This window comes from Apium graveolens, chromosome 6 (genome assembly GCF_009905375.1).
Source record: "Apium graveolens cultivar Ventura chromosome 6, ASM990537v1, whole genome shotgun sequence".
In the NCBI taxonomy this organism is placed as follows: Eukaryota; Viridiplantae; Streptophyta; class Magnoliopsida; order Apiales; family Apiaceae; genus Apium; species Apium graveolens.
The window spans coordinates 231489471-231561559 of record NC_133652.1 but is presented as its reverse complement, the minus strand read 5'-3'; the positions used below and the strand labels follow the sequence as shown (position 1 = coordinate 231561559).

At 34.9% G+C, this 72089-nt stretch overlaps 2 protein-coding genes across 2 annotated transcripts; one reads left to right on the top strand and one right to left on the bottom strand.

Moving 5' to 3' along the window:
* Positions 1 to 17987: 17987 nt before the first annotated feature.
* LOC141668947 (transcription factor TGA9-like) lies at positions 17988 to 51987 on the top strand. Its single transcript, XM_074476017.1, has 10 exons — positions 17988 to 18106; positions 18333 to 18427; positions 18809 to 18885; positions 19148 to 19420; positions 19714 to 19758; positions 19868 to 19923; positions 20064 to 20145; positions 20245 to 20299; positions 21176 to 21291; positions 51803 to 51987. The coding sequence occupies exons 1-9, from the start codon at positions 17988 to 17990 to the stop codon at positions 21241 to 21243; spliced, it is 870 nt and encodes a 289-aa protein (XP_074332118.1). The 3' UTR covers positions 21244 to 21291; positions 51803 to 51987.
* LOC141668946 (uncharacterized) lies at positions 47856 to 50214 on the bottom strand. Its single transcript, XM_074476016.1, has 4 exons — positions 49776 to 50214; positions 48706 to 48917; positions 48340 to 48604; positions 47856 to 48231 (listed from the first exon to the last, which is right to left on the bottom strand). The coding sequence occupies exons 1-4, from the start codon at positions 50040 to 50042 to the stop codon at positions 47899 to 47901; spliced, it is 1077 nt and encodes a 358-aa protein (XP_074332117.1). The 5' UTR covers positions 50043 to 50214; the 3' UTR covers positions 47856 to 47898.
* Positions 51988 to 72089: the final 20102 nt, after the last annotated feature.

The following is a 72089-nucleotide window of genomic DNA, read 5'->3' as shown; positions in this document are numbered from 1 at the left end:
TGACCTCACCACACACTGACACTGATATAATCAATATGCTAAATTCCATGAACTATGCTCTTTCTACTTCTAAGTTAAGTGACATTAGGAGATTGGGTCTTAGGAAGGAATGGAGTTTTATGTGTGATGTGACAAAGGTATTTTCAGGTAAAGTCAGTAATTTTGATTCAGTCAATATCTCCATGCTTAACATGCTCTACATGCTAGTTACAGATAAGTTCTATATTTCAGTGACCTTGTTTTGTTTGAGTTGGGTTTCAAACTAGGAGAGTTAAATAAGAGAGGTAAGAATGTGTATTATGCTAGATTCTTTATGATGTTAGCTAACCATCTCTCTGAGGGTATTCTGCTTGAGAACCCTAACAATAAATTAGATTGTTAGGATCAAGAGAGAAGGCTCATTGCAGATTTGAACAGGGCCAATCATCACAAGGAGGTGCCATTGTTCTATTTCCCTATAATGGAAGCACCTCAGGTAAGTGAGGTAAGTTCATTTATCCCTACTAATACTCCAACCTCACTAATTTCATTGAGTTCCAGTGTAGCTATGGAAACTGAGTTAATGACCCAACAGTTGCCTACCCAAGCTACCAAACCTGTAAAAATTTCAAAACCCAAATCAAAGAAAGCCCCCTCTGGTATCTCTCAAAAGATGCCAGTTGCAAAATCCACCAAAACCAAAGAGGGGAGTGTGCAGGTGGGTAAGACAGGTGAGGGAAGTGGTGAACATAAAAGAAACCCTAAGGATAAGGATGGAGAGTTGAGTGGTTCCCAGCCTAGCCACACTGCAGTTTTCCAACAAACTGCAGTGCTTAAAAAGGATTAAAGCTTATTTCTAGCTGCATCCTCCCAAAAGGATGTAGTTATTGAACAAAGCTCTCAACCAAGAGCACAGGCCAAGAGGGTTAGGGACACAAGCTCACCCCAAACTTATGCCAGAAAGAAGAAATTTAAAACCCTTGGGGATGCACAGGGTACATACACTGTGCAAACTGGTGCTAAAGACATAGTCACTGCACCTTCACAAATTCAGTTTGATGTGACTCCAATAAATGTGGAGTCACAGCCAAAATCTCTAGTAATAGAAACACCTCAAACACCAAACTCACCCACAAACTCACTGGATGTGGATATGATAAACACATCAATTCCTGATTCCCCTTCTTTAACTTTGTTGGGGAAGCCAAAATCTAGTGCAAGTTAGCATCATCTTTTGGATGATTTGTTGTCTCACTTGCCCATTCTTTCAGGAACTGTTTAATCATCCGTGCCCAAAATATCTTCAATCAGCACAGAGTCCATAATAGTTTCCATTCCTATTTCATTCATTTCTACTCTCTCGATGGATATTGCTCATCCGTCGAGTAGTGATTGTATCCCGATGGATAAGCTTAACAGCAGTTATCCGTCGCATAGCAAAACCACTCACCCGATGGATATCACTCATCCATCGAGTATCTCTACACAGCTTCAAACTTCATTTATTTCAAGTGCAGAAGAATTAGTGGTTGTACAGTCACTATTAGGAGTGAGAGAGAAGAGTGTTTTGAGTGAGAGTCTGGGTTGCTCCCAGGAAAAAGGAGAGGAAATGAGTGAAATTATGCAATCCATTTCTTTAGGATTGGAAAAAGAAACTGAGAGGAGTCCCACCTTAGATGGTGAAGGTGAGGGTGTGAGGGTGGGGAGCCAGGGTGAGACCCTGATGCAACAAAAGAGAGAAAATGAGAGAAATGCAGGTACTGGAGCTATAAGGATGGATGTCATTGCTAGTGAGTCAATGAATATCCAGGATGCAGACAGGGAGGGACTATCTCAGCAACCTAAAGTTGTTATAGATTCCACCTCCCTTGATACTGAGGCATTTACTCACCCTGTTCCAGCTTATCAACTTCTAGCTGAAAAGGGCAATGACAATGTAGAAAGGATGTTCAATCTAGTGCATACCACACAGTCTATGATAAGAGCTAAGGATATCATCACAGCTTTGCCCTCTACAGGTGGTGATGTGGATTATGAGACTGGTGGCTCAACTGATTTCTTTGGTGATGAAAGTAGGGATAGTGAAGATGAAGCAATGTACATAGGGGGAGAAGTAGGTTCCAGTTCAAGATCAGGTATGCCATCATGGGCAATTTCAAAGCACTGTGATGAGCACTACTTCAAGACAACCCTGATCCAACTAATCAATCAGACAAATACTGCTCTTCAAATCACTACAAATGCCAGCACCAAGAAGCTCCTTCAGGAACATCTAGCCTCTCTACAACTTCAACAAATTCAAGGCTTCCAACATGTTAGGGATGTAAATACCATCAAGGGTGATATTGAGGAGATGAAGAAGGCCATTTCAGACAAGATGGATTCTAAGCTTCCAGAAGCTAAATGCTTGACATCAAGAGGCAACTAAGGTAAAATTCTGACCTTACAACCAAGATAGATGCTTTGGATACAAGAATGTCAGCCATGGAAGCATCTATAACAGCCATTCATCTTTATCAATCCCAACAGACATATTTACTTCAAAAACTGGTGGCTGCTCAAACCCCTTCCTCTACTCAACTTGATGATAACAAAAAGGGGGAGAAAGGACCAAGTGAGGGGGAGAAGCTTCAAATTCAAATCAGTAAAGTAATTGTGCCTTCAATTACTATCTCAAAGCCACCAGTCACAGACAGTATAGATCTGATAAATGCAGCAGCAGCCAACATTAGAGCAGCTGAAATGAAGCAGTTGAAGCCAATCAACTGGGAGAAGATTGATGAGGATATATAAAAGAAGTTTGGACTAGTCAAGGAGCCAGTAAAGTCAGCCATCCATCACTCTCAAGTCAAGAAAATTGATGTGAATGAGATGAGCAAGTCATCCTGCATCAAATCTCCAAAGGCTGAAATAATTTTGAAACCAAGGTTGAATTATTCAAAATTATCATTGAAGAACCCTTTGGATACTGTGTATGAGACATCTAAGCCTGATGAAAAGAAGCTTCTGTCAAGGTCAATTGCTTTTTACAAAGATCCACCTGATTCAGCTTTGAAAAAGAGAATTGCTAAAGTTTTCAGGAATGGGAAAGAAATTTGTGTAGTGGCTGGACACCCTCAATTTGCTGAAGCAAAGAGAGAAGAAAAGGCCAGATTGAAGCAGGAAAAGAAGCAAGCTGCTCTAGATGCTAAAAAGGCTAAACAAAAGAAAGAGCAAATTGCTATCTTGGCCAAGCTACATGTTGTAAATCTATCACAACAAATTCCTTCTCAGCCATCTGAAATCATTGAATCTCAAGATCCAAAGAAGCAAGTTGAACAACAGAAGAAGTCTCCAAGAATCAAGGAATTGGCTAAAAGAACCAAAAGGAAACTGGACATTGTTGATAAGGAATTGGAGAATCAGTTTCCCAAGGAATCCACTCCAACTACAACCCAAGCATCAAAACCCTCTGTGGTATTTGAAGATATCAAGGTGGTGGATCCTTACAGGAACATTCATGGTGAACCTATTGTGCCTAAGGATGAGCCAATAGAATGGGAGAACATACTAATTCCTGACTTCAATCTACCAATCCTTAACAAGCCAAAGAGAACAAAGTCAAGAGCAGTCAAGAAAGTGAAGTTGTCACCTCTCAAATCCAAATCTCCAGTCAAAGCTCAATCTAAAGTCAACAAAGGAGATTATATGTACTTGTGTGACATCAAGGAGTTTTCTGATTTAAACCTCTATCTAGATGAACTAGATGAAGTGAGAGGCATTGATGCATACAGAAACCTACCTGAAAGGTTAGTGTTCAAGTACAAGGGAGGAAAGGAGATTCAGTGGCCACTTCACAAGATCCTTCAAGAAAGCCAAGCTGTACGGATTAAGGTTTACTCATCTTTCGAGAAGAACTTTGGGTTCAATTTTACTGCAAGAAGATTGGTACTGAAGAAGATTGAAGAACTAAGGAATGTTAGAGCTAAAGATGCACTCCCAAAGACTCTAATCATCCCTTACACAGGGAGAAGAGTGCATCTAAGGCCCTACTGGCTGATGGAGTTCATGGATGACAAAGGAGTGAGAAGATTTTTCAGATTAGAAGACCAATTGAGCATCTCTAGCAATGAGACTCTCTTGGAAATGCAAGAAAAGCTAAATCTCTCAGAATTTGATGAACTGAAATTCCACAAGCAGCTCCAAAATTAGATTGAAGAAAACAACAGAAAGCTTGGAAAGAGATCCAGACCTTCAAGGAACTAGATAAATCTGCTCAGGCTAGAGGAGCACCTTGAAAATGACTGTGAGCTAAAATTTGTACATTTTGTTAATTGAAGCAATTTACAGTTTTATCTATCTACTTTCAAAGGTGTATTTTTAGGGTGTTTTGTTATCATCAAGTATCTCTTAATTTATGGTTACAATTCCAGTAGACATAAATTAGGGGAGATTGTTGTGTATATGTTGTGAACTTGATGATTTTGTTAACAAAACACCTTGGCAGATTTTACTTAGTGAAATTGTAGCACTCGACGGATAAGGATTATAGTCCCGATGGATAACTCATTTTTGGTCCCGACGGATGATGACTTATTATCCATCGAGTGAGTAGCTTATGTAACAATAAGTCTGTAGCACATTTCTGCATACACATTGTTTAGAATCTGTAGTAGTACTTAAGTCATGTTGACTTTAACTAGATATGCATAATAGGTTGATTAATTTTACATAGATGATGTCTTGTAATTCTGCATAGATGAAATAAAGTCTAGTGCCTGATTGCTACCCGACGGATAAACAACAATGAATTTGACGGATGATCAACAACCCGACGGATGATCATTAACTCGACGGATAATCATAAACCCTACGAATAAAGAAGTCAAATATCTGTTGACAGTGACAACATAGTCACATGCGTCGAGTGTATGCAAATGGAATGTGGTAGCCTATTCAACTGGGTTTTCGAGAACAAAGAAGCATTACCATTTCCATGCTATTATGAAGATATTCAAAGATGCTGGAATAGAGTAATGAAGTAGCATTGTATTAGACTTGATAGTTTTTGTTTTATTATCCTGTCTTATTACTTTGTAATCTTGGTGATATATAAACCAGGAAAAAGCAATAGAATAGTAACTAAGAAACTAAGCAACCAAGAGAGAAACATTTGTAAGCTGTATTCTTAGCATTTCTCTCATTCTTAGTTGTTATCATTTTGTAAGCAGCTGTGAGCTTTTTGCACACAGAGTTCTCTCGATATATATTATATATTTCTGGTGGAATCATTCAAATCCACCAGAAAGTTTTTAAAGACTCTTGTTTTCAATTACTTGTGTTTTGATTCATTTCAAGTAACTATTCCGTATTCTGCTAATCAATTCACATTTATATATATATTTGAGTTAGAACATTTTATTCAAGAAAAAGTTTAAAGAATTCCATTCAACCCCCTTCTGTAATTCTTGTTACGTTGTTAAGGGACTAACATATGGTATCAGAGCAAAGATTCTCGATGCTCAATCTCTTCCGCACAATTGTTATCCTCTGGAACAATTAGTAATTTCTTTTCAAATCTCTTCTCAGATTTGTATTTTACGCTTATATCTTTCTCGATTTCATTTTCTATGTTCTCACATCGATTCAGATTTTGTTTCCTGTAATTCATCGTGCTATTGTCTTGTTGTTTTAATCTCGATTTCATATATTTTTTCGATTTTGTGTGGATTTCATCTTTGTTCATCAAAATCTCATAAAAATGAGGAAAACAACTTATTCGAATGTTGTTCTTAATGGAACTAATGTGAATTCTAAGAAAGGTGGATCTAGAACTAATTCTAGCAAGAATTCATCTAATGTTGAAATTCTGGCTCTGAAATTTGGAGTTCTTGATGATATATCAGCCATTACATCTAATCTTCATCCTCTATACTAGCAAAATATTGATCATCCTAGCTTGTTGTTAATCTCTAAGAAGCTAACTGGCACAGAGAATTATGGTCCTTGAAAGTGCTCATTAAGCATAGCTTTGTTAGCCAAAAATAAGCTAGGGCTTATCAATGGCACCGTACCAAAACCCGATGAAGATTCACCTATTCGAGCTCAATGGGAGCGTGTTAATGATATGGTGATAGATGGATTTTGAACACTGTTTCAGAGGACATCAGTAATGGTATGGATTTTGTGAACACTACTCAAGAAGTCTGGGAGAAGTTAGTTGGCCAATTCTCCAGTATTGAAGGTCATCGAGTCTATCAAATTCTCAAGGATCTCCATGCTCTTGAGAAAAGTGATAAATCTGTTGAGTTTTACTATCATAAGATGAAAAATCTTTGGGATGAATATGTGGCTTTAGAACCAACTGTGACTTGTAAATGTAATTGCAAGTGTGATTCTCAAAAGTTGCTTGATGAAAGGGAACAAAGAAAGTGTTTGTTGCAGTTTCTTATGAGCCTTAATGATAGCTTCTCAACAGCTAGGGGACAAATACTTATGATGAATCCATTGCCTTAAATTGCACAGGCTTTCTCCCTCATTAAACAAGAAGAGAAACAAAGGCAAGGCTATGTTTCTTCCAATGCTTTTCTTGGCAATGTTAAAATTGATGCATCCACAGCCTCTACAATTGCTAATGCAAACACTACTTCCAATGATACAGTGAATTCTAAAAGGCAAGGATTAAGATGCAATTACTTTCATAAGGATGGAAATACCAAAGAGAATTGCTTCAAGCTCATTGGATATCCTCCGAGAGGCCGTGGCAGGGGCAAATTTAGTAGGGCTCAGGGAAGTTTTCGAACTCATCCTGCACAAATGTAGACTAATCAGCAAGCTAACAATGTTCATCAATCTGTTAGTTCATCTCCTCAACTCTCTCTGGAACAGATTCAACAACATATGGCTAGAATCAGTCAAATGGTTTCTAATTTGGCATGTCCTGCTGCTACTTCTGTAGGAAATGTTACTCTAGAAGATCATGTATGTAAGTCATATGTCATAGCCTATTTGTATATTCGAGGATTCAACTCAACTCAAATAAGAATGTAATAAGTAAATAGTGGATCTACCGTCAGAGAGATCTCGCAAAGTAATATCTGACAAAGGATTCAGAAACAAGGTTCATCTACAGACTTGAGGAGTTAATTCACTGGAAGAAGTTCAAGAAGTTGATCATGCCTCAGTGATATAAATCAAGATCGTGGATTTAATCAAGTGACAGAGATCTCGCCAGGGTATCAATTAATTACAAGGATTTAATCTGAAGAAAATCAAAGTGTCAAAGTCAAGACATGAAGAAACGTCACGGAAGTTAGTCACTCATGAACCAGACAGTACATCGAGTGTCAACGTTGAAGTGGTGGAATTGATTCATAATTCTCAGTGATTTTCAGAAGATATTCAGAAGAATGGATGCTGCTCAGGGTTAGTATTAATTCTCTATTAATTAATTAAGTCATATAATTTAATTAAGACAATAAATTATATCTGCAAAGATTAATTTATTGATTAATTAAATTAATTGATTAATTAATTCAGAATTAATTTTAGGAATTTTCAGAAGTTTAATTGGATTAAATTCAATCTTAAATCAGCAAGACAATTGAAAATGAACTAGCATGACAATCTGGATTGTCATACCGATTGTCATGCCAGTTCAAAAGATTGTCCTACCGATAGTCATGCTGGTTCAAACGATTGTCTTGCTAGCTCAAAAGGATAGTCTCACCGATTGTCATACAAGCTTAAAGGATTGTCATTCCAATTCAATTAATTCGGCTGTTGATAAATAGAAGCAGAAGTCATTCAACTCAATGATCTCAATCATACAGAACACATTCAAGAACAAAGAAAAGAAAGCAGCCGCCTTGAAACATTTTATTTTCTTCTCTGCTTACATCAAGATCAAAATTCTAGTTTGTTAATGTTAAATCCAAACCACTAGAATTATTTATCTTGTTCTTGTGTAACAATCTAGTGGATCAAAATCCCTAGAACTTAATCTCAAATCGCGTTTAGCATTTGATTCTAATTATTGCAAAAATAGAAAAAGTTCATGTCGAATTTATTCTAGATTTGTGATAATTGATTTGAGATTAATACCTTGTAATCGATACAGTTGTTGTAACACCTTTCAAGTTTAATAATATTTTTATTTAACTTGAATTTTGTTTCACATTTTTTATTCCGCATTTATTCGATTATTTGGTACTGTTTGTATTCAACCCCCCTTCTACAAACACATTGGGACCCAACAATTGGTATCAGAGCCTTCTGATTAACGAACAAATCAAGATCCTAGACTTTTGTGTTTCTTTCACTTCTTGAATTTTTTATTCACTCAAAAAATTCATAATGACTTCACATAAAGTTGGAACCGTTAAAATTCCACAATTTGATAAAGAGAATTATATCATGTGGAAGAAGATGCTATTATTTTTATAAGTTGCAAATCCCAAATATTCAAACTTGTTAAAGAAGGGTATAAAAACTCCGATGGTTATTGAACCGGAGGTAATAATAGATGGTGTGGTGACTACTAAAGCTAGAACCTATCCAAAAGAGCCCGAAGATTCTACTCCTGCTGAGAAGGAAAAAGCCTCCTTGGATGCCAGCCTTCAATTAATATTAATTGATTCCCTTGATCCCTTGATGAACAGACATGTGATGAACTGTAAAAATTCTAAACACATGTGGGAAACTATTGAGGTAATTAATGAAGGCACAGAGGAAGTTAGGGAGAACAAGTTGGAAATCCTAACCTCTGAATATGAACATTTCAAATCAAATCCAGGAGAAGGAATTACTGAAGTGTTTGAGAGGTACAATGCGTTGATCAACAACCTGAACATCAATGGAAAGTATTATTCAATCAGGGAGGTCAACAAAAAGTTCCTTTTAACACTGCCAGCTCATCTTGAACATAGAATCACTGCCATTAGAGAAGCTAGAGATCTGAGTGAGATTTCTTTGGACAGGCTCTATGGAGTGTTAAAAACTTATGAGTTGGAGCAGATTCAACAGAAGGAAGTCTACGGGAAGGATAGAATGGTCAGCACATCTAATGCACTTGTAGCTGAAGGTCAACAACAACAACAATCTCAACAGTTAGAAAGAATGGTACAGTTTTCCAAGGGTGAGGAAAATGAGTTAGTAGCAGAATATGATCCTCCTACTACAAATCAATCAAGTGATGATTTTTATTCCTTGGAAGAGCTGGAGCAATTGGAAGATGAATCAATGGCCCAAATTGTCAAGAGATTCTCCCATGTCAGATTCAGGAGGAATCCCAAGCTTAAGTACAAGTCCAACTACAACAAATTCCAGAAAGGTGGATCTTCATCCTCTAACACCAGCAGTGGTGGGTACAAAACAGGAATGGTTGATCGGAGCACCATTAGATGCTATAACTGCAATGAGTTGGGACACTTTGCCACAGAATGTAGGAAGCCAAAGCAAGTAAGAAAGAACTCTAAAAGGGCTTATCTGGCAAAGGGAAGAAGCTGGGATGATACTGACAGTGAAGATGAAGATGAAGGAAATCTTGCTCTTATGGCTATTGATGGAAAAGCTTCATCGTCAAGAATAGAGGTAAAACTTTCTGATGCTGAAATGGTTTATCATCTAAGAGGTAACTTAGATTGTGCACGTCGTGATAATGAACTGTTAAGTTTACAGATCACAGACCTTGAGAAAGAGGTCAATGAATTAAGACTTGTGCACATTAATCAAGACAAATTAAAAGAACAGGTATCTTTTCTAGAGAATAGAGTTGACTGTTATAGAAAACTCCAAACTATTCTCAAAGACAAGATCACCGGTCTTGAGACTAAGGTTAGAGCCTACTTCAATTCTTGTTCGAAGGCTAAAGAGTTCTACAGTAAGCAAGCTGTTAATCAAACATCTGGAATAGGTTATGATTACAATGTTGCTATTGGAGAATTAGGCATAAACTCTCCTCCTCATGTCTGTGCTAAAGGGAGGGAAGTACCACATGTGCTTAAGGGTGTTGATGAACCCCTCTATAAAGCATCAATTGCTGAACCATTTGATGCGACCTCTTCTGTTATTCAAGAAGAAATACGTGCTGAAGATCTTGCTAATGAGAAGGTTGTTTCCAAGTCAAGTGTGTCGAAAGTTCCAGTCAAAGTTGTGAAAGCAACTGAGACTAACTCAGACACACATGAGTTGGATAACAAAAATGCCATGTCTACCATGCATAAATTGCCTGCTGTTAATCACTCTCATAAAGCATGTGGTGTTTCTAATTGTATGTCTTGTGCTTTTAATATGATGTATGCTTATTTTAATGGTAAGCATGTGTCTAATGATAAGACTACTCCTCGTCAGCATGTGAATAACAAGAAGCATGATAGGTCTAAGACTACCAATCCTTCTAAGGCTAGAAAGGAGACATTTGTGCCTAAGCTTAAACAGAAATTTGTTAAGGCTGTTTACAAGGTTAAATGTTTAGTCATTGAGAAAGTTGAGACAATTAAAATTAAAAATGTTGTTTTTCCTGACAAAGGACAGTTCTACAAGTATGCCGGGCCCAACCAAGTTTGGGTTCCGAAGAAGGTCTAATCCATTTGTAGTGCAGGGCATTAAACAAGTATAACCGGTAGTGTGGATTCTTGACAGTGGATCATCAAGACATATGACCGGAGATAGAGCCCTGCTATCAAATGTGGTTGAGAAAGCTGGCCCCATGGTTACCTTTGGAGATAACATCAAAGGTTTATCTGAGGGATATGGCTGTTTACAAGCTGGGAATGTTATCATTGTAATTTTGTATATTGTGCTAGGTTATTATCAGGAAGCAGTATCTAACATATAGCACTAGTGACGAGACTTGAGAATATTACGACATATCAGGCACCTGATGCACATTACACTTGGAATTGGACTCTAGTAAGATGTGTACAAGTGTACTCCTGGTTGGTGAGTCAAAAGAGGAAGTCAATGCACCACAGTTCATGGACTTTGCAGCTGCAGATCTATTGGACTATGCAATCTCTTCTTCACAGTCTCACTTCAGGTTGGTATGAACTAGTATACTGCTCAAGCAATCGTCAAGGACATGGTATGGCACTCTAACTGCAGTTACAGTTTTATATGAATAAGTAGAGTCGTCATATTTATAACTATCTTATCACTAGGCACAATCATATTGTTTTGTATGTGCAGTGATATATTGATAATGCAACATAACAATTAGTATCTAAAGTACTTGACAAGTATCGGTCAATGATATGTTGTTAACATTATGTTGCAGATATTTGTAAACTTTTGACATGAATGAGAATTACTTAGACTTTACCCTAAGTGATCAATGTTTTATCAAAAACTCATTCATATTGAAAAATAAAATCAAACTTCTTTCTACATTAGTGATTTCTTATTTCATGTAAAATCTTTTGAAATCACTATTGTAAATCATTTTCTCTCTATTACCATTTATTCTGTGTTACAGATTCAGTCTCCAATGACTTTCTTTCATTGACAGTCATGAGGTTGAAAACCCACAACGTCTATCCCAGACTGTAAAGACAAACACAAAAATAGAACCAACCAACACTCTCTTACCACTAAATGTAGTATTAATGAGCGTGAGGGAGATAGTGCCTCAGTGCACCACATAAGAAAGGTTCTGTAGTCAACCCAGTAGCTCTGTCTCCTACAAAGATGAGTAGTATTTAAACCGAGACAACTGCTAGCCCCCATATATCTTCTCAAAAAGATGTAATGGCTAAAAAGGCACAAAAACAGTTACTAGATTCATTCTCTCAACAGGGTGCGTCTATTGAAATTTGCCTGTCGGCCAAGGTATCCGATGTAGTGTCACCACTTCAAATAGAAACAATTCTTGATGCACAAGGAGAGGTTACACACACAAAGGATGAGTTGACGGAAACAAGAGTTTCGACCATTTTAAGGTCAGATTCGATTGTTCAAGGTTCGTTAGTGGACCAATTGCCTTTACAGGTGTTAGGAGAGGATACTGATCCAAAAGCCATATGTCAGTGGTCAGTATCTACCTCCCCAGGCTTAAATCCCCTGGATGCATCTGCGGATAGTGGATCTGACATAGGCGCAGATCGGCAACTTGTTGACAATGATTCAGATATTACCTGATGAGTCACAAGGAAATGCCTTCACAGACATTAGAAGGGAACTTTGATCTTTATGCTAAATTCGTTGGATCATTGTTTTCCTTCCCAGAATTCAAATCTGGAACCCTAAAAGGGAAACTAGTAACTTGTAGATTATGACTCAAATTCATCTGACGAGTTTAACAAGGATGGGGATTTGCGAACTCCCATTGTACCACCTGTGACCTCCTTAAGGATGGCTAAGGTGATTTTCCTTGCAGGTACAGCTGGATTATGGAGCTATGAGAGAAGAGTGATACACTTGTGAGAATGAGTGTAAACACGAGTGGAGAGAAGAGTGAAACACATGTGAGGTACACTAAACAGAATCACACACTCACAGTGAGGTAGAAAAAGAAACTACTTGTTATTTCTTTTCCAACCAAGTGAAATATGAGAACTCCTTCAGACAACAGCATACATTCCTTCTCAAAGGGGGAGATAAAAGCTTAAGAAATAGTTTGGAGGATTCCTCAACTAAGGGGGAGAAATATCAGGGAGGAAGAAAAAGATCCTAAAAATGTACACTACACCACACCATTGTTGTTTGTAACTACGGATCCTATTGTACGGGAGAGGTGGTAAACACAAGGTGATTTCCTAGTAAGGGAAGAAGCTGTTAGGGGAGTACCATTGGTTTTTATCTGCGGATCCTATTGTACGGGAGAGGTGGTAAACGAAGGTGATTTTCTTTAATCAGTTGATTCTCATAGGGGGAGAAGCAAGAGATATAGGCTTCTCAACAGGAAATGTGGTTGTACAAATGAAGATGGAACTACTTGAAGATATGTTCAGTCTAGAGGAACATCTACTTAGAATCTGGAAAATGTTAAATCTAGTCCAGAACTTTTCTACTATTTACTTTACATGTATGTTTATATCTTTTTCTTATTTGTTAGTTGAGTTATCCTCTAGGTATTTGTGTGTTATTGTCTAACAAACAAATAGGGGGAGATTGTAAGTCATATGTCATAGCCTATTTGTATATTCGAGGATTCAACTCAACTCAAATAAGAATGTAATAAGTAAATAGTGGATCTACCGTCAGAGAGATCTCGTAAAGTAATATCTGACAAAGGATTCAGAAACAAGGTTCATCTACAGACTTGAGGAGTTAATTCACTGGAAGAAGTTCAAGAAGTTGATCATGCCTCAGTGATATAAATCAAGATCGTGGATTTAATCAAGTGACAGAGATCTCGCCAGGGTATCAATTAATTACAAGGATTTAATCTGAAGAAAATCAAAGTGTCAAAGTCAAGACATGAAGAAACGTCACGGAAGTTAGTCACTCATGAACTAGACAGTACATCGAGTGTCAACGTTGAAGTGGTGGAATTGATTCATAATTCTCAGTGATTTTCAGAAGATATTTAGAAGAATGGATGCTGCTCAGGGTTAGTATTAATTCTCTATTAATTAATTAAGTCATATAATTTAATTAAGACAATAAATTATATCTGCAAAGATTAATTTATTGATTAATTAAATTAATTGATTAATTAATTCAGAATTAATTTTAGGAATTTTCAGAAGTTTAATTGGATTAAATTCAATCTTAAATCAGCAAGACAATTGAAACTGAACTAGCATGACAATCTGGATTGTCATACCGATTGTCATGCCAGTTCAAAAGATTGTCCTACCGATAGTCATGCTGGTTCAAACGATTGTCTTGCTAGCTCAAAAGGATAGTCTCACCGATTGTCATACAAGCTTAAAGGATTGTCATTCCAATTCAATTAATTCGGCTGTTGATAAATAGAAGCAGAAGTCATTCAACTCAATGATCTCAATCATACAGAACACATTCAAGAACAAAGAAAAGAAAGCAGCCGCCTTGAAACATTTTATTTTCTTCTCTGCTTACATCAAGATCAAAATTCTAGTTTGTTAATGTTAAATCCAAACCACTAGAATTATTTATCTTGTTCTTGTGTAACAATCTAGCGGATCAAAATCCCTAGAACTTAATCTCAAATCGCGTTTAGCATTTGATTCTAATTATTGCAAAAATAGAAAAAGTTCATGTCGAATTTATTCTAGATTTGTGATAATTGATTTGAGATTAATACCTTGTAATCGATACAGTTGTTGTAACACCTTTCAAGTTTAATAATATTTTTATTTAACTTGAATTTTGTTTCACATTTTTTATTCCGCATTTATTCGATTATTTGGTACTGTTTGTATTCAACCCCCCTTCTACAAACACATTGGGACCCAACAATGTATCTCCTATTGCAGGTTTGGCATTCTCTGTGATGTCTTACATTCCTGCAGATTTTAATAATTTGTGGATTATGGACAGTGGTGCTTCTAGTCATATGTATTGTAACATTAACCTTATGACTGATATTTCCTTACTTCCCAAACCCATTCATGTTGCTTTACCTAACAGCCATTCTATACTTGTCCAAAAAGTTGGTAATGTGCATCTTACTCCCACACTGTTTATCAAGGATGTACTTTTCATACCATCTTTTCAATTGCAATCTGCTTTCAGTTAGTAAACTTACTCAACAGTCTAATGTTAGACTCACTTTTACCTCCTCTAATTGTCTGATCCAGGTTCAGGACCAGCTGCATATCTTGGCAACTGGTGTTGAATATGGCGGCCTTTATTACTTTCCTTGTGCTCCTACATCTGTAATAAGTAGTGCTTTACATATTACTACTTGTAATTCCTATGTTCCCAGTTCTGTTGCTCAAACTAGTTCAAATACTTCAAAATAGTGGCACTTACGTTTAGGACATGCATCTCAAACTGTATTGAGTTTTATTCCTTGTGTAAAACACTCAATTGCTTGCAATGAATGTCCAGTTTATCCCAATTCTAAGCAATCTATGTTGTTATTCTCTCGAAGTGATAGTCATGTTAGTCAAATTTTTGAACTCATACATATGGATGTCTGGAGTCCATATCTTGTTACCACTACTCATGGTTGCAAATATTTTTTAACGATAGTTGATGATTGTTCACGAGCAACTTGGACTTTTCTTATGCCTAGTAAGTCTGCTATGTTCCAACATCTTAAGGCCTTTTCTATGCATGCGAATAATCGGTATAAGACATAAATCAAGATTGTTCGCACAGATAATGGCAGTGAATTTATTAATCATCAGTTTTCTCAATTTATATCAAGTCTTGGAATAGTTCATCAAACTGCCTGCACCTACACTCCCCAGCAAAACGCCAGAGTTGAGCGTAAGCACAGGCATTTACTTGAGGTAGCAAAGGCTTTTAGATTACAATCTGGACTTCCTCGACGATATTGGGGTGACTGTGTTTTAGCTGCAACCTATATTATTAATTTGTTGCCTATACCTTTACTCAAGAACAAAAGTCCCTATGAAATATTACATAACCGAGCTCCTGATTATAGTACTCTCAAATGCTTTGGGTGTTTATGTTATGCTTCCTATCATTCCACGGATAAGTTCGATAATCGTGCTATCAAATGTGTGTTTCTCGGGTATCCTTTCCAATAAAAGGGTTACAAATTACTAAGACTGGATAATCATACGGTCTTTGTAAGTCGACATGTGAAATTTCTGAAACATATTTTTCCATTCCATAGTGTGACAAATGATCCAAAATCTACAGAAGTGACGCCATGTGATTATTATTCTATTTTGAATTGGTTAGATACTTCTTCTTCTCTCGACACCTCTATTACATCAAATGACATCAATACTTCTCTTACTGGTCTCTCGTGTCATCAGAATCTTCAGACGCTACTTCACCTATTCATGGTGACTCAGTTGCATCATCACCTCCTGCTTCTCAGTGTGCTTCTCATCTTGTGACATTACCTGTTCGAAAGTCTACTCGAAATAGGGTTGTACCTAGTTGGTGGAACGATTACCATATATCATCTCCAGCCTTCGCAAATTTTGCATTGATTGATCATGGAGCCTATGATCCTGATGATCATGTTCTCCATGCTTATTCCGCTTCAGTCGTTGAGCCAACCCACTATTATCAGGCTGTTAAAGATCCTCTTTGGGTTCAAGCCATGTAAAAAGAACTCGTTGCCCTGGAAATAAATAGTACCTGGACACTTACTACACTACCTCCTAGAAAGAAATGTGTTGGATGCAAGTGGGTTTTTAAAGTAAAATACTTACCAAATGGTTAAATCGAGAGATACAAAGCACGTCTTGTGGCAAAAGGATACACTCAATCTGCTGGAGAAGACTATCATGATACATTCGCAACCATTATTAAACTAGTGACAGTTCGAAGTGTTCTTGCTATTGCAGCTGCCAAAAATTGGTTGGTTGAACAATTAGATATCAACAATGCCTTTTTGCATGGTGACCTCCCCAAGGATGTGTATATACAACTTCCTTTAGGCTATAAAGTTGTACCTGGCACTCGGTTAGTCTGCAAACTAACGAAACCAATTTATGGTCTAAAATAATCTTCACAAGAATGGTTCACTAAACTCACTACTTCCCTTCTTGCTACTGATTATACACAATCTCTTCTTGATCCTTCGCTTTTCACATTTGGACAGGGACCCATTTATTTGGCAATCGTTGTGTATATTGATGATATTCTAATTGCTGGTAATGATATGTCATCCATACAACAGTTGAAGGACCTTCTCCATCAGCAGTTTACTATAAAGGATTTTGGTCTTGTTAAGTATTATCTTGGCTTGGAGGTTAAACGCGATTCCAAATGGATTTTTCTTAGTCAACAAAAGTTTATTAGTGATCTACTTGCAGTTACTAATTTGTCTCAAGCTAATTCTCTTTCTATTCCCATTAATCCCCATATCAAACTATATGATACAGATGAGTCTGGTGCTCTTCTTTTTAATGTTACGTCTTATCGTGCACTAATTGGCAAGCTTCTGTATCTCACCATAACACGACCAAATGTTGCTTTCCCGGTACAATTGTTGAGTCAGTTTCTACATGCCCCTCGTGTTAAACACATAGAAGCTGTTCATCGTGTTATTCGCTATTTGAAGCTGACTATGTCACGTGGCTTATTCTTTCCTACAGATAATCCTTTACACTTTCAAGGTTTCTCTGACAGCGATTGGGTAGCTTGTCCTCTTAATCGTCGATTAGTTGGTGGTTATGCTTTTACCTTAGGCACAGTTGTTATCTCATGGTGGTCTAAGAAACATGCCTTAACCTCTCGTAGCTCTACTGAAGCAGAGTATCGGGCTCTTGCTGATGCATCTTGTAAAGTCATATAGCTCAAGCAATTATTAACTGAATTAACTCTACCCATGACTGGTCCTATTGATTTATTTTGTGACAACAAATCTGCTCTCGACTTGGCTGCTAATCCAGTTTACCATGCTCGTACCAAACACATTGAAATTAATTGTCATTTCATTCGAGAAAAATTGCTCTTGGTTTAGTGAGAGTTCCTCCTGTTGCATCAAGCTTAACTCTGCAGACATTTTAACTAAAGGTCTCGGTAAAGTGCCTCATTGGACTTGTTGCTCCAAATTGGGACTTACTTTCTTCCATTGGTCTCCAATTTGTGGGGGGCTAACACGGCAGGCTTACCAGACGACACATATGACACCTCTGGTTCTCACAAAGGGGGGAGTATTAAGACACAATTAGCAGCTTCAGCTATAACAGCAGAGTCTATGCAACATAAACTTAGAGTAGCCTTTGGCCAAACAAAGCCTTATGAGTATGACAACTAAGCATGGCTTGTATAGAAGTAGTGATGCATAATTGTACTATATATAGAAGAAACAGTCCGGCATTTTAACAACTTAACTGAATCAATATATATTTTGCATTCCTTCTTCTCTAAGCTTGTAAACACAGCTTTAATGATGACATAAGATGAGTGTTGTTCATACTTATAAAATGATATGAACTAAAGTTGCTTGCATGGGGAGTCATAAAGTTGGAGAGACTGGTTGCTCAAACTTACGTCCTTCAAACCTTCACCATCACCACATTCCATATGCAGTTCTTCATGGCCTTCCTCCACCTAGTGCAAACTTCATGTAATTGTTCTACAAGTCTTGTTCAATTTTTTAATTTCACATATATATTTTTCTTTTATGGTTGTTTTCAAAAAGTGGAGGACAATTAACAATACATTTACATGTTTGAAACTAACTGTGCTACAAATTTTCTTTAATTCTTTAAAAAAAATTAGATTATGTTTATTTTTTCAAATGTCTGTTCAGATATCTCTGACATGGTTAGTAAATATAATATCTATCTCAGCAATCATCAAGAAGGATCTGCTTTTGATTTTGGAGAGCTGGAAGAAGCTATTGTGCTTCAAAACTTAAAGCTTAATCATGATGACTCTAAATTATGTTTGGCTCTACTTTTGTTTTCCCTCCTTTTTCATTTCTGACGTTTGCAAGTATAATAGTAACCTTTATGAGTGTGTTTATATTCATGAGAATATGTCTCTGTAAGAAAGGCCAAGATGGGGCTTTACCATTTTTGACATATTAATCATTGCAATACAAAGGAGTTAGAGTTAAATGGTGTGAGGTTTTAAAATAGGAAACTTGTCTACTTTGCATGTTTTACTAACTTCATGACTGGGTTGGGAGGTTTGGAAGTAAGGTTACTTGCCTTTATAACATTAATTTCTTTCTACTTGGATCCTTTCTTACTTGAGTTTTTTGTAAATCTATTTATATTTTACTGATTTATTTAGAGATTTTGGGGGCTTTTGTGATCTGCAGCTTTTTACACATCTAAACCTGCAGCAACTTTAGAAATGTTTCCTTCTTGGCCAATGAGGCCTCAACAAACTCCAAAGGTAGTTTTAGTTCTCAGTTACTTCTATCTTTTTTTATTATTATTTGGGCTTTTTGTCTTCATGGTAAAAAAACTTTGTACTCCAAATTCCAATGTTTGCAAAGGACCACAATACAAGTACTTTGAAGGCTGAGCACTTTGGTTTGAACTATAGTCATTTTCACTTGTAACAAAAGGACCCTTGTGGATTGTGTGTGCAAGTACCCTTCTGGAATCAAAATGTTTTCATGAAGTGTTCACTTGTTGATTTGTTTTATTAATAGGGGAGTTCAAAGTCAGGAGGAGAGAGTAATGATTCAGGATCAGCAGTTAATACACTTTCTAGTGGGGGCCGTTTGGAACCAGAATCTCCAGTTAGTAGAATAGCATCTTCAGATCATCAACAGGCTTTTGACCATAACCATATTCAGTTTCCACAAGATCAAAACCAACTTCATCAACAGCAGCTACAAGTTGTGGAGATGGCAAGTGATAGTCCAATATCATCATCAGGACCATCACAAACTCAACCACCTTCAAATCACAGTCTTGAAAAGGTTGGAAATTTGTCTCATTTTTCTCCTCTTCTCCTAAGAATATCAGAAAAAGGTGATATCTTTTGTTTTTAACATGATCCTTTCAGAAAACTACCAAGAATTGATAGTATATGACTAGCAAATATAAATACCTCATCAAATAATCATGAACCGTTCTAAAAACTATTTCCCATATCAACACCAAAACCATATGCTTGTCAAGTGTGTGAGCTCACACACACAGTGATTGATAGCCTCTAGGGTATCTTTAGATTTAATATGTAATTTGCCAATTAATTTCTTGGATTTTGCAGAGAAGAGGACCAGGTGCAACATCTGATAGAGTACTTGATGCTAAGGTTTTAAATATTGGAAAATTTATCGCTTTTTCTTTTCATAATAAACATATTGTAGTCTTTTGAAAGAATTCAGTCTTTTACCGAATCTGCTCATGCATTTGGTTTTCAGACACTGCAACGACTAGCTCAAAACAGAGAAGCAGCAAGGAAAAGCAGACTCCGAAAAAGGTGCTATTGCTTTTAATAAAAGGAATACGCTGAATTGTCCAGCTAAATATTTCTCTTGTTAATTCAATTTTTTGTGGATGCTATTGCTATTTCCACTTAATGTTTATAATGTGTTTGATATATGTTTATACGTGTGTGAAGGCATATGTGCAGCAGCTGGAATCTGGTAGGATAAGGCTATCACAACTGGAGCAAGACCTTCATAGAGCTCGATCTCAGGTCCATAACGTCCATAAACCACCTCCACAGATTTTCCAGTCAAACAATCAAAATCATTTTGTCAAATAATGTAGTGATATTTATAATTTTGATCAATAGGGATTGTTTTTGGGAGGAGGAGATGGTGGTAATGCTGGAGGAATCATGAGCTCAGGTGAGTTTCATTAATTATTACACTACCTAGATGATGGGATTATCACAAGTATCACTTTTCATTTCGACAATTTTTTCTTTATTTTACCGAAAATTTGTATAGGCCCTTTTTTCTTTATATGTGTTTTTTAAAGAGAACCTTTAAATCTTTTTGCAAAGGTTAGCTACCACTTCAAGCTCTTTGCTAATCATGCTTTCTTTTCAACTTTTTCTTTATATTTATAGATAACTACACATTCTATTTCCTAATGTTAGATATTATGTAGTCTATTAAAATTACGAGGCGCTTTAACCTTATTAGTAACTGTTAACTGTATTGATTGTGCCAAACTTGGAAATTTTGGCATTGAGGCAAAGTTTCCAATCTCAATAAAATTTACGAAAAGGATATGTGAAGTACAATGATAAGATCATTTCTAGTTAAAATTTCTCTATTGAAATTATATTGATATGATCTCTATGAATTTGTCAAGATAATATTTACAAATAACGACATGAAAGATAAACAATAAATTTTCAATTCATTATCATGAGTAGTATATATTTACAAATTTTAAGGTCATTTTTACTATTGTTAGGGATATATGTTTAGACAGATTGTCTAATTTTTTTAATAATGATCTAGAACGTTATTATGTATCCAAGGCCTTCTGTTTTCGATAAGATTAGTTTATTGACTGATTATCTAGAATGTTAGGGGGTGTTTGGTTATAGGTAATCAATAAAGGGAAAGGGAAATAACTACTTTAATTCCGTTTGTTATTGTTTGTTTTAAAAAAGAATCATTTCCTTTAACCAATTTTATTATTGGGTTTACCCAATACTCTTCTATCCTGATCCCCGCTAACCACTAGGTTTTATCATTCTCTTTCCGCAGCTCATTACCTCATCTTCCCTCATTTTATCAGTTACTCGCATATATCCTTATACCGAAAAAAATTCTGAAACAACAACGAAGATCAAATTCAATATCTTCCTTCAAGAACTCCCAAGGTAAGCCTTCAACATCATCATTCTTTTTTCTCATATTCTCGTTATTCTTGTCACTTTTTGAAGTGTGCTAATTATATTTTTTAAAGCTCTACATGATTTTACCTTTTTCTCTTTCTTATGGATAGTGTTAATCGAAGTATTGTCTTGTTTTATTTTGATGTAAACTCAAATTTTCATCTTTCATGTCATATATATATATATATATATATATATAATTCTCTATCATCTTATACAGAAATGGCTCGAATCAGTACTCCCTTGAGAAGTAGAAGAAATTGGGATTATATTCGTCTTATAATTACAATGGTTAATTGTGTTGTCTTGTTAAATCTGATGTGTTACTCAGTCAAAAATACATTATATAATTCTCAGGGTATACAACTTGATTAAAGGAGTAGGAGAAAAAGGAGATTGTATGATTTGAACACAATGATAAGGGAAAGTGTTATAATGTGTAGAAATTTTCTACGCGTAAATCGAAGAACATTTGTTGTACTACTTGAGATGGTTAAAGACATAGGTGGGTTAAATTAGACAAGCAATATGTGTTTGGAGGAGATTCTTGCAGGTTTTCTGTATACATTGGCTAACCACAAAAAATAGAAGAATTAGTGGTCACTTTTACAGAAGTGGTGTGTTAGGTCACACAACACTATAGAAGGGGGTTGAATATAGTGTTTATACAATCAAATCGATTTCAACACAAGTATGTAACAAAGATCAAGTATATTCAAATAAACTCTGTTACAATAGAACTGTTGTTCTCTCTCAGTGATGAACAATATCACTAAGAGCTGCTAGGTTACAATGTTTAATCTTCTCGATAATGATAACACATATGGTGTAAACCCTAAGCTGTGTTTATATAATACACAGTTACAAGATATCTTCTAATTGATATGGAATATAATTCTGTCTCCTAAAATATATCAATCAGATGTCTTCTGCAAGTCTTCTAGTCCTCTAACTCTTCATGCATATATTCTTTTGTTTTAGTCCAGATCTTCTCCTGTAAATCAGCCGCATTCCTTATCTGAAGTCTTCCCGCACTTAAGTTCTGATATATATCTTCTTACGCCTTAAGTTCTGATATTAAGTTCTGACTTCAGTAAGTTCTGATTTCCAGTAAATCCTGATAAGTCATATTGTTAAGTTCTGAAAACTAAACACAAATCAGATTATACATGACATCTCAAATATATCTAACAATCTCCCCCAACTTGTAAATTATGAAAAATATACAAGTTAATAGATTTGATGATGTCAAAAACATTTAAGTACAAATGCAATGAGATTTTAATTAGACAACTAACTACAACTTACAGTCCTTGTAGCTTTAACCAATCTTACTGAGTCAATCTGAATCCAAAGTGATTCTTGACAAAGTTTGATATCAGTTTTTCTTCTTTATTCCTCAGGACTTGAGATATTATAGCTTTGACTTGCTTCATCTCTTCATCTTGACTTCCAATCTGGTAGATTGCAGTCCTAAGTGCTGAGATACGATTTCTTTCTAAACCATCACCAAGTCTGATCACCCTTGGATGAGAAGAGTTTTCATTGTAGCACAGACATTTCTCTTTCAGAATCACTTCAAGTTTAGCAGAATCCTTCTTCATTGGAATTTCACTTTCATCATCTTCAACTATATTAGGAATGAATTATGTAATCCTTGAACCAGAAATTATTGCTTTATCCCTTATGATCTTCATTATGAAATTTGACCATCTCCTGGTAATCTCAAACTTTATCTCTAAAAGATAATTAAAGAATTGAAGTTCTTTTAGAGATTTGTTCAGCACATCTGATTCTGACATTTGATATGTTCTTCCATCTTCAAGAAATAGAATCAGATTTTCTTTGACATTATGCTTATCATGAGCATCCAGTACCACTTGAACAGATATAACCTTGTCAAGGTGTTTCTGTGTAATTTTTTCAAGAGGTTTGTCAGTCAATTAAAATGGATCTCTTGTAAGCACTTCAACTCATGTCTTGATTTTGGCCTCTTCAGAACATAATCCAGCTATGTCTCTTGCTTCTCTGGATTTCAATCCAACAGTCATTAAATCATATAGCAGCTGGCTTTTTTTAGGATCTGATGGATTAACATTCTTCCATAGGAGCGTTCTCTTATTAGTAAATGTCAATTTACTCAAATCAACTTGAGCACTGTCAGAGGTTGATGTCTTGATGACTTGATCAGAATTTGTTGTTTCTTCTGTAGCTTGTTGTCCTTCAGTCTGAACAACTTGAGCTGTGTCAGAGGTTTTTTAGGTTCTTCAGTTATCTTCCTTTTCTTTAGAGTTTGAACAGTTTCATCTACTGCAGCAGCATCATCAAATACTTGAACCAGTTTGCATACAGGTTTCATCAGAATTTTGAGGAATCTTCATCTCCTGTGCCTTTGTTGGTTCATCAATTTTTCCTTTTCCCTTAACTTTGAGATCAGTTTCAACTTGTGATCTTGTCTTGGGCTTAGATGCCTCGGAAATTGACTTCTCCTTGATCACAATACCTTTTACCTTAGGCCTTGGAGGTTTATTTGCATCAGAAGCTTTAGACTTAAGATTTGTCTTCTTAACTGCAAATCTAGCTTCTTCCTCCTTTAAAGTCTCTAAATCCATTCCAGGATTATGTTTGAGAAATAATCTTCTAGCAATTTGCTCATCAAGTGTCTGAATTTTAGGATCTTTGTAGTAGACAGTAGTCTGCTTTCCCTTTAGCTTCAGAGTTTACAAGAACTTCTGAGAGTCTTGACTTTTAGCTTGAATCAAAACATCAGAACTTGATATCAGATTTTTATTATTAGAACTTGCTATCAGATTTTGAGTTTAAGCAGTTTCAGAACTTGTCTTCTTCTGTGTAGAAGATTTTTTAGCATCAGAAATTAGTTTTCTTGAAGAAACTTTGTTGTTTTGCCCTTGACCCTGACCCTTGCCATTGCTAGAATTTCCCTGGTCATCGTCATTGTCATGCTTTTTCTTCAGAATTTGACTAGTTGAGTATTTGGATTTGGACTTAACTACCTTCTCCCCCTTTTTGGCATCATCTGGTAGTAGGAGAGAGAGAAGAAGTACCGCTGAAGATTGAATTTCATTCAGTTGAGCTTGTTGAGAGGCTTGATTCTGCAGGACCTCGGTAATTTGGGCATGTTGCTTTTCTTGAACCTTCTCAATTGCTTCAACTTTCTCATAAATAGGTCTGATAAGTCTTGAATTGTCTAATTTGAGAGTCATATCTAGCTTTTCAGCTAATTCCAGAAGTTTGTCAACTTTTTCATGAGTTTGAGAGTGTAGACCTTGAAGAGATTTGGTACTTAGAGCAGTGACTTTGAGTTGGTGCTTGAAATTAGAATTTGTCATCAGCTCATCAGCTTTGGCAATGTGCTCTGTCAGAACTTTTGAGCTTGGAATGAATTCAGATTCATTCCACTTCTTGGTCCACTCAACCTCTCTATGAGTTTCTTCCCAAGGAACAGGAGCAGCTTGTTCAACAAACTTTTCAATCAGTGCCTCCTTTCCAAGAATGGGAGTTGGAGTATTAACTGGAGCTGACTCTCCAGAAATTGCAGAAAACTCATCATCTTCTGACAATACTAAAGTGTGTGATTCTGGTACAACTTCATATTTGTCCACATCCAGAATAGGTGTGGTAGGAATATCAACATGTAATGGAGAAACTGGTGGAGTTGTCACTTGTACTGTAGGAGCTTCCAGATATAACACAGTTGGAATTATCAGCCTATGAAGGTCAATTTCAGGACTTAATCCTGAATCTTCAACTGTTGTTCCTTTAACTGGAGAGACAGGAGGTGTAATCACTGTTTCTGGAACAGTGTCTTTAGTTTGAGGTGGGGATGGAAAAACTTCAATTACAACAGGTTCTAATGAGATCAGAGATTCCTGATCCCCTTCCTCAGCTTCTTGAGTATCCTCAAAATGAGGTTGTGCCAAATGCCTTCATGCTCTCTGTTTCTTTGATCTCCTGGATAGTGAAGGAGTTTCCTGAGTAGCATCAGAACTTATAGTTCTTTTCCTCTTCAAAATATCTGAACCCTCAGCTTCAGTCTTTTTCTAATGGGTTGACCCTTCAGCTTCAATTGTCATAGGTTTTGATGCATGAACCTGTGCTTCTTCTTCATCTGATTCATCCCTAAGGATCATCCTTCTTCTCCTTGGTGGAGATTTAGGAACATATTTTATTCTTGAAGGTTTAGATTTTGATGTGGCAGCAGATTGTTGAGGTTGAGAATGTGCTGGCTGGAAATATGTTCTGATGGTAGGTTGAGTTAGTTGAGGTTGAGAAGTGGTAGGTTGTGTATTGGTTGTAGGTACTGATGGAGGTTGGGATGCTTGTACATCAAGATATAAGGCAGTATAGGTATTTGGATCAGAGTTTACTAAGACATGTTTGAGTGATTGAGGAATTTGGAGGGGTCTTATTACAGTATTCTTATTATCAGTAGATAATAAGTCAGTGAAGGCCCTTTTAGCAAGTTTAAAGGGTTGGATCAACTCACTAGCTAGTTGGGGCTCATCAGAATTACAAAAACTGTAAATAAGTTGACAGAATCTAGCAAAATATACAGTATTTTTGTCCTCTTGCATCCTATCCCCAATAAATCCTAGCACACCACTAACATAATCAAAATGTGTTTGATTCAAGAGAGCATACCCGATTTGCTGACTCGTTATGGATATAGCATCAAAGTTAGAGCACTTATTGGCAAAATCTTTTGTAATATAGTCAAAGAAAAAACTCCACTCCCTCCTGATGTGGGGTCTCTTCAATTGTCCCAACTTTGACAAAGACTTTTCATAGCCCAGATTTTCCATCATTTGCTGAAGGGCCGGCTCCTCAATTGATGAATTGAAATTGCAGTCTTCTGGCAAATGTAGTGCTTGTCTAACAGTTGACAAAGTCACCACATGCTCATCCTCCCCTGTTGTAAATATGATGCTTGGGGACCCATTTGTACCACCATCATCATATACTCTTGACCTCCAAAACTCCAGTACTTGAGTTCCTGAGAGTGCTTCTGGTTGGGTTAAAGCATACCCAATCTCACTATTAGCAAGAAAGTCCTGAACGAAGTGAAAATCTGATAGAGCTTCGTCCTTGCTAAGAATAGTCATGTAGTTGTTGGGAACAAACTTGGCTCCATTGAAAATGATGTCCTTTGGTGCCATTTCTGTGAGAAATAAGTGAGAAAGTTGTGTGTATAAAAGGTGTTTGATAAAATTCCTGTAAGAAAATAGCTTCAGAGAATATCAGAATTTGCATCAGAACTTGACTATTATCAGAACTTAACAGTCATCAGAATATGGCTTCTGTACTCAAAAAGTGAATGTCTGTTTATGTAATTCTTCATACAAATACTGACTGGGTTCTTCAGAGTTTAATCATCAGAACTTGTCCTCATAATTTATTCAAATAATACTTAACTGTTTGTCAAAAATAACTTAATCACCACAGTAATTTTCATCATTCACATGGAGTGAGAGTGTGTGCATTTACAAATGATCAGATAAAGATTAAAGTCTGATAAACTTCAGTATATCTTAGAAATAAGACATAACTAAGAAAAGTGCTTAAAATCTGTCTTTAATTTTGAAGTCTTCTATAGAATAAATTTATGCAAGAGTCCACCTCAACTGTTTGTGCTCATTTTATGCATCTTTTGACATTCTCTTGACAGTGGCTTCTCAATGTAAGTAAGTCACAACTGTTATCAGAATTTATGCTATTATCAGAGTATTTCTCCAGTAATCAGAGAATGTGAAAAGTCACCAAGAAAAATTTATTTGCTTTTCTAATGCATATTACTTAATAATACCAGCAATGCACTTGGGTCTTCCCTTTCACATATTTACTCTAGATCTCAAAGTAGTACCCGATTTTGATTTTTCTTCTTTTCTTTTCTTCAGATAAGTGAGGCTTATCAAGCATGTAGTTCATCCTTAAGATTTACTGACATCAGAATTTGACAGATAAGAAGCAAGAATCTACTAGTTTATGACTTAGTAATAAGATACACAAAGTAAATTTGACTAAGCTCAAAATCAGAATTTGCTTGTTTAATTGATTTCCACATAAATAACTAATTCAAACATGGGATTTCTAGTTGGTTAAAGACTACTAGGTCAGCATCTAGCACAGTAATCCTCATTGGATTGAATAGTCATAGAACATTCAAAACACTTAGGATTAGCAAAATGTAGATTGTAGGTGGCCCGAGTTCGGTAGCGAGGCTAGAAATATACGCTTAGGATTAGCGGTCGATGGTATAAATCCACACAATAATGGATTAAACAATCGATATAGCTGTTGGTCGGTCATGTTAGTAATTTATAATCTTCCTCCATGGTTATGCATGAAGAGGAAGTTTATGATGTTATCAACATTGATTTCTGGCCCGTATGAGCCTGGAAATAATATTGAAATATATCTACAACCAATGATCGATGATTTAAAAAAATTGTGGGAGGAAGGGTAACCAAATGTGTATGATGCACATAGCAAATCTGTCCTCGTTTTGACGTGGACAGTAAACGACTTCCTGGGATACGAAAATCTATCAGGCTACATAAATAAGGGGTATAAGGCTTGTCCAGTATGTGGTGATAACACTGTCGCTAGATATTTAAGTCATAGTAGGAAAATGTGTTATCTAGGCCATCGTCGGTATTTAGATGAGCATCATCCTTATAGGAGGCAGCGGATAGCATTTGATGGACAACAAGAACTTGGTTACGCACCTGAGCCACTTAGCGGAGAAGAAGTGTTAATGCAACAACAGCAGCTTAAATTTAGTTTTGGGAAGGGGGGAAGGCGAAAAAGGTAGAGTATGCATGGAAAAGGAAATCAATTTTCTTTGAATTGGAATATTGGAAATTTCACCACTTGCGTCATTGTTTAGATGTTATGCACATCGAGAAGAATGTGTGCGATAATATAATTGGGACACTACTTAATATGAAATACAAGACTAAGGACAGTGTTTTCTCTCGTCTTGATATGATTGATATGGGTGTAAGGACTGATTTAGCTCCTGAAATAGGTGAAAAGAGGACATACTTACCTCCTTCCCCTTTTACTTTGTCTAAAAAAGAAAAAAAACTATGTTGACATCATTGTCCAATATGAAACATCCATATGGACATGCATCAAATATCAGAAACTGTATATCACTTATTGATATGAAATTGTATGGGCTGAAGTCGCACGACTGCCATATCCTACTCCAGCATTTACTACCGGTTTGTATTCGTTCCGTGCTTCCAAAAAATGTTAGGGTAAGTATAATAAGATTGTGCTTTTTTTTCAACTCCTTGTGCAACAAAGTCGTAGATGTGTCAAAATTGAGTAAACTCCAAGCAGATTTGATTTTGACCTTATGCGAGTTGGAAAAAATATTCCCGCTATCATTTTTCGATGTTATGGTACATCTCATAGTCCTTTTAGTAAGGGAATTGCGGTTATGCGGACCAGTTTTTTATAGATGGATGTTTCCATTTGAAAGATTTAATAAAATATTACAGAGCTATGTCCAAAACTGATTTTATCCGGAAGGTTATATAGCTGAAGGCTATCTGAAGGAAGAATCAGCCGAGTTTTGCACGGGGTTCTTTAGCGAGAGTAGTAGAACTGCAGGTCTTCAGAAAGATGATGACAAGTGTTGTGCAAGACATGCCTGTATCGTAACAAGACTAAGTCATTCTGACAACTCTAAGATTAGTTGTATTGTAACCTTAATCTGTAATTTATACTTGTAACACTTAATGTCTGTAAAATGTAAATGGAGCAGACTGGAGAATTTTTCCCTAAACAATGTCAAGCCTAAGAATTCTATCTGGAAGAAGATCAAGAAGGTCATGCCTCAGAAGAATTATGAAGAAGCTTGGAGTTGAATAATTCTATTTGGTGAAAAACATTATAAGTCAAGATCTCTACAAGTCACATAATTAGTGTTATAGAGAAGTCATTCGAGAACTCAGAAAGACCTATCGAGAACTCAGGAATTGCCTATCGAGAACTCAGGAATTGTCTATCGAGAACTCAAGAAATGCTATTGGAGATATCGATAAGTCAGATACCCATTCGAGAACTCAGAGATATCGACAAGTATACATTCATTAGAGAACTCTGAGTTATCGATACACCAAAATTCACTAGAGAACTCAGAGTTGTCGATAAGTGAAGTCAACAATGAAGTTTCAGAGATATCGACAAGCCAACATGCCTATCGAGATGTCGAGTTCTCTACAGCTTAATTGGAGATCTCGAAGTGAAGAAATTTCTCTAAGTACAGAATTGTAGAACAAGGTGCGAGTTCTCCTCTCTGAAACTCCATTCCATTGAGGTGTTCCTGGAGGAGTGAGTTGTGATACAATACCACACTCTTTCAAATACTCTCTAAATTCGGTGCTTAAGTATTCACCCCCATGATCGGATCGTAAGATCTTAATACTTGCATCTCCGCCAATTTGCTTCTCTACTTCAACCTTGTATTCTTTAAATTTTTCAAAAGAATCGGATTTGTTCTTCATAAGATATACATATCCATATCTACTGAAATCATCAGTAAATGTTATGAAGTAGTAGTAGCCTCCTCTAGCCATCACACGCATTGGGCCACATACATCACTATGTATTAGCTTCAGACGTTTAGTGGCCCTTTGACCCTTACCAGTGAAAGGGGCTTTAGTCATCTTACCAAGCAAACAAGATTCGCATTCTTGGTATGATTCAAAATCAAACTTATCCAAGTATCCATCCTTATGTAATTTGGATATGCGTTTCTCATTTATGTGGCCTAGACGAAAATGCCAGAGGTATGTTTGATTTGAGTCATTCATTTTAAGTCGTTTGTTTTCTATATTACAGACAGGATTATCTAAATCAAGAAAATATAAACCATTAAATAAACGCGCAACACCATAGGTTAAATCATTCAAAGCAAAAGAGCAACAGTTGTTCTTTATTGTAAACGAAAAACCTTTCTTGTCGAAACAAGAAACACAAATAATGTTTCTGTGAATCGCAGGCACGTAAAAACATTCTTCTAGTTCTAAAACAAGCCCAGAGGGCATAGATAAATAATACAGCTAAAGCAGCAACTTTTGCTCCATTGCCTACTCTTAGGTCCACTTCTCCCTTAGCCAAAGTCCTACTTCTCTGCAAGCCCTGCACATTTCTACAAATATGAGAAGCATATCCAGTATCCAATACCCAAGATGTAGAAATAGACAAATTGACTTCTATAACATAAATACTTGATCCATAAATCTAAACTGCTTTCATTTTCTTCAGATCTTTCAAGTAAATTGGACAGTTTCTCTTCCAGTGACCAGCTTTCTTACAGTAGTGACATTCACCCTTGGTCACACCACCTTTAGGCTTTAAAGCCTGTTTGGGACCTGACTTTGGCTTGGGTGTAGAATCGGATGTAATCTTCATCTTACCCTTCCAATTGCCCTACCCTTTGGCCTTACCTTTATTTCCCACCATCCGTATGGGAGCTGGTTCAGCTGTCTTCATGTTGGTCTCATATGTTCTCAACATATGCAACAATTCAGTAGGTGTTTTGTCAAATTCATTCATATTGTAGTTCACAAGAAACTGAGTGAATTTCTTTTTCAAAGAATTCATGATTAGGTCAATACTAGTTTCCGGACAAATCGGGAAACCCAAAGTTTCAACGTACTCAATGTAACCAATCATCTTCAGAACATGTGGGCCAACTAGTTCATTTGCCCCTTGTTTGTAATAAAAAAGTGACTTACTCGTGTTGAACCTTTCTTGACGAGTTTGGCTTGCAAACTTGCTTTGCAAGTGCTCATTGATAGTATATGCATCCATATGCACATGCTGTCTTTGAAGCTCAGCACTCATAGTTGCCAACATAAGACATGCAACATCATTTGCATCATTCTCATCCCTTGTGCGTGCTGCTCGTTCATCAGCAGTAGCACCCTCAGGAAGGGGGCCTGGAGGAGGAATATCAATGACATGAAGCTTACGCTCCTGCCTGAGGACAATCCTCAAATTCCTCTGCCAGTCTAGGAAGTTGTTTCCTCCTGTCAGCTTGTCCTTCTCAAGGACTGAACGTACGAATAGTGTGTTTGTGTTGTTTGCCATTACTCAGTATCTACAATAATAAAAGCGCAAAATAAACATTAGATTGTCTGAGTTAAAATTTTATGTTCATATGATTATGATATATTCATAATATATCTCCTACTATTTTTTATGAAATTAATAGCCCTGACTATTAATTCGGAAAGTATATCCCATAAATCTTTCTAGTGAGCCAAGATCCATATTTTGTCATGTCCTAAGTCAACCACTGATAGCCCTTAAATCATGATTATTTAGGTAGACAGCAGTTGTCAATTATATTATATATAATTCTTGGATAGTTTGGTGAACAACAATTAATCTTATCTATCTAATAGATTTTTAACCAAACTCTATGCTTCTAAGTCCATAATAGTTGAATATAACCGTTTACATTCACCTTATTATGATGACTCGGTTAAGTTAGAACCAATGATACAACGTCCGAATATAACCATTTATATTCGTCGCATTTCACCACGATAGATAGGAGTCCCCTGCCACTGACAGCCCTTCCCCTTATCGATCTAGGATTCAATGAGTGTTCATTCATTGGAAAACATCTGATTAAAACTTAATATTTTTACTTAGGGATTTTTAATTTAGAACGATCATGATCTCATCATAAAGAGATTCCCAATTTTTCCTTGAATAAAATACTTCAAATCAATACTCGTCAATGGTTTGATTTCCAGGTAGTGGAGGAGTCACATCGGTCTCGCTTAAAACCCACAGCCTTACAAGTTCTATGAACTCGTTGTTGACAAAATCGCCCATGTCGGAAATAAAGAAGATTCGTATTTCATTCCGTATTTCATAAACACGAGAATCTCATGATCATTTTTTAATTTTAAATCTTGAGTCGTTACAGATTTTATCTTGTTTAAAGGCATGGCATGGGTGATGTATCTAATACATACATGCATCATTAATCTAATTAAAACATGCATTTTCTAATCTACACATACTATTTATACATCATATGAAAAGTGCGTAAAGTAAACGTGCAATAGTTATGGCCCAATCATATATGATCTTTTCAGGCTAATGAAAAGATCAAGGTCAATCTATGGTGTAAAAAAATAACTATTACATATGTATTCTCTATTGCTTTCATTGTCTCCTTGGCCTCCATAGGTTGCCTCCTTGTTCCCTTGTCCTTTTTAGATGTTACATTAAGAATTATACTAATGAACTTACAAAAAAACTCGAGTTACATTCGAGATAAAACAACTACAAATAGAAAACGACATGCAAGCCGTATTTATTACAAACCAAAAGAATAAACCATTACAACTAAGGTCTTAAAGCCATAACTATGCACCATGCTCAAGTAACCATTAAAAAATATGATAGATCATATAAAGATGACATACTATTTATTACTTATCATGATCCAATCAAGAATAATAAATAAGTAAAGCATATGTCATAAGCATAAATTAAAACGAAACCCTAAACCGTGGATCGACCTAGGGCGCAATATGTATCAGGGGTTCGGGGGGGCAGCGAGCCCCACCGATGGCGAAAATTTTTGCAAAATTAAGTATCATAATACTAGCAAAACATGTATTAGAATACTATTCCAGAAGCATGTATCAGTATACACATGACCCATATCCCATTTACCAAAAACATGTATCAGTATACATATTATAAGAGATCGCATACATATGAGTTATGGAAGATCTTAAACATACAAGTATCATCATATAGATCATTAACAGATTCATCATATCATTCATATAACATAACTGTTATCATGGCAGACTCATATAACATAACTGTTATCATGGCAGACTCATAACACATGCATACTTGTAAAAATACAGTAAACACGTAACCAAATCAGCCCCTTATACACGTAACTCTGATACCATTGTTGGGTTCCGAGGCATAAAATGCAGCGGATAATCGTAAATAAAATAAAAAATTTTGAAACCCAAGAACAGGATCCATGTATAATTGTGGGCAGATTATGGAGATAACGAATCATACCTTTCAAGAGCTTGACTTTCACAAACTCAACGGAGATCCTTTCAAGAGCTTGACTTTCACGAACTCAACGGAGAAACTAGCTATCACGCTTTGTGTCTACCTCTCGAAAAAAACACCTCTATGGTATCCACATGAGCACCTCCAAGAACGTTTCATGAACTTGACTACGGAATGGATGTACTAGCCTCCTTCTTGACGATCCGGATTGCCTCTGCCTCTCTTTTCTGCTAGGGTTTTTCTCCAAAACTGCTTAGCCTCTTTAACCTATCATTATCTATTTATAATGGCTGATTAAAAGGCCCATAACATCAAAGCCCAACCCTAGTAGGTATAGGATTAAATAATAAAAACGAATTTCTATTATTTAATTAATAACTAAGTCATACTTAATTACTATGGGCAAAAACATTCCCTTTAATTCGAATTTATATTATCTCAATTAAGTCTTACTTAATTATAATAAAATTCAAATAATCATCAATTAATTTAAATCCATAATTTAAATTAACTATTCCATTAAGTGCTCTATTTGTGCGACCCTATAGGCTATTATTTAATTGGCAATAATTTTATTCTCTAATAAAATTATAAACAATGAGCGGTATCTAGTAATACATCATTGTTACCCAATTAAACAAAAATTAAATCGTAATTAGATAAAACCTTTCGTGATTAATGTTTTTCGTGTAATATAATCCCTTTAACCATACATATTATAGATTAAACTCGAGGCATGTATTTAGTCTTCCTCTTCAACATTTAATCCGGGTTTACTTGATCCATGAGTAGACTATCAAGACAAATCATTATTTGAGCATGGCCATGCTTTTTTATAATCTCACTCAATCAAGAGGCCAACAATATCTCTCCTAATTATAGGAGGGTTAAATCCTTTATCTATCATTCATATTTCTCATACGACTCATGATATACCCGATATCCACTTTTATCATCACCCGATCAAAAGTAACTTTTAATATAGTCAAAATATATTAATCCTCGTATAGAAATATAATGATTTCAAGTCAAAGGATCGTTACACCATTATCACTGTGAGTCTTTCTTCTGACTTTATTAAACATGAAGAATCTCACTTTGGGTCTATCCAGTACCATGTACTCTCACATGTACCTATGTATTGACTTTAGTATCCCCATGCTTATAAACAATGAGATGTGGTTATCTTGTCAAACAACATACTAGTCTATCTATGTATTATTATTGTCCTATATAATAATACTCGACTAGGGACTTCTAAGAATATGATATATTATATAATCTCAAGTTCAAGTCATGTACTTAAACTATATAATGTGTATCATGATTCTAAGGACATTTATTATGCTAACAAAATATCGCAGTAATTAAGGTCATAATATATACATTTATTGAATGATCAACTGACATAAAGATTTAAAAGAATAATGTATTGCCTCTAGGGCACCTACACTAACAGAAAATTCATGTGAAACAAGCATGGACATGCATATGGTGCAATCCTCGCAGAACCAATATGGCGGCTATTGATGGGAAATCTATGGGCCAGAATGGTTTTTAAATTTTTATTTACAAAGTATGATCAAATTAGAGAAATATGTTTGTGTTGTATATGTACAAACTAATTTCATGTGAATTAGCAGGCAGCTTACCTCACCTTGGACAATGAACCAAGATGTGTATCCTAATTTGAAATCATGGGAAGGTTTATATATATATAGAGGGGCTGTTCAAATAGAAACACCCTTAAAATGAAAATTAGAAACAAGTCCAGATCAACAAGAATTTTAAATACATAACCTCCCACGTAACTCACATGCAGCCTGTTATACACATCACACCTAATTTCCTCTATTTTTAAATTAATTTCTTTAGTCGTTCAATTAGTTTTTTTAAAAATTTGATTTCACTATATTTTTGTACATCCTTCAACGATCAGTATGATTACCATATGTGTTATCCCGACGATAAATCACTAATTATACTTACAAGAATCACTAAAATTTAGCTAATTTAACTAATAATATAAAAGGAACAGAGAGAGATATTGAATTTTGTTAGGCCTGGTCCACTTATGTGGGCTATGATTTTATTGAACCCAAATAAATAAATAACACAGGAAAAGGTCCGAGAGCAAAAAATGAAATTAAAAAGGGGGAGACAAAGTGTTAGGTCCCTATTTGTTTGTAGAAGGGGGGGGTTAAATACAAACAGTACCAAATAATCGAATAAATGCGGAATAAAAAATATGAAACAAAATTCAAGTTAAATAAAAATATTATTAAACTTGAAAGGTGTTACAACAACTGTATCGATTACAAGGTATTAATCTCAAATCAATTATCACAAATCTAGAATAAATTCGACATGAACTTTTTCTATTTTGCAATAATTAGAATCAAATGCTAAACGCAATTTGAGATTAAGTTCTAGGGATTTTGATCCGCTAGATTGTTACACAAGAACAAGAGAATGATTTCTAGTTGATTGGATTTAACTTTACAAACTAGAAATTTAATCTTGAAGTAAGCAGATGAAAAGATGAAATATTTCTTCTTGTATTTCTTTTCTGCCTTTTTTCTTGACTTCTGTGTTCTGAATTTTTTTAAGTTGCTGCTTCTCTGCTTCTTTTTAATCAACAACCGAATAGAATTGAATTGGCATGACAATCCTATAGCTGGCAAGACTTTCGGTAGGACAATGGATTGAACTAGCAAGACAATCTGAATGAACTAGCATGACAATCAGAATGAACTAGCAAGACAATCCTTCTCCTAGTGTAACTTTCGGTGAGACTATTGAAAATGGCCTAGCATGACAATCGGTATGACAATCCTGATTGTCATGCTAGTTCATTTTCAATTGTCTTGCTGATTTAATGCAGATTTTAATCCAATTAAACTTCTGAAAATTCCTAAAATTAATTCAAAATTAATTAATCAATTAATTCAATTAATAAATAAATTATTCTTCGCAGATATAATTTATTTTCTTAATTAAATTAGATGACTTAATTAATTAATAGAGAATTAATTCTAGTCTTGAGCAGCAACCATTCTTCTGCAAATCTTTTGAAAATCACTGAAAATTATGAATCAATTCCACCACTTCAACATTGACACTCGATGTACTGTCTGGTTCATGAGTGACTAACTTCCGTGACGTTTCTTCATGTGTTGACTTTGATACTCTGATTTTCTTCAGATTAAATCCTTGTAATTAATTGATACCCTGACGAGATCTCTGTCACTTGATTAAATCCACGATCTTGATTTATATCACTGAGGCATGATCAACTTCTTGAACTTCTTCCAGTGAATTAACTCCTCAAGTCTGTAGATGAACCTTGTTTCTGAATCCTTTGATAGATATTACTTTGCGAGATCTCTCTGACGGTAGATCCACTATTTACTTATTACATTCTTATTTGAGTTGAGTTGAATCCTCGAATATACAAATAGGCTATGACATATGACTTACAATCTCCCCCTATTTGTTTGTTAGACAATAACACACAAATACCTAGAGGATAACTCAACTAACAAATAAGAAAAAGATATAAACATACATGCAAAGTAAATAGTAGAAAAGTTCTGGACTAGATTTAACATTTTCCAGATTCCAAGTAGATGTTACTCTAGACTGAACATAGCTTCAAGTAGTTCCATCTTCATTTGTACAACCACATTTCCTGTTGAGAAGCCCATATCTCTTGCTTCTCCCCCTATGAGAATCAACTGATTAAAGAAGATCACCTTCGTTTTACCACCTCTCCCGTACAATAGAATCCGCAGATAAAAACCAATGGTACTCCCCTAACTGCTTCTTCCCTTACTAGGAAATCACCTTGTGTTTACCACCTCTCCCGTACAATAGGATCCGTAGTTACAAACAACAATGGTGTGGTGTAGTGTACATTTTTAGGATCTTTTTCTTCCTCCCTGCTATTTCTCCCCCTTAGTTGAGGAATCCTCCAAACTATTTCTTAAGCTTTTATCTCCCCCTTAAAGAAGGAATGTATGCCGTCGTCTGAAGGAGTTCTCATATTTCACTTGGTTAGAAAAGAAATAACAAGTAGTTTCTCTTTCTACCTCACTGTGAGTGTGTGATTCTGTTTAGTGTACCTCACATGTGTTTCACTCTTCTCTCCACTCGTGTTTACACTCATTCTCACAAGTGTATCACTCTTCTCTCATAGCTCCATAATCCAGCTGTACCTGCAAGGAAAATCACCTTAGCCATCCTTAAAGGAGGTCACAGGTGGTGCAATGGGAGTTCATAAATCCCCATCCTTGTTAAATTCGTCAGATAAATCTGAGTCATAATCTACAAGTTGCTAGTTTCCCTTTTAGGGTTCCAGATTTGAATTATGGGAAGGTAAACAATGATCCAAAGAATTTAGCATAAAGATCAAAGTTCCCTTCTAATGTCTGTGAAGACATTTCCTTGTGACTCATCAGGTTATATCTGAATCATTGTCAACAAGTTGCCGATCTGCACCTATGTCAGATCCACTATCCGCAGATGCATCCAGGGGATTTAAGCCTGGGGAGGTAGACACTGACCACTGACATATGGCTTTTGGATCAGTATCCTCTCCTAACACCTGTAAAGGCAATTGGTCCACTAACGAACCTTGAACAATCGAATCTGACCTTAAAATGGTCGAAACTCTTGTTTCCGTCAACTCATCCTTTGTGTGTGTAACCTCTCCTTGTGCATCAAGAATTGATTATGTTTGAAGTGGTGACACTACATCGGATACCTTGGCCGACAGGCAAAATTCAATAGACGCACCCTATTGAGAGAATGAATCTAGTAACTGTTTTTGTGCCTTTTCAGCCATTACATCTTTTTGAGAAGATGTATGGGGGCTAGCAGTTGTCTCGGTTTAAATACTACTCATTTATGTAGGAGACAGAGCTACTGGGTTGACTACAGAACCTTCCTTATGTGGTGCACTAGGCACTATCTCCCTCACGCTCATTCATACTACATTAGTGGTAAGAGAGTGTTGGTTGGTTCTGTTTTTGTGTTTGTCTTTACAGTCTGGGATAGACGTTGTGGGTTTTCAACCTCATGACTGTTAATGAAAGAAAGTCATTGGAGACTGAACCTGTATCATAGAACATATGGTAATAGAGAGAAAATGATTTACAATAGTGATTTCAAAAGATTTTACATGACATAAGAAATCACTAATGTAGAAAGAAGTTTGATTTTGTTTTTCAATATGAATGAGTTTTTGATAAAACATTGATCACTTAGGGTAAAGTCTAAGTAATTCTCATTCATGTCAAAAGCTTACAAATATCTGCAACATAATGTTAACAACATATCATTGACCGATACTTGTCAAGTACTTTAGATACTAATTGTTATGTTGCATTAAGAATATATCACTGCACATATAAAACAATATGATTGTGCCTAATGATAAGATAGTTATAAATATGACGACTCTACTAGTTCATATACAACTGTAACTGCAGTTAGAGTGCCATACCATGTCCTTGACGATTGCTTGATCAGTATACTAGTTCATACCAACCTGAAGTGAGATTGTGAAGAAGAGATTGCATAGTCCAATAGATCTGCAGCTGCAAAGTCCATGAACTGTGGTGCACTGACTTCCTCTTTTAACTCACCAATCAGGAGTACACTTGTACACATCTTACTAGAGTACAATTCCAAGTGTAATGTGCAGCAGGTGCCTGATATGTCATAATTTTCTCAAGTCTCGTCACTGGTGCTATATGTTGGATACTGCTTCCTGATAATAACCTAGCACAATATACAAAATTACAATGATAACATTCCCAGCTTGCAAACAGCCATATCCCTCGGATAAACCTTTGCTGTTATCTCCAAAGGTAACCAGGGGGCCAGCTTTCTCAATCCACATTTGATAGCAGGGCTCTATCTCCGGTCATATGTCTTGATGATCCACTGTCAAGAATCCACACTACCGGTTACACCTGTTTAATGCCCTGCACTTCAAATGGATTAGACCTTCTTCGGAACCCAAACTTGGTTGGGCCCGGCATACTTGTAGAACTGTCCTTTGTCAGGCAAAATAACATTTTTAATTTTAATTGTCTCAACTTTCTCAATGACTGAACATTTGACCTTGTAAACAGCCTTAACAAATTTCTGTTTAAGCTTAGGCACAAATGTCTCCTTTCTAGCCTTAGAAGGACTGGCAGTCTTAGACCTATCATGCTTCTTGTTATTCACATGCTGACGAGGAGTAGTCTTATCATTAGACACATGCTTACCATTAAAATAAGCATACATCATATTAAAAGCACAAGACATATAATTAGAAACACCACATGCTTTATGAGAGTGATTAACAGCAGGCAATTTATGCATGATAGACATGGCATTTTTGTAATTTAACTCATGTGTGTCTGAGTTAGTCTCAGTTGCTTTCACAACTTTGACTGGAACTTTCGACACACTTGACTTGGAAACAACCTTCTCATTAGCAAGATCTTCAGCACGTATTTCTTCTTGAATAACAGAAGAGGTCGTATCAAATGGTTCAGCAATTGATGCTTTATAGAGGGGTTCATCAACACCCTTAAGCACATGTGGTACTTCCCTCCCTTTAGCACATACATGAGGAGGGGAGTTTATGCCTAATTCTCCAATAGCAGCATTGTAATCATAACCTATTCCAGATGTTTGATTAACAGCTTGCTTACTGTAGAACTCTTTAGCCTTCGTACAAGAATTGAAGTAGGCTTTAACCTTAGTCTCAAGACCGGTGATCTTGTCTTTGAGAATAGTTTCGAGTTTTCTATAACAGTCAACTCTATTCTCTAGAAAAGATACCTGTTCTTTTAATTTGTCTTGATTAATGTGCACAAGTCTTAATTCATTGACCTCTTTCTCAAGGTCTGTGATCTGTAAACTTAACAGTTCATTATCACGACGTGCACAATCTAAGTTACCTCTTAGATGATAAACCATTTCAGCATCAGAAAGTTTTACCTCTATTCTTGACGATGAAGCTTTTCCATCAATAGCCATAAGAGCAAGATTTCCTTCATCTTCATCTTCACTGTCAGTATCATCCCAGCTTCTTCCCTTTGCCAGATAAGCCCTTTCAGAGTTCTTTCTTACTTGCTTTGGCTTCCTACATTCTGTGGCAAAGTGTCCCAACTCATTGCAGTTATAGCATCTAATGGTGCTTCGATCAACCATCCTTGTTTTATACCCACCACTGCTGGTGTTAGAGGATGAAGATCCACCTTTCTGGAATTTGTTGTAGTTGGACTTGTACTTAAGCTTGGGATTCCTCCTGAATCTGACATGGGAGAATCTCTTGACAATTTGGGCCATTGATTCATCTTCCAATTGCTCCAGCTCTTCCAAGGAATAAAAATCATCACTTGATTGATTTGTAGTAGGAGGATCATATTCTGCTACTAACTCATTTTCCTCACCCTTGGAAAACTGTACCATTCTTTCTAACTGTTGAGATTGTTGTTGTTGTTGACCTTCAGCTACAAGTGCAGTAGATGTGCTGACCATTCTATCCTTCCCGTAGACTTCCTTCTGTTGAATCTGCTCCAACTCATAGGTTTTTAACACTCCATAGAGCCTGTCCAAAGAAATCTCACTCAGATCTCTAGCTTCTCTAATGGCAGTGATTCTATGTTCAAGATGAGCTGGCAGTGTTAAAAGGAACTTTTTATTGACCTCCTTGATTGAATAATACTTTCCATTGATGTTCAGGTTGTTGATCAATGCATTGTACCTCTCAAACACTTCAGTAATTCCTTCTCCTGGATTTGATTTGAAATGTTCATATTCAGAGGTTAGGATTTCCAACTTGTTCTCCCTAACTTCCTCTGTGCCTTCATTAATCACCTCAATAGTTTCCCACATGTGTTTGGAATTTTTACAGTTCATCACATGTCTGTTCATCAAGGGATCAAGGGAATCAATTAATATTAATTGAAGGCTGGCATCCAAGGAGGCTTCTTCCTTCTCAGCAGGAGTAAAATCTTCAGGCTCTTTTGGATAGGTTCTAGCTTCAGTAGTCACCACACCATCTATTATTACCTCCGGTTCAATAACCATCGGAGTTTTTATACCCTTCTTTAACAAGTTTGAATATTTAGGATTTGCAACTTGTAAAAATAATAGCATCTTCTTCTTCCACATGATATAATTCTCTTTATCAAATTGTGGAATTTTAACGGTTCCAACTTTATGTGAAGTCATTATGAATTTTTGAATAAATAAAAATTCAAGGAGTTGAAAAATCACAAAAGTCTAGGATCTTGATTTGTTCGTTAATCAGAAGGCTCTGATACCAATTGTTAGGTCCCTATTTGTTTGTAGAAGGGGGGTTGAATACAAACAGTACCAAATAATCGAATAAATGCGGAATAAAAAATATGAAACAAAATTCAAGTTAAATAAAAATATTATTAAACTTGAAAGGTGTTACAACAACTGTATCGATTACAAGGTATTAATCTCAAATCAATTATCACAAATCTAGAATAAATTCGACATGAACTTTTTCTATTTTTGCAATAATTAGAATCAAATGCTAAACGCGATTTGAGATTAAGTTCTAGGGATTTTGATCCGCTAGATTGTTACACAAGAACAAGAGAATGATTTCTAGTTGATTGGATTTAACTTTACAAACTAGAAATTTAATCTTGAAGTAAGCAGATGAAAAGATGAAATATTTCTTCTTGTATTTCTTTTCTGCCTTTTTTCTTGACTTCTGTGTTCTGAATTTTTTTAAGTTGCTGCTTCTCTGCTTCTTTTTAATCAACAACCGAATAGAATTGAATTGGCATGACAATCCTATAGCTGGCAAGACTTTCGGTAGGACAATGGATTGAACTAGCAAGACAATCTGAATGAACTAGCATGACAATCAGAATGAACTAGCAAGACAATCCTTCTCCTAGTGTAACTTTCGGTGAGACTATTGAAAATGGCCTAGCATGACAATCGGTATGACAATCCTGATTGTCATGCTAGTTCATTTTCAATTGTCTTGCTGATTTAATGCAGATTTTAATCCAATTAAACTTCTGAAAATTCCTAAAATTAATTCAGAATTAATTAATCAATTAATTCAATTAATAAATAAATTATTCTTCGCAGATATAATTTATTTTCTTAATTAAATTAGATGACTTAATTAATTAATAGAGAATTAATTCTAGTCTTGAGCAGCAACCATTCTTCTGCAAATCTTCTGAAAATCACTGAAAATTATGAATCAATTCCACCACTTCAACATTGACACTCGATGTACTGTCTGGTTCATGAGTGACTAACTTCCGTGACGTTTCTTCATGTGTTGACTTTGATACTCTGATTTTCTTCAGATTAAATCCTTGTAATTAATTGATACCCTGACGAGATCTCTGTCACTTGATTAAATCCACGATCTTGATTTATATCACTGAGGCATGATCAACTTCTTGAACTTCTTCCAGTGAATTAACTCCTCAAGTCTGTAGATGAACCTTGTTTCTGAATCCTTTGATAGATATTACTTTGCGAGATCTCTCTGACGGTAGATCCACTATTTACTTATTACATTCTTATTTGAGTTGAGTTGAATCCTCGAATATACAAATAGGCTATGACATATGACTTACACAAAGCGTTGCTGTGAGTAAGGTATTCATACTAATATACTCTTCAATCACTAAATCGTATGACGACAATCACTAAACTGTACATAGTAATCACCAAATTACACATAGTAATCACTATATTGTACATAGAAATCACTATTTACATGGTCTGGTTTCTAGGATTTAGGGTCTTTCCCTAGACTAAGTTAGGGTTTAGGCTCTAGGGTTTAGGGCCTAAAGGACCTAAACCCTACACCTTAAACCCTAAATAGATGGAATGTTTATGAACTAATTTCTTATTATTAGAAAGAGCTAAATATTTTTAGAACCTATTTAAGGAATTGGCGAACCCTAAAAAATTAACAACTATAAAATTAAGTTCCAATTTAAATTTTAAATAGTAATTTCTAGATCTTGAATTATTAAATTTAGTAAATAGAGAAAATACACTATGCAAAAAAATGTTGAAGAGAAAATGGAATTTAAAGAAACTGAAATACAAGAAAGTCAAGATCAATTTCAAAAACAAGAACCAAACAAGAAACCAAAACTGAACAAGTGGAAGATGAGGACAGTGAAAAGGATAAAAAAATTACTATATTACACATGTCATTCACAAAACTAATAGTTTGTGTTTAAAAGGTAAAAACATATAGTAGGAGATTAATGATGTATGATGGGTGAGAGAGATTAGACACTAGGAGAAAGGTGCGGTACAGGAGAAAAGCGATAAATCACTAATTATGCTTACGAGAATCACTAAAATTAAGAAAGTGATGAAGTTATACTAATTCCGACTTAGTGATTATGTTAAGTATAAATAGTGATTTATCGTCGGAATATAGCAAGTATGTTATGCAAATTGATCGTTGGGAGATGGAAAAAAATATAGTGAAGTCGAATTTTAAAAAAACTTTGTCGATTAATGGAGAATATTAAATTAAAAACATATATAAAGGTATTTACGTATATATGAATAGAGGGAGTTAACGTTGGAATTACATGGCGGAGAGAGGAGGGGCTGGATAAAAGTTGTGTGGTGGAGATTTAATTAAAGCTATAAAATTAGTGGTTGTGATCTAGTTTTTAGAATAAGGTTAGTTTCTATTTGAATATCTCCCTATATATATATATATTTATATATAAGGGGTTGTTTAAATAGAAATACCCTTAAAAATAAAAACTAGAATAAAGCACAGCCCAACATGAACTTCAAATACACAACCTCACACGTAACTCATGTTCACAACACACCTAATTCCCTACATTTTTACATTAATTTTTCCTGTCATTCAACGAGTTTTTTTTAAAATTTGACTTCACTGTATTTTTGTACATCCTTCAACGATCAGTATGAATATCATATGTGCTATATTCCGGAGATAAATCACTAATTATACTTACGAGAATCACTAAAATTTACCTAATTTAACTAATAATATAAAATGAACAGAGAGAGATATTGAACTTTGTTGGGCCTGACCCACTTATGTGCGATATGGTTTTATTAAACCCAAATAAATAAATAAAATACAGGAAAAGGTCTGAGAGCAGATAAAGAAATTAAAAAGGGGGAGACAAAGTGTTGCTGTGAGTATGGTATTCATACTGATATACTCTTCAATCACTAAATCGTATGACGATAATCACTAAATTGTACATAGTAATCACCAAATTAAACATAGTATTCACTGCATTGTACATAGAAATCACTATTTACATGGTATGGTTTCTAGGGTTTAGGGCCTACCCTAGACTAACTTAGGGTTTAGGCTCTAAGGTTTAGGGCCCTACACCCTAAACCCTAAATATATTTTAGGCCCTAAAACCCTACACCCTAAACCCTAAATATATGGAATGTCTATAAACTAATTTCTTAGTATTAGAAAAAACTAAATATTTTTAAAACCTATTTAAAGAATTGGTGAACCCTAAAAAATTATTAACTATTAAATTAAGTTCCAATTTAAATTTTAGATAGTAATTTCTAGATCTTAAATTATTAAATTTTGTAAACAGACAAAACACACTATGCAAAAGAATGTTGAAGAGAAAATGGAATTTGAAGAAACAGAAATACAAGAAAATCAAGATCAATTTCAACTTTCAAGAACAAGAACCAGACAAGAAACCAAAAATGAACAAGTGGAAAAGGAGGACAGTGAAAAGGATAAAAAAATTACTATATTACACATGTAACACTAAACTAATAATTTGTGTGTAAAAGGTAAAAACGTATAGTAGGAGATTAATGATGTATGATGGGGGATGGAGATGGGACACCGGGAGAAAGGTGTGGTACAGGGGAAAGGCGATAAATCAATAATTATGCTTACGAGAATCACTAAAATTAAGAAAGTTCTGAAATTATAGTAATTCAGGTTTAGTGATTATCTTAAGTATAAATAGTGATTTATCATCGAAATATAGCAAGTATGGTATGCAAATTAATCGTTGGGAGATGGAGAAAAATATAGTGAAATTGGATTTATAAAAAGTTTGTCGATTAATGGAAAATATTAAATTAAAATCATATATAAAAGTATTTACGTATACTAGTTTATAGCCCGTGCTACGCACACGGGGATCTCAAAAATTATTTAATAAAATAAATAAATAAATTTATAATTCAAATTGAATAATATGATTATGAAAGATTAAATTATCTATATAATAAGTGTATTGGATCTAATATTATGATAAATTTATTTAAGAATTACTTTCGTTACATATGTTATTTTTATGTTATATATTTTATGAGATTATTTCTATAAATAGATCTATTAAAATTTAAACATTACTTCAAATTTGTATTGAAAACTTACCATAACTAACACAATTCATATTTAAAATTGTATTGCAAAGTTTCTATAATTAAAATGGGTCATAATAAGTACATGGATCATGGATCTTTTATAAACTTAATATGGATACCAAACCTAAAAATGGATAGTCCACTGGGTCAAATTAAAGTTAAAAATCATATCCGAACCAAAATATGGATACCAAACCTTAGGAAAGGGTTATCCAGCAATTTATAATATATAGATATGTGTAGAGGGAGTTAACGTTGGAATTGGAGGGAGGAGAGAGAAGTGTTGGATAAAAGTTGTGTAGTAGAGATTCAATTAAAGCTATAAAATTAATGGTTGTGATTGATTTCTAGTTTTTAGAATAAGGTTGGTTTCTATTTGACCATCTCCCTATATATATATATATGTATATGTATATATATATAAGAGGTCGTTCAAATAGAAACACCCTTAAAATAAAAACTAGAAACAAGCCCAGCCCCACAAGAATTTTAAATGCACAACCCACGCATAACTCACATGGAGCCTGTTATACACAACGCACCTAATTCCCTCCATTTTTAAATTAATTTTTTCTGTCATTCAACGAGTTTTTTAAAAAAAATTTGACTTCACTGTATTTTTGTACATCCTTCAACGATCAGTATGAATACCATATGTGCTATATTCCGGCGATAAATCACTAATTATACTTACAAGAATTAATAAAATTTAGCTAATTTAACTAATAATATAAAAGAAATAGAGAGATGTATTGAACTTTGTTGGGCCTGGTCCAATTATGTGGGCTATGGTTTTATTAAGCCCAAATAAATAAATGAAAAAAAAACACAGGAGAAGGTCCGAGAGCAGAAAAAGAAATTAAAAAGGGGGAGACAACGCCTTGCTGTGAGTATGGTATTCATACTGATATACTCTTCAAACACTAAATCGTATGACGACAACCACTAAGCTGTACATAATAATCACCAAATTACACGTATTAATCATTATATTATACATAGAAATCACTATTTACATGGTGTGGTTTCTAGAGTTGGCCCTAAACCCTACTCCCTAAACCCCAAATAGATGGAATGTTTAAGAACTAATTTCTTATTATTAGAAAAAGCTAAATATTTTTAAAACCTATTTAAGGAATTGGTGAACCCTAAAAAACTAACAACTATTAAATTAAGTTTCAATTTAAATTTTAGATAGTAATTTCTAGATCTTGAATCATTAAATTTTGTAAACAAACAAAACACACTATTCCAAAAAATATTGAAGAAAAAATGGAATTTGAAGAAACTGAAATACAAGAAAGTCAAGATCAATTTCAAGAGTAAGAACCAAACAAGAAATAAAAAATGAACAAGTGGAAGAGGAGGAGAATGTAAAAGATAAAAAAAACTATATTACATATGTTATTCACTAAACTACTAATTTGTGTGTAAAAGGTAAAAATATATAATAGGAGATTAATGGTGTATGATGGGGGCAGAGAGATGGGACACTAGGAGAAAGGTGTAAATGCGATAAATCACTAATTATGTTTACGACAATCACTAAAATTAAGAAAGTTTTGAAATTATACTAATTTCGGTTTAGTGATTCTGTTAAGTATAAATAGTGATTTATCGTCAGAATATAGCAAATATGGTATGCAAATTGATCGTTGGGAGATGGAGAAAAATATAGTGAAGTCGGATTTTAAAAAAAGTTTGTCGATTAATGGAAAATATTAAATTAAAAATAAATATAAAAGTATTTACGTATAGATGTACAGAGGGAGTTACGCCCGGAAATTGGAGGGTGGAGAGAGAAGAAGAGAGGGAGTTGCGCCTGAAAATTGGAGGGAGGACAGAGAGAGAAGGAGATGATAAAATTTGATAAAATTTGTGTGGCGAAGATTCAATTTAAGTTATGAAATTAGTGATTGTCATTAGTTTCTAATTTTTAGAATAAGATTGGTTTTTATTTGACTATCTCCCAATATGTATATACAGGGAGAACTTGAGAGAAAATGGAAATGTGAAAAATAAAATAAATAAATAAATCAGAAAATAAGTTTAAGCAGTAATTTTAGGCCTATACAATGGAGGATCATCTTGCAACAAAAGAGACCTTAAAATAGCTTCACAAACTGCACTATCGTACACAAGCAAATGTCCACCATCAGGAACTTCATGATAGTGAATCCAGGGTAGAGTCTTTGACACAAATCTCTGTAACTCAACAGGCACAACTTTGTCTTCAAAACCTTGCCATATGTGAACTGAGCTTTTGCCACCTCTTCCCAACAATGGATTTTCTAGCTCCAGCGGATCAAAGTCCCATTTTCCAAACGCAACAATAAAATCACGACGTATAGACTCAAAAACCACTCGTTCTTTGAGCTTATTCTGTCAGTTGATACGAATAAAATAGCATCAGTTTCCCCTTTAAACACATTACACATTTATAAAGTACGCAAATAAGTCATCGTTACTTTTACATGATTACAACATTACCTTACTCAGCAGTTGATACCCTGGTGTATTCTTCAAGACTTCCAAGTCTTTTCTACTGAAGAATCTCGGGTTGCGGTCAAGAACAGTAGACGAAGAAGGGAGTACTTTTTGAGTCAACCACCAATGTACTAGTCTTGGGGTGTAACGTGTCACCCAAAGTGTCCAACGTGAAAGATTTTTTCTATAATCATCTCTTGTTAGTTCATCAGGTAGAGAAGGCCATTTGTAATTGATATATGGAACTACAAGAGCCACTCCTGCTAGCCTGCAATTACAGAGTGAGATTCTAAGAAAACTATTTCTAATCCACAGTGTAATGGCTGACAAGCTACGGTCTATGGTCATAAAGGATTTTTCATATTTTGCCTGTGGGGTATACGTTTGAGGCAACTCCAGGTGGCATAAGCTCCCACGGAGACACTAATTACGTAGAATTTGGCCCCTAACTGCAACTGATTCGCTAGTTCTTCAATGTCAGATGCTTCACTTTTTAAGGAGCGCTTTGGATTTGGATCACTTTCACCATAGCCAGCTCGATCAAATAGCAAAATGTATATGCCCAGCTCCTCCAAAACTTCCTGAAAAACTTAAAACATGTAGTGTTGATTGTATCGTAGCATCAATCTTCACCATACCAAAACTCCAACTTTGTTGTTAACTAAAGCCTTGAAACTTAATCCTCTAACAGTAAAAGTTATTTTCCTAGTTTAGGGACTCAACAATGTGGATAATGATTGAACATATACCTAGTATGTTGAAACATATTTCTTTTTCCATAACTGCAAGGCTGAAATTTAGCAAATCTATTTATACAGTTGAACTAAGATAATTAACTGGGAGCACAACTATCAATTGCACAATTATGGTGCAGGGCCAAGTTTGTGATTTGGCAAAACTCTAAAATTGTAACAAGGGAGAGAGTGTTGATAGTCCTAAATATTGCTTGAAATTTCTTGAGTAGGCAGAGCATGTGCTTAAAAATTTTGCATTATGGAGTCAAATAACAGTTCTCATAAAATTTTATGGGCTATTGCAGCTTGGGGGGGGGGGAATTAACTTCTCCAGTACTGAAACAAAGACATCCTCATTTCAAAATGAGAAATCAATCTTCAGATAGCGAATCCAAAAAGAACTTATAGATTTTGTCCAGGATTTATCAATCTCATCATTCCAGAAATTCCACTTGGTTAAAAATCATGTTCAACTTGAATGGTTTATAGCTAAATAAGCTTACAACATATATACAATCTTAAATCTACAGATTTGAACATAACAAAAGACATCAACTCAAGTTAATTAACACGTTCTCTAGGTAACAAAAGGTTGAAACTATTTTGAAACTTAGCAAGTCAGTGGAAGCATGTGTGCAGATAAGAGTATAATACAGAAACTAAAATAAATGTGCAGATCAAAGGTAGAAAATAAGAAGAAATTACTTGAGGAGCCATGAAGTTCATATCTTTGGAGCTGCCAAAGCCATGAACAATGATGATTCTGTAAATGGAGTTGGTTATAGGGACACCAGTCTCTTTGTAAGCAAGATATCTTCCATCACCCAATCTTATTCTAAGAGAAACAACTCTCAGTGGGTCAGTACAATTAGTTGATGAAGATTCATGTATCACTGATGAAGCAGGCTCTTTTGCCTGACTGTTGATCCCAAGACAACTCATCATTGATGCAACAATCTTTCTCAACACCATTTTTAATAAATCAATGAAATTTACTAGTACAAATGTATTATCTCAAACAGATGTACATAAATTAAACACACATGTATGCCTTGATATCTCTGGAATACCTTATGTTTTTGGGTATTAATGAATGATGAATCTTGTGATGCCTCCTCTTGTTTCTTTTTCTTTTCTTTTTTTTTGACTTTATGTGCTGACTGTTTTCCTTAACTTATATTAATCCAGCAAACAGTGTGGAATTTCACTCTAGTTAATGAATTGTTTGAGTATATTTTTTTGTCTCTTCATTTCAAAAAAAAACATTCTAAGCCTAAACAAGCACATATATTCCTGTAAAATAATTTGATGTTATTTTTTATCAATTTTAATAACATGGTAAAATATTTTGCAGTTGCACTAATAATTTTCTGCTAGAAATTTATATCATTATTTAATTAAAAGACTTGAATATATTAAAAGTATGTTTTTACTCATATTGTATCAGAAATCTAAGCACATGAGATATCCTACAGTGGGTTGATTGCTTACGACAAGAAAGCCTGGACGTGGGGCCAGTGCTTTAAGCATTTTATGAGTTTATTCTCCATGAAGGAGTAGATGCTTCATAACTTTCAACTTGCCACGCTAGGACATTTTAAATTCTGATCCATCAAAGCACAGAGCTATTATAAAACTTTATATTGTCTATCTTAAACTATTCGATTCAATATTAACATTGTATAATTGTTTGTCAACTTAAAACTCAATTAAAGCAAATACATTTCTATACATGAGCTTAGTCAGAATATAGCAGAATACACTCTCGCATTTTTATCGGGAGGGCCGAAATGGTGTTTCTATTACAGGAGGTTTATGCTCTCGCATAAAGAGTAAGGTGTTTTGAAATTAAGGATTAAAGAGTAAAATTATTAAGAAGTAAGAAAAAATCCGGATTTCGGGAGACCTCTTAAGAGGAATCTCACTTCGGCCGCCCCCGTGCTATATTGTCGCACGAGGTGGCCGTTCCGCAATGTCAAATGAATAGCTCTAGTAAATTATTAAAGAGGTTGCTCAAACAATTAAACTAGTAATGAAGTGAATAGTATATTAAAAGTACCCAAATAAGGAGGAGGAAGCCCCGGAGAAGCCCAATCATGCTTAGGGCATGCCCGAAGTAAGAAAAAAGGGCCTCCATGTTAGGTCCCAAATTATCGTCAAAGGGGGGTTGAATAAGATAATTATTAAATTAAAAAAAAAAATTGAATCTTTTGCGGATATAAAATTTAGTACTCGGTTAGTGGTTTCGTGTTCCTGAGGTGCATAGTGTTTGGAAATATAAAACGAGGAACACAAGATATTCGGAGAAGTACATAATCATATATAAATCCTCGGGGGTGCTGTTACACTCCGGTAAATAAATTAACCGGCTACAATCTAATAACAACAAAGTTCCTAGCTTTTACAAAGATTTACAAATCAAATCCTATACAATAATCTAGATTTCATTTTTCTAAGAATTTAATTACCGGATAACGTTTATAATACCCCTGTGAATATATAAGAATTAAACCGGGTATTATAACGTTACTCGGGGTTAGTGCATGACTGATCAGCAGCCTAACCTTGGTTTTTAAAACTTAAAATGGATATCCAATTCTAGTGATTAGTTAAAAAGAAACTTGATTCCTCTGAATCATCTCATTTGATCATTGTTTAACCTCAATTATCGTTATTATGACTTGCTGAGCTAGTTAGCTCACTCTTGCGAATCCTTTTTATATATTTTACAGTTGAAAAGGATATGGACGATAGCGAAGTGCCTCAGTCCAAAGTGCGGGCTAAGGTTCCAGTTTGGGTTGGATTGAGCTAGCAGGAGCTTCATTCGGTAGAGAGTCAGTAAGATTGTAAGGATAATTTTATTATCAGTTGTAAGTTAAATTAGTTGGGATTTGGTACGATGTAATAAAAGTTAAGGTTGTGGCTTGTTTTCATACTTTAACCTATTGCGATCCGTGGTTATGTAAAGCAGGGTCATTACAAATAGTATCTTATATACATGTTTATATGTTGTGTTTGTGTTGTGGACCCCAAACTTCTGACCCGGGTTTGGAGGGCGCCACATTATGGATGAGCATTATTGCTCACTCTTTCTTCCTTTTAAATGTCATAACACAACAGATAACCAGTATGTCAGTGAGGGACTTAGTCATCTACAACCACGGGGAGAAGTCTTTGCAGCTTTGCCTCAGGAAGGCCAGAGCATTGAGATATGTTTCAGATATATGTAGGATTATTATAACTTCATGTAGAGGTTACGAATAATAGTTTGAGATCCTGTAAAGTAAATTTGAGTTGTAATAAAAGAAGTTACATTTTTGTACATCATTTCTAAGAGACTAACTTGTGTGTGTGAGATATCAAGGGTCTGTGATATGAATTATTGGATTATTAAATACAGGTTTCAGATGATTGGATGATTGTGTGATGACACAGATTCCTGATCCCGGATTTGGGGGCGTTACAAAGAAGGTTGCTTCCACAACTAAACTTGGAAGTGAACAGAATATTAAAAGTATGAAGGAGGAACCCCCAGAGGAGCCCAAACCCTCTTAGAGCACGCCTTAAGTGGGGACAAAGCCTCTGGGAGCCCAACATTCCAAAAACATATTAAAAGTGTCATTATGTAGTCTTGCAGGTTATCCTCATAGGGGGACAATCATAAATATTTAGTGTGTGCTTTAGGAGCCCTGTGTCTGCATTCGTTGAGTTATCCTCGGCGAGAGACTTTGGGGTTATCTCACACTTTGCACTTATACGCTTGGGATCACTTGTCCTATTATGTGGTGGGTTATCTTCATCGGGGAGGATGTGCTTGAGCATTTGTGGTAAGTCATGACTATACCTGCAGTTGTGATCTACAAAAATAGCGATATCAGATGGGATATCCATCAGTTTCCTTATCCGTGAAGTTCCAAAGTCATAACCGAGCGTTAGGCCTTTGTGACTAGGTCGCATCGCTGGGCACTCCTAAAGCAAATCAATGTTCTAGTTATAATAGAAATTTGGTTCGACAATGCTATTGGGCCACGAAATGAGAAACCATGTCCATCTAGGTTTATTATTCTCCAAGCACTACATATGAATTGATCCTCTATGAAAGAAGGTACGTAGGCACATTGTAAGAGATGGGAAGTGAGAGCTCTATAAGCCTACCAAATACCCTTCCGATCTCAGCCCCCGATTCATCAGAATCACCACACTCTGATATTTTTACGGTGAAAGACCACCACTGCATGTCTTGATTCCGGCCACGAACCTCAAATCTTTGTTAACCAAATTCCTCCATTAACACCCCATAAGTCATGAATCTTCATATGGTACTCAATTCTGATATATTGTAGGAATGGAAGGGCATTGAAGAATTTTTATTCCATGATGCGTTAGTGTATCATGAGGGTCATACATTCACAAGGGACAATTCGCTCGAGGAGGTGGACTAAAATTTTATGAAAGAAGTGTTTTCAGAATTGGTTGTGGATGATAAAGCTTGTTTATGATTCCATACTAGAAGTGGTTTTTCTTGAAGTCAATGTTATATATGGGAATTATATATATGTAAGTGTATGAGCACACCCTAATTTCTTAATACTAGCTTGTAGAGACTGTGGTTTATTACATGAACTTATCTAGTAGTTTTGTACATATTTCTGCCCAACCACTGTATACTTTTCCCAATGGGCTAATACAATGCTTTGGTTACTAAAAAAATTTACGACATGTGTGATGTCATAAAAGTTTCTTTAAAAATGATAGTAAATCTTTTTATTTTTTCATGATAAAATCTAAGAACAAAACTTATTATATAATTTTATTGGCAATATTGTTTTCTTGTTTTTATGATTTTTAATATATTTACACCTATTTTAAAACTGAAAGCTGAAAATATTAAAAATTGGACCAACTTTGGAGATTCAAATGATAACCTGTTGAGATAGATGAACAAAATGACACATGTTCTCCATTTTAGTATCCAATTTAATATTTAACCCATTGAAAATATCATAAAAGTACTTGTTGTTATGTCAAGAATATCATTTGGAAACACTGTGTATATCAAGTTAAAGTCATAAAAATATTTCATTATCCAAGGCTATGAGAAATACACCGTCACATTTGTCTTGTAATGCCTACCACTTAAAAAGTTGAGTACGAAAATGATTTCGTTACGAAACTAAAAAAATAGAAGGATCATGAATCACCCATAAAAATGTTTTTTCATTTAATATAAAAAATACTACGTATTCTATGTCTAAAATTTAGAACTTTGCATTTTACAACTTGTTTCCCTTTTCGTTAAAATATCTGTAAATATAATTGTAAGTCATGGATAATTATAACTCTAAATTTCTGGTTTTAATTCTACTTGGCTCCCACATCCAACTTGGATGATTAAGAACAAAGAAATTGTTAGTTTTTGTGCCCTAGACACAACACTTTAATGTTTTAGTTTAAGAAATTGGGATTATTAATGTTTATGTTGTATTTATTATTCTCTTTATAATTTATTATGTCTTATTTTACCGTGATTTAAATATTAGATTAACAAATATCCTTGGAATATGATATGCATTCTATTTCTCTAATTATGTGACTTGGAAATGAGATTATGAGAATAACATAAATATTCCTAAAGGTCCCTAGTCAAGTATTACTATTAAGGGACAATAATAATGTATTAAGACTAGTGTGTTTATTGACTGATGATCACATCTAATTGATCATAGATATAGTGATACTAAAGTAAAAAAAATACATGCACATATAAATGTATATGGTGCTGGATAGACCCAATGTGAGACTCTACATATCTGTTGTGTCAGAAGTAATTCTCACAGTGATAATGATGTAATGGTCCTTAGACTTAAAATCATTATATTTCTATATGAGAATTAATGTACTTTGATTACATAAAAAATTACATTTGACCGGATGATGATAAAAGTATATTTTGGGTATGTTATGAATAATATGAGAAATATGAATAATCTGGAAAGGATTTAACACTCCTATTTTAGGAGTGATATTATTGGCCTCTTGTGTGAGCTAGACCGTGAAATGCGTGACCGCGCTCAAATGTTGATTTGTTATGATAGTCTACCCATTGATCAAGGAAATCTAGATTAAACTATGATGAGGATGACAGATTACATGCCTCTTATTTGATCAATAAAATATGGTTAAAGGGATTATATTATATTGTACATTATTCATGAAAGGTTTAATCGATCAATGATTTAATTATTATTACTTGTGTAAAAATGATGTATTACTAGATGCCGCTCATTATTTACGATTTAAAATTAGATTTAAAATTTGTTATTAACGTAATAATAACCTATTGTGTCACACGCAATGAATTTTTAAAGGATTATTTACTTAATTTAAATTAAAGTAATTTGAATTATTTAAAATATTAATTAAGTTTGACTTAATTAATTAGATAAATAATAAAATTCAAATTTAATAATATTAATTATGAAATTTGGTTAAATAATTAAGTGAGACTTAATTATTATACAAATAGGAATTTCAAATTATTAATAACTCCTCATTAGTTAAGAGTTATAATTCATTTTTCTACTATTTGTATAATATCTCTTCTGGCTGATTTTTAACACAAGACTTTTTATTAAAAACTCTAGCCACCGAGAGAGAAGATGGAGAGAGCAAGAAGAAACGACTTTGTGCTAGTACATATCAAATCATTCAGTTCAAGCATTTGTGTGGATACCAATAGAGTATAGATCATGAGAGCGGGATGCGTGATGATTAAACAAGTTTTGGATCTTCATTAGTCAACAACTCGTAAAGCTTCTTAAGTTAAATAATCTGATTTACGAATTAAATATCTATTTTTCGAATGGATCTTGCAGGGGGTGAAAATTCTGGTTTTTCATGTTTTAATTACAGTTTTCGTTGCATTTTTATGCCTTGAAACCCTTCAATGGTATTAGAGCTACTTGCGAAAAGTGTTTAATTAGTCTCTGTGTTACTGGGTTTACAATGATAGCATGTATATAATCTTTCATGACTGTTATGTATGCGATTTTGTATGTTTTGCATGTTGTTATATGTATATAAATACATGAATATTGATATGTCTATTTCATAAATATATATATATATGTTTTGAATATAAGATATTCATGAGAGTTGTATATCCATATGATGATTATATAATATGTATATATACTGATATATACATGATTTATTTTTGTTCTTATTATGAGAATCGTATTTGATACGATTCTCAATCGGATGCAGCAAATCTTGGTCTGATGACCGGTTTCGCAAATCACTACCCTTTAGGAAAGAAAAATGTGCGTCTGAACAAAACAGATGGCTAAAGCCATTATCGACTCATCTGTAAGGCGTTTGATGTTGTTTAAGCCATGTAATCTGCGATTTAATGTGATCATATTTAATTTTGAAACTTCTAATTTTTTTCATATTTTGTTTTTATGATTAGATTATGATGGCTATGATATGTTAAGATCAGATTATGTATTTTAACATGTTCTTAAGTGTTAATTGAGCATGATGGATGGTTATAGCTTATGACCTTAGGTTAATGGTTTTGGTTTTTTAAATACGGTTTGCATGTCATTTGATCTTGTAATTATTAAATCTCGAATGTAACTCGAGTTCTTCTTGTAAGTTTATTTGATTAGTTTTTATATTTTATTAATGTAATGTACGTGAAGACTTAAATATCAAGGAATTGCAGTCCAATGGAGGCAATCCAAGGAAGCAATACAATGAGGCAACTCAAAAAAGAAGACATGTAATATATAGTTAGCTTGTATTTATTTACCACCTTAGATTGACCAAGATCTTTGTCATTAGGTTGATGAAGATTACATAGGATGAAGCCATAACCAACCATATTTACTTTATTACACTTTACGTATATATGCTCATATGATGAATGTATGTGTAAAGTAGTTTAATGATGCACGCTTAATTAGATCAAGGATGTATGTACTGGATACGACACCCATGCCATGCTTTCTAAACAAGATAAAATCTATAACGACTCAAGATTTTAAAATGATCAAATGATTATGAGATTCTCGTGATTATGAAATACGAAATAAAATACGAATTTTCTTTATTTTTGACATGGGCGATTTTGTCAAAAGCGAGTTCATTGAACTTGTAAGGTTGTGGTTTTAAGCGAGACCGTTGTGACTCCCTCACTACCTGGAAATCAAATCATTGATGAGTATTGATTGAGGTATTTGATTCAGAGAAAAAATTGTAAACCCCTTTATGATGGAATCATGATCATTTTTTACAAAATCCTAAAGTCAATACCAAGTTGATCAGATGCCTTCCAATGTGTCCAATGCGTTAACCCCTAGATCGATAAGTTGTGGGTTCACCAAATTGAAGTAGTCCCATCTATCATGGGAGATGTGTTAAAGTATATTGATACTTTTTGACTATTGGGTTTGACTTAACTAAGTTACCGTAATAGGATTATGAACTTAGAGGCATAGAGTTTGGCAAGATTTATTAGATAAATTTGAACAAATATTGTTCCACAAAGTTATCCAAGAGTTATATAGTTGATATAATTGACAAATTTTTTATACCTAGATAATCATGTTTTAGGATAAAAGCCAAAGCTGACCTAACATATGGTGAAATATGGATCTTGGCTCACTAGAAAGGATATAAAAGATATTCTTTCCGAATTGATAGTTAGGGCTATTTATTTGATAAAACTAGTGTGAGATAAATATTGTGAATATATATGAATAATCACTTGAACATAATTTAATGATCATCTGTAGACTAATTCATTTCATGCACGTTAATATTGTAGATATCAAATGACAAATAACTTCTCTTTGTAATAGTCCTTGAGATGGACAAGATGACATAAAATAATTTCCTCGACTGACATAGGAACTTGAGGATCATCCTCGAGTTCAAGGATGTCACCCAAACCCTTTCTTTTATCTTCTATCTAAGAATGAAACATGTTCCAAACAAAATGCATATCATAAGAAAATTGATAATGTAACTGATGTTTCATGCCTCATGCTTGCAATTATAAGTGATGAGATTTAGAAGTAACAAGAGCATATTGATGCTTATGATGTGATTGAGCACCTTCAAAGGATTTTTGAAAGATAGGCTCATCAAGAAATATATAAAAATAATAAGGCACTATAAATTTTCATAAATGAGAGAATGAGATCTGGTTAGACCAAATACTCTAAAGATGATAGGTAAACGTACCTTGATGTTGGTGAGATTGCGAAGCTATATGATCAGTAGACGTGATAACTCAACATTAGAACATAACATGTAAATAATAGTACGTCTACACAAGAAATCATGAAGAAATAAAGACAAGGAAAATACAAAGAATCAAAACATTAGAAAAAGTTTTGAAGTCTGTTTACAGGTCACTGAAAAAAGTTTATTAACGTGGTCATGCCTTAGTGGAGAATAAAGGTTAAAGACTTTAGGGTTTCAGAATTGTTGAAGATAGTGTAAAAGTGCCACTAGAAGATTTCAGTTTATTAGCATTGATTGAATATAGACAGTGTTCGAAGCATAGGAATCCAAAGAATTGAAGACAAGATAAAGACAAAGGTTAAAGAAGACAATTGCAGTCTCAAAGTTATACTCACTGAAAGGAGTTCATTTATATGTTCAATCGTTAGTGAAGAACAGTAAATGAAGTATTCAAGATTGTAATAACAATGAAGATTTTGTCTGAGTACCAGAATAGATTCCAGTGAAAGTACATTTATTTATTGATAGTCAGTGTTCGAAGCGATAAAGTTTCTGCAAGCTTAACAATGTGATCAAAGCTATAATATGAATAACTTAATCTAAGTTAGTCATCTGTGAACCAGACCAGTTGTATTAGGCGTCAATGGTTCGTGAAAGGAATCTGAGTATTTTCATTAGAAGAATTGTTAAGTGAGAATTCATACCTGAATATGAAGGTTATATGGTTTATACGAAGACTCAGAAAGAAAGCGTGCATGACGTACATTTAAAGGGTTAAACAACGCTCTACAGAAACTGTTGAAGTGATTATTACCTTGTAGTAGTAGTCACCATGGCCACTCTATTGCTTAGCACGAGCAAGAACCTTCGAGTATGGCTCAAAAACTAAGTACCAGAGTTGTATTTGACCTAGTAGGAGCAAGTGAGAAGAAATGAGAAAATAAAATAATTTAAAAGTGCTCTTAACTCACTCTAGGCGCAAGTGGGGTATTGGCCTTAAAAACTAAGGCAAATCTCCCTCTACACCCTAGTAGGTGCAAGTTGAGCTTCATGGTACCCGTGGAGGCACAAGTGAGCTTGAAAAACTAAGAAAGCTCTTTGTCCCCTCTTGTTACCAGTGGACTTTGCTAGCTCCATATTCTAACGAAAAATCCCCTCTTATCACCAGTGAACTTTGCTAGCTCCGGATTCTAAGGAAAAATCCCTTTTCGTCACCAGTGAACTATGCTAGTTCCAGATTCTAAGGAAAAATCCCCTCTTCTCACCAGTGGACTTTTCTAGCTCCATATTCCAAGGCAAAAACCCCTCTTGGCATAAGTGGACACCCTTGCTTTCATTGTAGGCACCATTTGTTGCATTCTTGAATATTCTAAGTGTAAAACTCCATCTGGGCGCAAGTAACACCAAAGCAGCAAAATTTATTGATTCCATCAAGTAGTTTTACTTGGTTAACATTTGGACACATATCTAATTGATATAAAAGTCTACACTTGAAGCAGAAGAATTCGTTATTATTTTGTTCATCATCTCTCTCACGAGAGCTACTGAAATAAGAAACAAAAAAGGTAGAGAAACTCAAGCTCATTGTATATCCGTTAAACTTCTTACCGGAAAAATATTATAATGCCCGATTTAAATCTTGTATATTATTTAGGGGCATTATAATCATTTCCGGTAATAAAATCTTTGGACAAAGAATTGTAGATTTTGTATAGGATTTAATTTGTTGATTTTGTAGAAGCAAGAACATTGTTGTTCTTGGATTGTACCAGGTTAATTTATTTAACGGAGTGTAGCAACACCCTCGAGGATTTATATATTAATATATACTTCCACGAATATCTTGTGTTCTTTATTTTAATGTCTGAAACACTATTCACCTCAAGAACACGAAACTACTAACCGAACACTAAATTATTTATCCGCAAAAGATTCGAAAGAATTTTTTAATTTAATGAGTATCATATTCAACCCCTTCTACGATACTGCGGGACCTAATAATTGGTATTAGAGCTTGTTGATCGATATATAGATCAGATCCGGTGTTTTAGACCAAACAGTCAAATTCTCATAATTTTAGATTTTTTAATTTTCAAAAATTTTCAATTATTGAAAATTTTGAACTTCAAATAATTTAAATTTATTTTTGGATTTTTTAATTTTCAAAATTTATCAACTCTTGAGATTTTTGAATTTTAAATAATTTGAACTTACCAGGCCAAAGGTTCTCAAAGGATTGGTAGAATCAAGATTTCTCCGTGTTAAAGATGATTTTAACCTTTCGAAGAAAACGAAGACCATGTTTGATTTAGATGGAAAACTCTCGAACACGCAAATTTAAGAGAATGGTTTTATTATTCCAATGAAGCTAATTTCAAGACCTACTTAAGAAAACTGTGAAACTTCCTCAAAGGCTGACTCCATAGGACACCACTGGATTTTCAGATGCAGGATATGGATGAAGTTTCTACGGATACAATTTTTCTAGAAGATTTTAAGATAACCCTATTGATTCCGGACCTTACAACCTCAGAGTAATTTGTACCAATTCTACATTTATCACGGAATCAAAGAGATCTTAAAGAAAGGAATTGAGGAGGTAAGAGAGAATAGTGGGGACATGCAAACATCTTAGTTACAGACATTAAAGTAGGAACCTCAGGATAGAATATAAGCGTTGCTGATAGTTGAATCAGTGGAAGCTCAGGTAGATAAAAGTGATTTGTACACTTTAACAATACTTGAGGGAATGGACTACAGGGAAATGTTTCACATCTCAGGGTAGTTTAGTTGGATCGGATTCACATGGAATACATAAGCTATATCCAAGGATCAACCCTATCTATTCCGAAGTAGGGACTCTTCAGAATTCAGTTTAAGAGGTGGTTACAAGACTGAGATGGTGACATAAATAAGATTTGATAGCTACAGTTATGACAAGAAATATGTATAAAGTAACTATAGGGTTTTGCTATAACAGAACATGAAGCTTGATAAACAAGGATGAGTAGGGACTCAGTTGACGAGTTGAAACAAAGGTGTTGTGCAAGACATGCATGTATAATAATAAGACTGAGTCACATTGACAGCCCTAAGATTTAGTTATTTGATAATTAATTTTGTATTATGTATTGTATTTCTTGAGTCTGTAAAAAGGTTAGAAGATTAGACTGGAGGATTTTTCTGTGTACAGATTCAAGCTAAGGAATAAACTCTGGAAGAAGATCAGGCCATGATTGTGCCTCGCATAGAAGCTTGGAGTTGAATAAAACTGTTCTACGAAAAATGTTTTAAGTCAAGATATCGACAAGTCATGGATCAAGTTATATCAAGAAGTCATTCAAGAAGTCCAGAATGACTTATCGAGAGGTCCAAAATGGCTTATACAGAAGTTTTAGAGATATCGATAAGTTAAATGAAGTGGTAGAGAACTAGAGATATCGACAAGCCATTTTTGCATGTAGAGAACTCAGAGATATCGACAAGTTAAGTCAATTTCTCATACAGAGATCTCAGAGATATCGACAAGTCAAAATCTGTATATAGAGATCTCAGAGATATTGACAAGTCAATTCTACATGTAGATATCTCAGACATATCGACAAGTCATTTCACATGCAAGGATCTAGAGACCTCGACAAGTATACCTATAGAGAACTCGGAGATCTCGATAAGTCATTATACTTATTGATATGTCACTTCTCTACAGAATAAAATGGAGATCTCGACATGCTTCTCAAATACAAAATGCAGAAAAGTTAAAGATTCAAGATTATCAGTCAAGAAACAATCTATTAACTAGATTGAAAAGTCTACAAAGTAGCTGGAAGAATACAAGATCAAGGGCCAAGATTAACTGGACATAGGATGGTCATAGACCTGCAAGATTCCGCACAGATTTGCTAAGATAAAATTGGAAATAGAAAAAGGTTACTTTAGAAAGTAGTTTAGTACATTTCAGTGCAAGTCTTATAAACCTGTGCTGCTATTCTATAAAGCATACACCGGTCCTTAATTCACAAGTAAGAAAATAGATCTAGATTTTCTTGTATTCTCTCAAGATAGAAGCTAAGTTCTAATTTTCTTAAGATTGTAGAATTTGTAGCAAGACCAACTTAATTAATACAAATTAAGTGAATTTTGAAAATATTGTGCTTGTTGATTATTTCCGTAAACACAATATCTCTACAAAATCTAAACTGCTTTATTCACCTAATATCCAAACAAGTAAAAAGGCTAAAAATTCAAGAAACATATTCACCCCCTGTGTTGCATTCAATATCTAACAAGTGGCAGAGAGCAAAATATGAAAGTAAACAGATAAAGATCTTGGAAGAATGAGTGCACAAAAGTTAAGCAGTATCAAGATACAACCTTTGATAAAATCAACTATAAACTTGGGAAGAAAAAGATGATATTGTTCATAAGGATTGCCAATCCCATGCACATCCAGATTCTCAAGAATGGACTTTTTATCCCCATAGAAAGGGTTGATGAATCTACTGATGGAGACATGGTCATTCCAGCTCACTTTGCCCCTAAAGACCCCTCAAAATCCACAGAGCCTGAAAAGGAAAAGGTTTATCTGGACAGTGGCTTGCAACTAATACTGATAGATTCACCTGACAATGTTATGTACAACAATATTATCAATTGTGACATAGCCAAACAGATTTGGGAAAAGATTGAAATTCTGTGTGAGGGTAAATAGGAAGTAAGGTCTAATCAAAGGAGAATACTGCTGTCTCAGTATGAGGGTTTCATGTTCAAGCCTAAAGAAGGAATTATTGATGTTTTTGAAAGGTTCAACAAACTGATAAATGACTTGCACCTTCATGATAAATATTATGAAACTAAAAGGTTAACCTAAAATTTCTGCTAACCCTTCTTGACCACCTTGAAGAAAAATATCAACTATTAAAGAAAGAAGAGACTTGAGCAGAATGACACTGGAAGTCTTATCTGGGATCTTAAAAACATATGAGCTTGAGATGTTACAAAGAAAGTCATTGAAGGAAAACCAAGGACATGTTGTTGATGGATCCAGTTCTTTAATGGTCAATGACAGTGAAGCAAATGAAGATGAACAAGATGCTCAAACTCCAGTCATTCATGATGTTGAGTAAAAGAACAAGGGACCTCATAAACAAGTTGTTTTGGATCTAGAGGAAGATGAATACTACACCCTTGATGAGCTAGATGAGATGGATCAATCAATGGATTACCTGGCTATAAAATTCTCTAACATTTGGGTTAAAAAGCCAAAGTTTTTCAAAAACAAGGAATAGTCCTCAAATAGCAACAACTGGAAACCAAAAACTCAGTTTAACTCAGCTAGAAAACGTGGCTACAGAACTGGATCTATTGACAGATAAAAAAAAATGTGCTTTAGCTGTGATGAGTTGGGCCACTTTGCAACTGAGTGCAGGAAGCCAAAGAAAGTTCAGAAGGATAAAACCTATCTGGAATTGGAAGCAAAGTATGAAGCTCTCTTGAAGAAACATCAGGGAAAGGCTTACATAGCTGAAGGCAAGAGTTGAGATGACACTGATAAAGATGATGAGATTGAAGAATTTGGAAATTATGCACTTATGGCTCTTGAGCAAGGAAAATCATCCTCATTAAAATTAGAGGTACCAACTCTAACTACCATTTATTTAAATACAAGCCAATATAAAGAAATTATTGAAAAGATGAGTGTAGAGATGTTTCATATCCACCCAAGCATGGTGGCAGCTACTGAGGAAGTTAGTAGACCGTCAAAGACAAATCAGAAGCTTGAGATTGAAAAGCAAGAATTGGAGCTGCAACTTGTTGAGCTTGAAACTGTCAAGCAAGAAAATGAATATTTGAAAAACAAGCTCAAGTGTGCAAGTGAAATTGAAGCTGTGTTGGGGGAAAAATTAGGGAAGAATGTGGTGAAATTGAAGTCTTCAGAAATGCATCTCAGTTGGTTGGACAATACCATGAGAAGAACAAACCATGTGCTAATATAGCTATTGGTTTTTACTATGATTCCTTGAACACCAATTAAAAATATGAAGGTGGCAAAGGTAAGGCAATTACAGATCAAGATGTCCTAGTTATGCTGAGAAAAGTTGATGCACCTTTGTTCAAGATATGTGAAGTTAATTTCAGTGAGGTTGAGTTTATCATCAAGGATGAACTTGCAATTGAAGATAATGAAAAGAAAAATAAAAAAACCACTCCCAAATATAATAATAAGCCCATGATTAATCAAGTTTCTAGGATACCAATCAAGGAAATCAAAACTGAGAATGCAGGAAAGAAGAAGAAGAACAGGAATGGGAAAATTGGAGTAAACAAGAGCTATAACTTTTTATTTGTTGCAGATTCTTTCAAAAACCAATGTTAAAAGTGTGGCTCAACCAATCACCTAACTCACCTTTGTAAAAAGGTTGTAGTGAGCAAAAATTGGGAGCATGAAAATACAATGAATTAAAGGCTGAAGATACCCGTTCCTTCTGTGACAAATTTGATTGCATTCCTTGCAATATGAAAGTGATGACAAGCTGTCATAAACTAAGAGTAGATCTCAAAGAAGTTAAACTTGGATCTACAACCAAACAGGAAAATGCAAATCAATCATTGAACACTGTTCTTTCTGAATCATCAAATTCTACTTCTGCAACTTCTATTAAAAAGAAGAAAGTAACCAACACTGATTGAGTAGCTAAACACACTTAATCCTTATTGTGTGCATGGCAAGATGAAGAGAGTCATATGGATCATTGACAATGGATGCTCCAAATATAATAACCCCAATTTTTGGAATTTTGTAATTCTTATGAATAGTAACTTTTTGTTGTTTGTGCTGATTAAGAAAAATTATCAGATCACATTATATAGGATTACTGTTGTGGAAATTCTGAGATCGTATTAGTATTCCATAAAGTAAATGAGTGTATGTAAAGGTCGTCAGAATTCGAATTCGAACACTTTGGTTTTTCCCGAAAATCCACCAGATGCCAAAATAATTAAGTATAAGGTAACATGATTAAAAGTATTTCAATTCAAGGATTATAAGAGAGGATCATTAAAGGAATATAAAATATTAAGAAAGGTTTAGGGAATCCCAAGTTATAAGATCTCGTATATGATCCCTCAAACGAACAACGAGAACGAGAGTTAAGTGAACCGTAAAATAAATAAGTGACCAAGAATCAAGCTTGTACAGGAAGCAATTGAATTAAACAAGTGGACTATAAATAAGGTGATGTCATCAAACCATAAGAGTTTGACAAATGGAAAGGAAATGACATATGGAGGATGATGTAAGCATAGTTAAGAGATATTTTGCAAGAATCATTCTTGGCCAAGTATTCTAACCACTTGATTGACCAAGTTTAATCCTTAACCAAGCCATTGATCATATAAATACAAAGTGACCAAGCAAGAAAGCATTTTTCTTCTTTCCCCCTTTTCATCACATTTGCTCTCGGCCAAAACAGAACCATCAACTTAAAACTGCTCTATCTCCTTCGATTCTCAATCAAATATTATGTTCTATAGCTCTTTGGAAAGTTATTGAGATGGCCTAAAACTCTTGTGCACAAGACGCGTCCAGATAAGCATGTTAAGACCCTCATTTTTCCATTTATTTAAAGCAGACTAATAGTAACTTTTGATGGTTGAGCTGATTAGGAAAAATTATCAAACCACCAAACTATATAGGAGTACTGTTGTGGAAATTCTGAGATCATATTAGTATTCCATATAGTAAATGAGTGTATGTAAAGGTCGTTAGAATTCGAATTTGAACACTTTAGTTTTTCCCGAAATCCACCAGATACCAAAAGAATTAGGTATAAGGTAACATGATTAAAATTATTTCAATTCAAGGATTATAAGAGAGGATCATTAAAGGAATATAAAATATTAAGAAAGGTTTAGGGAAGCCCAAGTAATAAGATCTCGGATATGATCCCTCAAACGAACAACGAGAACGAGAGTTAAGCGAACTGTAAAATAAATAAGTGACCAAGAATCATGCTTGTACAAGAAGCAAGGGAATTAAAAAAGTGGAATAGAAACAAGGTGACATCATCAAGCGATAAGAGTTTGAAAAACGGCAAGGAAGTGACATTGAGACAATGATGTAAGCATAGTTAAGAGATATTTTACAAGAATCATTCTTGGCCAAGTGTTTTAACCACTTGATTAACTAAGATTAATCCCTAACCAAGCCATTAATCATATTAATACCAAGTGACCAAGCAAGCAAGAATTTTTCTTTTTCCCCCTTTTCATCACATTTACTCTCGGCCAAAACAGAAGCATCAACTTAAAACTGATCTATCTCCTTTGAGTCTCACTCAAATATTATGTTCTATAACTATTTCGAAAGGTATTGAGATGGCCTACAACTCTTGTGCACAAGCCTCATCCAGATAAACATGGTAAGACCCTCAATTTTCCAGTTTTTTCAAGCGGACTAATAGTAACTCCGAAGGTTCTAACTTATTTCTTGAACTTGTTTGCAAGTTTGAACATCATAAACATAGATCAAGTCTCTCTTAAGGATTATAAGCTCTTGTTAGTGTGTTCAAGGATCCAAGGAAGGTATAATCACCTATCCCTCTTAGTTCAGCTTGATGTTTATTATTCGGTTTGATGATAGTTATGTTTAAGTACATGTATGCTTAGATCTATTACCTCGAACCATGATTAAGCATGTTTTAATGGTGGAAATATTGAGTTGACAAAAATTGAGTATTAGATGATGTTCTGGAGATAGTTTTGAAGACAAACTAGAGTTTATGATGCTTGGGTTGTTATTTGAATGGATGTCAAATATTTTAAATCTTTGAATCATAGTAAACATAAAGTTATAATGTCCATTTTTCAATCCCATGTTTTGTGACTAACATTCGGGCTCAAAAACCCAACTTTTAAACCTTACCATTTCCATGCTTAGATAGGTTCTGTTTAAGATTCATTTTTATATGTGGATCGCTTTGATTCGATTTATGGTTTAGGAGAAACGATCATTTTAAGTAACGGCGTTTCGTGAACGAACCCTTACCCCTCACACTACTTTGAGACCTTGTTTAAAGCCCTTAAACGACTAATTGGAATACGAAATAATTATGTAAATTGTATTAGACAGTTGGTAAGTCCCTCGCGAAAGAGTCGCCTTAAAATGTTTAATGGTTTATTTTATAAAAATGGTGGAGACGAGGGTGCGCGAGCGATTAATGTGGATCCTTAAGCATAGAAGCGAGCGTTAGGGTATAAATGGATAAAGTCTAGTTTCCTAAGCGACCATATATTAATTCCGGCTTATATATTGATTTTAGGTTACCGGATTCACACCACACTTATTTCCACCCTAGATCGCTCATGCGAGTTTTCTACCCGTATACCGTTGTTTTGATGATTATAATATATGCATTATCTTGAGATAAGTGCATGATTGTTATTAGCAACATGTTGATATGATATATATATATATATATATATATATGCATTTCTAATTTGAGATCTTGATATTTCATTACTAATTCAATTGCTTATAAACTGCATAATACCTATGCTAAAGATAGGCATTATTTGCGTATAATCTTAGTATAGGGGACCAAAAGTTGAACATTTTCCTAAAACCGGGAGGCGAGGTTCCCGAGTATATTTTGTATAGTTTTCTATAACTATTAATCGAATAAGGTATATTCGATAATTTTGAATAATAATCAAACTTTATTTTTTATTAATGAAATTAATATATTACTTTCATGTAAGTATATATTTTGTTATTTATTATTTGTTTCAAGTACTAGTTTCAAAAAATCTACTTCATTTATTTTTATAAAAAATATTCTTTATGGGAATATTATTTAAATAATAATATTCAGATATTTTTCTAATATATCGGAACTGATTCATTTTATTAAATCATCATTATTCCAAACGTTTTGAAAAATGTTTGCAAATCTTCAAAATAATTTTAAAAGTTGGAGCGGATCCCAAAACTCATTTTTAATTTAAATATTTCCTTTCATGGAGTGATTTAAATACTTGCTCAAAACCTAAGGGATCCAACTTTGTGGTGTATTTTTTTTGCAACGAAGTTGCTGATTGATAATAGAGTCTTTGATTACTTGCCTAAAGTTCGGGAAGTAAGCTAAATCAAAATGCGTCAGCATAGGCGACATGGGCTCAGGGGGAGTCCATCAAAGTGTAAGTGGTTGAGTGGCAGTCCATCAATGCATAAGAGGCCGGAAGACGGTCCAACATAAGGTCCTAATGCGGCCAAGGTGATGACCAGTGGGGAATTTATCCATCTACTAGTAGAGAATGTGACTTTGTTGATATCTTTGCCTGATCAACAAGATATCGGGTTTATGCCAAAGTTTCTTCTTTCCAAAATCATTGGGTATTACAACTCTATTTATACTTTTCATAACAGAGGTTCTCAAAAAGTATATGATATATATATATGTGTGTGTGTATGTGTGTATATCGGGACTTAATGAAGTATCTCGTAACTTCATTTCTTTTAAATGATATTTCAAAGATTGATTATCTTTAAGTTGTATCTTGTAGCTTTATCTTTGTGATGAACTTTTGAGAATAGTGGTAGTTCAAGTAGTTTTCGAAAAAGATATAAGTATATTGGAGTATTTTGTAACTTAATCTTTTTAAACTTATATCTAGTAAATGATTATCTTATGCATAAAATATTTTCAGAAAGTTATCGATAAAGATACTTTGCATTATTAAAAAACTATATGTATATAAATATATAGAGTATATATATTGAATATTTTGCGACTTCGTCGCATTAAAGATATCAACTTGGTTCATCTTTACTTGACCAAGTCTTTCATAAATACTATGAGAATGCTCATATATAGTTAATTAGTATACATGTTATTTTGGTGAGTTGTTTTGATCACCCTTGCAAGATGAACAAGTACCAAGCTCCCAAGTCACGAATAGATAGGAAACATTCCGCAGTTTCCGATAGGCATTGATGTTGCTATGGCCGAGGTAGGAGCTACCATTAGGCTAGGCATACAACTTTTGATGTAACTTATGTATATCTATGAATTGTTATGATAGAAAAGAACATGTAAATTTATTCATAAACCCTTTTGAGGTATAGTAACTTTTAATTTGAGGAGGATGACTTATGCTATTTCGGATTTCATCTCTAAAACTATAACGTGTTGTGGAGTGAGTATTATTGTGGGGTCACTGTATACAGTTATTTATTAAATAAAGTAAAGTGTTATTAATTAAAAAAAAGACCATGACAACCCGAATCCCAGACCCAGAATTTGGGGGTGTTATAGAAATGGTATCAGAGCTAAGGGTTATAAACCTCAGTGATGATGCGTCGTTAAAATTATAAGTTCACTAAGATAATAAGAACTCTTGCCAAGTTCATAGTCGGACTACCTAACATAGTACTGACAGTTAAAACCCTTACGGGAACCCTTATAAATATCATGATAGTAACATAGTTCGTTATCATATAAGGTAGCGGGGAACCAAACCCTAAGGTTCAGGAGCATCAGCACGATGATGTTTTATTACATATTGGAGATCATATTGTGGATCCGATGAAGTACCCTAGTAAGGGACCAGGTGAGATTCATATTGAGAATGTAGCGGTTAAGGATGTCATCCTAGAAAGGATTATTGCTGAGGAGGATCCCGTGGAGGATCCTGACAAGGCTGAAGAGATGATCGTTGAGGAATTTATGAACGTAGTCAGGGAGAATACCAGAGCTGGGATCACCGCAAGGGCGGTACTAGAGGATGGAGAGTTACCAATGGCACAGCCGATAGTGAGGGCAGATGGAGTGGGGCCTTTCATGGCACCAATTATACTAGTATCAAACCCTCTCCAGGAGGTTCCTATAGACATTCATGAGGTTCTACCAATTCCCAATCCCTCCGCTGAACAGAGCCCATCACCTACCGAGGAAATACCTCTTTTATCTCCTGCACCACTGACACCTGATATTGTGCTCGGTTATCTAATTGGAACTCCTGGGTCTGCACCACCTGCACTCCATGAACTGCTAGATGCAACCGTTCAGGCTTCTCTTATCTCCAATTATCTCTTGACTTTGGGAGGCCTGTCTGAGTCCCGTATTGTTAGAAGTGAGTTGTTGGATCAACTTACTGCACCGAAGAGTGAGGGCGGGTTACTTTCGGCATTCTTAGTTTATAGCCTGGATAAAATTAAGGCTACTACCCGAATTACAGCTAGAGGCCATCTTGAGGTCAGATTGTTCCAGCTCTACTTGTGATTATCTTAGACCTCATCTCCTTTTTGATGGAGCAGGTTAGAAATGTTTTTTGTGCCCGCATTACTTGATCCAGAGTAGTGTGCAGAGTCAAAGCGATCAGACAAGGATATTCATTCAACACCACTTTTGGAGGATTAGCCTAATTATGAATGATTAGTCTAGATTGACTAGTTCATTATCTGTAGTGGTACTTTTACAATAGATCAGACCAGATGATGTAATTCTCTTTCAAGTTTTTAGTTGTTGTACTCTCGAACCAATTGTTATGTATATAATCGTTCCTTTAAGTTCAGATCAGTTTTTGTGATAAGATCTAAGTTTATTCATTTTGTTAGAACCGGGGAATTCATATTTTCTGACTATGTAAGGACTGTACGAGAGAAAGACAAGCAAAGTAAGTAAAACCAATATACAGAGTTTCTCAAAAAATTTCCAAGCATTATGCTCCCACAAGGAATAAGATTAGGGCAAACCCTAAGTTTGATAATCAGGGAGGTCACAATCAACATATAAGGAACCCAGAACATTATGAAGTGAAAAATGAGAATTTAAAACATATAGGACGACCCCAATTATGGGGAGAAGGATGGAATGTTTCATATTGAGAAAATAGGAGTTGAGTAAGGAAATGAGACCCATGACGGTACTCCTATGGGGCAATTCATGGACCTGCCTAAACAGAACTTACACAATTATCCCCAACCACCACCCTGAGGAATTGAAATGGTGGGAAATTCCTTCAGGACCTTTGAGTCGCTTAAGCTCTCAGAGTTTTACGGAACAGCTGACCCAACCAAGGCAAGAACCTGGCTAAAGGAAATAGAGGAATAATTTTAGATTCTACATGATTGATGAAGCACTAAAGACTATTTTCCACTTACCTTCCAAAAAGGGAGAGGCTAACCACTGGTGGGAGGCCAAGAAAGGGATAGAGAAGGATGTTTAAGAAACCGGTTAAGGTCCAGTCAATTATTTCGGGGAAAGTACTTTCCAAGGTATAAGAGAGAAATGTGAGAACAACTTCCAAGAACTGAAGAAAAGATTGGTGACGGCCCCTGTATTGGCGTTGCCTGATAGAAAATGAGATTTTGTGATTTATAGTGACGCCTCACACTAAGAATTAGGGTGCGTGCTTATGCAGCACAACAAGGTAATCGCGTACGCGTCTAGAAAATTAAAGGAATATGCAATTCGATATCCTACCCATGATCTTGAGCTTGCGGAAATAGTTTTTGTCTTAAGGATTAGAAAAACTACTTGTATGGAGAGAAATGCGAAAATTACGCCGACCCTAAGAGCCTCAAGTACATTTTCATGCAGAAGTAGCTTAACATGCGCCAGAGAAGATGGTTAGAGCTAATCAAAGGTTATGATTGTGGGATTCTTTATCATCCATGGAAGGCCAATGTGGTGGCTGATGCCCTTAGTTGGAAAGAGAGGCTCAAGATGATAATGAATTCGGAAGAGCTGATAAGAGATTTTG

What these genes read in the sequence shown, in the direction of transcription:
- LOC141668947 (XM_074476017.1), top strand. Translation starts at nt 17,988, where the DNA reads ATGGGGAGTCATAAAGTTGGAGAGACTGGTTGCTCAAACTTACGTCCT. An exon ending in TCATGATGACTCTAAATTAT is followed by an intron (nt 18,428 to 18,808) that starts GTTTGGCTCTAC and finishes TGTGATCTGCAG; the next exon opens with CTTTTTACACATCTAAACCT. An exon ending in GGCCTCAACAAACTCCAAAG is followed by an intron (nt 18,886 to 19,147) that starts GTAGTTTTAGTT and finishes TTTTATTAATAG; the next exon opens with GGGAGTTCAAAGTCAGGAGG.
- LOC141668946 (XM_074476016.1), bottom strand. Translation starts at nt 50,042, where the DNA reads ATGGTGTTGAGAAAGATTGTTGCATCAATGATGAGTTGTCTTGGGATC. An exon ending in TGAACTTCATGGCTCCTCAA is followed by an intron (nt 48,918 to 49,775) that starts GTAATTTCTTCT and finishes TAAGTTTTTCAG; the next exon opens with GAAGTTTTGGAGGAGCTGGG. An exon ending in GGTATCAACTGCTGAGTAAG is followed by an intron (nt 48,232 to 48,339) that starts GTAATGTTGTAA and finishes ATCAACTGACAG; the next exon opens with AATAAGCTCAAAGAACGAGT.